Here is a 72,089-nt window from a genome sequence, read left to right on the forward strand (position 1 = left end):
TCCCTGCTATAACACCCGCATTTGTGAGGTTTTTGCACTTGTACACAGCTCAGTAAGCTCCTGCCTGGTGCCCTACAGAGTCTACAGCAGCAGAGAGACAAAAGAGAGACTTTGGAGTGATTAAGTATCATTTTTCTGCATTTTCTTACTGCCTTTAGCTAATTCTGCCTAAAACGCCAATTTTTTAGAGTTTCTGTGATTTAAAAAGCTTGTTTCAGCTACATATTGTACTTATTTTACTGCCTGCACTTTAACAAAGTCATTTTTGGGTTTAAATTATCTGTTTATTTTATTTACTTTGTGTTTAAATTACCTGTTTAACTGTTGTAGGCTACACACTCAAGTGTGATAGCCATTTCTGTGCATTTAAAGTGTTTTTTTTTAATTGTATCTGCTTTATTTTCTGAAAAAAAACAAACAAAAAAAAAAACAAAAATATACTTGTTTTCCCTCCTTTCTAAGCTAGTATAGTCCAGTTTTCAGGTTAGTGCTGAATTCAGGGCTGTGTTACAAGTTTCTGTATTTGCCAATACCTTACTTGGATAGAAGGAAGTTTCTCTGTTCACCTGTGAGAGAGGGGAGCCTTGAGCAGCCTATCTGACCCTGGTGGAGTGGTTTATGCCCAGAAATTAGTAGTTTATTGGCCATTTTGGGCTAATTTCCATCTCTTTCATTTCCCTGCTATAAAATCTGCATTTGCACAGTTTTGTGTGCCAGGCAGCACTGGTTAGCTATGGTATAACTATTCCCAGCTCCACAAAGTCTACTCTTCAATTTTTCTCTTGGAACTAGACAAACTTTCAACTTAAGCACTCAAACCATTCACTTCTCAGCCCGGCACTTGCTCAAAACTCATAGCAAACACTAATATACCTTAGCACTAGACCCCCCTATACTGTAGAGAAGGACAAGGCTCTCTATTCGACCTTACCAGCCAATCAGTAAAACAGTTCACTGTACCTATCCAGGCATGTCCAAAGGGCAGTTACAGGTGTACTCTTCAGTCCAACTGGTGAATCTGGGCATTTCGAGGCAGTGTTACAACTGCCTCATGTACACAGACAACCCTCTCCTCCTACTACCAAACACTAATATATATATATGAGAGATTCAGTTATGCAGCCAAACTGAAGGCTAAGCTCTCTCAGCCCAAGACTGGACCAGACAGTCAAGAGGAGAAGGGAACCACTTGCATCACACCATCAGTCTCACATAGACCTATGAAACCAGCAGCGGCAAAAAAACACACATAAATACATGAAAACATACTCAGAGGCTCTAAATAAAAATCTGCAAAAGCAGCAGAGACCTCCAAAGCAGATACCCAAGCAACCTCCACCCCCCAACACAAACCATGAAACACATACTTCACAAAACCAGTGTGCCACGCAATCACAGCCCTTAAGGCAAAATAACATACCCAACACACTAGTAATAGGTGACTCTATAGTCAGGCACACTGATGTCCCACTCACTAGGCTAAACAAGGAGAAGGTTACTATTAGCTGCCTGTCAGGTGCCAGGATTCGCCACATAACACAAGCACTCAGGTCACTCCAGAACAAGTACAACTATGACTCTGTCATTGTCCATGTTGGTGTGAATGACCTGAGCTGCAACTCCCTGAACTACATGAAGAGACATGGAAGAGTTATCTGATCATGTAGCCCAGGCCGGTATGACCCTGACCTTGAGTGGCATCCTGCCCTCCCCAAGAATGATACTATGGTATAAAGAAAAAAATTATCAATTTCAACAATTGGCTAAGCTTCTGGTGTCATTCAAAGGGGATCTAGTGTCTGTCAGCCTGGGATGACACGCTCAACACTCCACGCTGCTTCGCTAGAGACGGCTTGCACCTGTTACCCTTAGGCTTTTGAATACTGGCCAAGGCTCTTGCCACCCCCCATAGTGCCTTTTTTAGGCAAGGTTCAAAGGACAAACCCACCACCAAAAATAGCACAAGTAACAAAAAACTGAGAGTAATGCTGCTCAATGCCAGAAGTCTAAACCTTAAAATGCACACACTCGAGGCACTCCTCAGTATGGAGAAAAATAGATATATGTGCAGTAACAGAAACCTGGTTTAAGGCTCCACAGAGCACCCCAGCACTACCAGGCTACATCTCATACCATACATTTTGGCCAAAAAACCTGGACTGAAATACAAAAGGCAGGGGTGTATCCATATTCATCAGGGATACCCACACCTCCAGGTTAGTGGCACAGAATGATGCTTCAGAGATCATTCACATGCAACTAACAATGGGCCAAACTGCAATTCAAATTGTAGCTTGCTACAGATCACCCACCATGTCCCAGGACCCCCATTCTGCATTTCTGGAAACACTGGGAAACATAAAGGTACTACCAAACACCCTGATATTGGGTGATTTCAATTATCCAAACATTAACTCGGAGAACTACTCAAGTACTATCTGCCTTGCCCAGCATTTCCTAGAATTTATAAACTCAAATGCCCTGGATCAACTGGTCAACACCCCCACCAGAGGTGACAACATATTGGACCTGTTCATCACCAACATGGGCAGCTAGTGTTCCACACTGGTGATCAACCCCTCTCTGGTTAGATCTGGCCATAAACTAATCACTCTGGATAGCCACATTCTGCCCCCACCCCCGGTCAAGGAATCCACCATGAAAAACTTTTCAAATGCAAACTTCACGTTACTTAAAACCGAGGTGGAAAGTTTCAAAGCAACCTTGCTAAAGGATAACGTTGCCCAAGCTGCAAAATCCTTTACTAAAGCACTCTATGGGCACCTACAAGAATCCATGGATCATGCTATCCCAAGCAAAACCAAGACTCACTCCTCCAAGAAAAGGAAACCAGCCTGGTGGACCCCTGCCATAAACAAGCTATACAACAGAAGGAGGAAACTAGTACAGAAAAGAGTAAAATCCCAAGAAGCTAAGACATCCCTGATCAGTATCAGCAAGAAACTACGATCCCTCATAAAATCATCCAAGGCTAGCTTCAAAATAAAAATTGCCAAGGACTCCAAAGGTAACCACAAGGCATTCTTTAGCTATGTCAAGAATCTAAGTGGCAATTCTCAGATCTGCTCGGAGTTAGTGCAGAATGGCACAAAATACACTGAACCGACCGATATCGCCAACATCTTGGCAGACAGGTTCAGTGCAAACTTCACCCCCCTATTACCCCCAAAAGGGCCCATAACCATACCAGAAGAATGTAGTGCCCCTGAAATGACAGACACTCAGATTAAAACAGCCCTCTCCAAAGCCAAAAACACAGCATCAATGGGATTGAACAGTGTCCCAGGCTGCAACCTACACAAACTCAAAGATGGACTAACCCCTCACCTAAACACACTGTTCAAACTGAGCCTCTCCACAGGCTATGTGCTCATAGAGTGGCATACAGCAGCAGTTATTCTGCTCCACAAAGGTGGAGTCACAACAGACCCTGGTAATTATCGCCCTATAAGCCTGACTAGCTTGGTTTGCAAGGCTATGGAGTGCATCATCATGGATCTCATTAACAGAGATAATGGGAACCTCCAAACACTGGACCCTACCCAGTTCGGCTTTGTTAAGGGCAGATCATGCCTCCTAAACCTGGTGGACTACTTTGAGACAGTTACCAAGGCTATAGATGAGGGAAAGGCGGTCCACACAGCCTAACTAGTCCTCACAAAGGCCTTCAACACCATTCCCCATTCTGGTATTATAGACAAGCTCACCAGCCTGAACATAAACCCCTACGTCATGAGATGGGTTTCCAACTGGCTCACAGACAGAACCCACATGGTAAGAGTTGCGAGAGCTAGCTCTGACTCTAAACCGATTACAAGTGGCATTCCCCAGGGCTCAGTCCTAGGACCCCTCCTGTTCGACATATACTTCTCAGAGGTACAGGCAAGCACAGAGGTCTACAGCTCTAAGTGCTGCAAACTAGGGGCTATAATTGACTCTCCAGCTGACACAGACATCCTCCAAAAGGGTCTCACTGAGACAGATACCTGGTGTCAATCAATACCATGGCCTCAAGTTAAATGCCAAAAAGTGCATAGTCATCCGCTTTAGAAAAAACAAAGTACCCACAAACTACCACATAGGTGGTAGCCCTTAAATACGGAAGATGTAATAAGGGATCTGGGGACCCAAGTAGACAGCAATCTCTCCTTTGATAATCACATTACCAAAGTGGTTAGAAAATCCTTCTATGTGGCCCACCTAATCACAAAAGGGTTTGCATCCAGATCAAAAGAGGTCATTGTGCCTTTCTACGCATCACTCATCAGACCCATCATAGAGTACAATGCCCCATTTGGGATGTACCTTACAAGACACCTACAACAGCTGGAAAGATCACAGAAGTACCTCACCAAGAGGATCACTGGCCTCAAACAGATGCCCTATGCAGCTCGACTGAAGAAACTCCAGCTGTACTCGGTTGCATACCACCTACTCAGAGGTGATCTATGCCTGACATACAAGGCCATGTCCAACCCAGAATTGATGGACATGCTCCACCTAAAGAAAACCATATCCCCTTAAGCCACATGCTCTAAGGATCTAAACTTCATCACAACAATAAATAGGACGTGCTGGAGGGATAGATTCCTGTCCCAGAGACTTCCCATGCACTGCAACACGATTCCAATCCACATTAGGCAGAGCTCCTCACTAACACTCTTCAAGAGAAACCTTGATGAGTGGATGGGAAATAAAAAGTTTACCCCGGAGATCACTTTAATGACTGTGCTGGACAGAGGCACTGGGAACTAATCTAATCACTCTATGTGCGTGCATATGTGTGTGCGCAAGTCTGTGTGTGTGTGTGTGTGTGTGTGTGTGTGTGTGTGTGTGTGTGTGTGTGTGTGTGTGTGTCTGGTGTGTGTGTATGTGAGTGTGTGTGTGTGTGTGTGTGTGTGTGTGTGTGTGTGTGTGTGTATGTGTGTGTGTGTGTGTGTGTCTGTGTCTGGTGTGTATGTGTGTGTGTGTGTGTGTGTGTGTGTGTGTTTGAGTGTGTGCGTCTGTGGAATGTGTGTGTGTGTGCGTGTGTGTGTGTCTGCGTGTGTGCGCATGTGTGTCTGTGTGTGTGTGTGTGTGTGTGTGTGTGTGTGTGTGTGTGTGTGTGTGTGTGCGTGTGTGTGTGTGTGTGTGTGTAGTAATACACTCTGGTGTACAGTGAACAGATATTACCACATACACAGAGTGTTTTTTCATTTTGTCTTCTTCCACATGGTCTGCCAAATGGCTATAAAACCTATTCACTCCTCCAGGAATCAGGTCAATTCATTCCTCGGACAAGGTAAGAACCCTATAGCACAGTCATTCATCCTCTGGGTGAAGCAAAAGCCCTAGCAGACAGTTCATCCTACTTGGGGGTGAGAGTCAGGTGTGGGGGAGCAGGATGCCTTACAAATCATGAGGGCTCCCCTCCCAAGCCTATGCCCTCTCAATGGCATCTGGCAGTTCACTGATATTGCTGTTGTTAAAGACAGAATTCCTTTTCCTGTATCGGGTATGGACTTTCCTCCCACACTTATGTGCAGCATGCATCCATACCAACCTAACAGGTGCTTCTAACATTCCGCAATCCTCCTGTACAGGTCAACAATGTATTTGGTTAAACCGTCTCCATCCTTCCAGGAAAGGCAAGCCAGCAGTACTGCCCATGGCAGCTCCACCCTCCCTTCCCAGCCCTTCCAGCTACTGAACTACTAACTGAACTTTGTTCATTTGGGGCTTAGGACTATCCCTTCAAAGCACAGAGCTGGTGGCTACACCAAAGTGTTTTTGAGATACATGCCCTATAGACAAATGCCTTACAGTCCTGGGTTGTGAGGTAAAATCTGTTAAATGCACAACTCAGCACTTGCTATACAATTATAAAATTACATATTTATTGTTCTGCAGTCATTGCAGAGGGAAACTTATTTTAAGTGTATATTGAACAAATTTTACAAGCTCCTGTTAACCAATAACATTGTCCAGTCTTCTGAGCTCATTTCATAGACATGCACATACACACACACACACACACACACACACACACACACACACACACACACACACACATAAAGGGGACACATATATTTATGATATTTATGGCTATGCACATGTGTGATATGCAAGATATTTTCATGAGTGAGAAAAGTATATAAATAATTTTGCAATTGGTCTGCCATGCAAAACAGTTACCTTACAGAAATATATAGTGCCCCCCACCACACCCCCATCCCATAAGCCACATCTACAAATTCTCTTTTACAGGGCGAGCAGTGACTTTCTCATTTCTTTGCAATTCAAGAATTAATTCCACGACTGCAGGTATAATTTTGATAATCTGTAAACATCTATTTTATTTGAGCATATACTGTGGGATTATTGTAATAATCATTACCGTCATCTTCATTTTCATCTTCATCATCACTTTCTTTTTGTTCTATTTCTCAGTGAATATTTTTCTAATTGCTCAAATTTATTAGACAATTTATAGCTCTTTAGTGTAAATGAAATGCTGAACTAATAACATATGCATCAGGACTGTGCAATATGCAATTTGCTTTTGTTCACAAATACACTGCTCTACGTTGTTGCCATTTGCTCCGCTTTTTAACTAAAAGTGGTTCAGTGTTTAGGACAGTTTTAATTTCCCAGTTAACAAAGGAAATAAATGAATTAATAAAATGCCATTAACACTTTTCATAAACATAGATATGTAGTTTAGCATTAAGACCCGATTACATATTTGGCCTAGGCTTCATGAAGAATATTTATTACTGCCTCCTGTGAGAACAGGTTGATGCAGTACTGTGTGATGAAATCATTATTTATTTGCCCTTGTGTGAAGACACCTGCTTTGCATCCTTGACAGCAGTCATGTACCTGATCTGTGTTGAAATGATAAATAAAGCCCTCTCCAACATTCCTTTGTCAACCTCCTGATTAAGATGCAAATAATTAATAAGCCTTTATCCTATATCATGTCTCTGATCCTGCTCAGAATAAAAGAAACTTACTCTGGAGCTTCCATTTCTTCATATCACTGATTACAACAAAAATAAGAATGAAGACTCCTCTGTATCTCCTTCCATTGTTAGTAGCCCCTAATTAAAATATTTTGTGAGATTGCAGACTATGTCAAATCATTCCATTGTGAAAGAAGTAACAAGTAACCATGAGTAATACTTGCTGTGCAGTAGATATCTTTGGAGGTGTACACTGGACTCACATACTAAAAGACGAGTTTGATTTGTACCAAAGTCCATTTTTCCTAGGTTATTGTCAAAATGTATCCCTGGTGATCAATCCACTACCCTGCTAAACAAGCAAACAAATAAAACAAACAAACAAATAACAAAAACAAAGAATCTGCATCTGATTTCCACCCTGCTCAAATACTGGAAGACCGATAAGTCAAATAAGAGCTGCAAAAGGCACGTAATAAGGAGCTGGTTGCATAGCACACAGGACAGAGGTGCCTGTCATTTATCATGTTTCACTTTCTCTGATATGACAGTCAGTGAGAAAACCAGGGATCTGGGTGCCAAGTCCTTCAGAACTTTCCTGTCACTGAAGAGTACTATTCTTTTGGGCTTTTAAGGCTCGATGGTCAGCTAGTGTTTCTACATTGCTGGGCAGGTAAGTTCCCTTTGAAGAATAAACTTCCACATTACATTTTTTATAACTAAAATAGTACTTTTGTGAAAGAACTGTAAATTTGGCTAGGTTTAACACTTTTGGGAATGTCTCGAGACATTCTATCAGCTGAAGCCATGTGTTTCTGTTTACTGTTTTAAATATAAATGTTTGTATTTAGCAAGTTTTCTTTACTTTTTATTGCTAATAATTTTATAAATTATTTTTAGGGTTTGGGACAAGTGTATTTTGGGCTTGTCACTGTACTTTTTTAGAAAGTGCTACTTTTTTATACTTTCCTTTTACTATTACTGATATCACTAGCCATGATTCAGGCTTTTTTCTTGGAATAACCATAGAACAGCTTACAAATTTCTTGCTCTTTCTTCCTCCAGACAAAAGAAAAAGAAAATTTCTAGACAGCCTTTGCCAGTTCAACAGGCTTTTTCCTTGCCTCAGGTACAGATGGATGACTCTGCAATGACCATTTGAGGTTCCTCAAGCCACTCATCTTCCTTCCTGGTTTCTTCCGATGTAATCCCTTCAGCCACCATGGACTGGGGGTTAGAAATGTCCACTCTGGCTGTTGGTGTGTCTTCTTTATGAATGTAAAAGCCATTCTTGTCTGTCTTGGAGGAAGGGGCAGGGAATGCCCCCTGCTTGGCTCTTAACCTTTCACATTCCAGTTCTGCTAAGATGCCTTATTCCTGGGGTGAAGTCTCTGACACGAGTCAGGCTGCTTCTATGGATTTTCCAGGTAAAAAGAAGCAGGAATTTAGACATTTATCTTCCCCTGCTTCTTTTATCCTAGACAGGGATGATTTAGTGGACTTGGCTCAGGGCTTAGTTCATACACTTAACCATTCACATTCCAGTTCTACTTGTAAGAGAAAAATAAATTCTTCTGTTTTGGGGGGTTCCTAGTGTGATGAACAAGGAATAGTAATGGAAGGAAAATAAGTTATTTCTTCTCAGGCAACAGATTCTGATTCTGAGGAGAGGATTTATTCTGATTTTCCTTATGAAGAATTTTCCTTTTCTGAAACCATCTCTAGAATGAATCGATATTTTCAGTGGGAACAAAATTCATTCCAGTTTCTTTGAAAAATATTTCAAATACTCATTTTCTAACCACACATCTCACCATGCAGTTATTTCGTTATCAAATCCTTCTGCAGCTAAACACTTAGTAAAAGCTAATCCTAGAATTCTTAATTGTCAAGCTCATATTTCAAATTTTTTTCTTCTTTTTTTCAAAATACCAGGAAAATAAACTGCCACTTTTCCATAATCTGAGAACAAAGCTTCTCTAAATGCTCTTATTACTTCTGTTTCTCAAGTAACTAAACATGTTTTGAAGTGTTCTTATGACTCAGAGGATGCCTCTTCCAGAGAAGCCATTCCTGGCTCTATTACAAGATTTACATGGTTACATTCTCAAATTGCCTGAATATGTAAAAGCTGAAATGTAGAATTCTCTCCTTGATAGGGAGGAGGTATTTTGACCATATGCTGCTGAGGTCCTAAACAATGTGGTGATAAAGGAAAACCATTCAAGCTGTGACATTTTCAGCTTTCCTTTTCCAGATTTGATAAATATTTCATCCTTTTGTAGTCTCAGGAAATTCCAGGCAAGCAAGAAAAAAAAAACAATGACAAGAAGCCGGGAAAAAGAAGGGGTGCCTCCCAGAATATTTGCAAAAGGTAATCTCCACCCTCACCTAGACAAACCTTTAATTCTTCCCCAAAATCTGGCTCTGAATTTCTGTCTTTGGCAACAGATAATCTCAGATAATCTTAGATTAATGGGATCTGATAGTTACGCATTAGGGGTACAGACAGTAGTGGGAGTTCCTTCCTCTTTTTCATGGCATTCCTCTTCATCCACCAGACCAAACTTCTTTACTTCTGTCTATCATTTAGCAACTGCTGGCTCAAGAGGTAATAGAGCCTCTCTTTCTCTCTCTCTCTTTTGCAGTGAAAGGTTTTATTCAAGAATGTTTATAGTACCAAAGAAAGAAGCTTCATCGGGGCCAGTCCGAGATCATTCCTTTGTCAACCATTTTGTAAAAGTTCAAAAGTTCAAATGCTATCCCTTCATAACCTGTTAGTTCTTATTCCCACCTTTCAGTTTCTTAGAAGCTCTAGATTTAAAGGATAGTTATTATCACTTTTCATTAGCCACAAATTTAAAATGTTTTGTAAGATTTCATCCATTCCAGTGCCATAGATGGGTGAAGTCCTGACTACAGTTCAATCAACATCAGTTCCATTAGTGGCTCAGGTTACTGATGGAGCAGCAGGGGGTATGAAAGTTACCTTCCCTGGTGAGGGAATGGTTCTATGAGAGTCTCCTTTGATCATTGCTAGTGGAGCCTGGGAACATTGCAGTTGTGAGGCATGGTCCAAAGAGGAGATAGGGTTGAGGACATGGGTTGCTGAGGAGGCAGGTGAAATGTCACACATCGACATTGTATTTTCACCCCTTGGATGCTACCACAGGAAAGGAAAAGGGTGGTAAAATGTTAGGTCAAAATAGAACCTCCCAAAATATGTTGATGTCCAGATCCCTGGGACACCCTTAAAATCTGTGTGGTCCCAAGTCCTATCGGAAGAAGTCCAGGAAAGTTAGGAGTTGACTGGTAGACCCTTGTGGTAGATGTGGGGCACTGGATAGGGAGCCATAAGATGAGGCAGATGACAAAAAAGGTCTCACAAAAATGTTTCTTAAGATTTTCTGAGTCTGTATGCTTTGTATGATTTCTTTGCCAGGGCGAGGGTATTAAGTGTATATTCCTAGCACTGAACTGTCACAGGGGTGTAACCTCCCTTCTTCGGTTGGCATGAAAACACTTTCAGTTCTCTGAATTACCCATCAGGTTCTCCACTGCTCCATGGGTGTTCACAAAGTATCTAGCTCCAGTGATAGCCTACTACAGACTGCAAGGTATTCACATTTTTCCTTATTTAAATGACTTTGAAGAAAACTGTCAGGATTTTCTCACTTGGGTAAGAGATCTTATTCATAGACTGGATTTCCAGGAGAAAATTCAAAAATCTTGTCTTATTGCATCACACGGAATGGTATTCCTGGATGCATCCATTCAAAGTGTTTTCTCCCTCAGGAAAAAGTAGAGTAATATCTAAACCTGTTCCCGAGTTTTTCCTCTCAGTCAATGACTCCAGCAAGGGAATTTCTCAGGATTTTAAGAAGATTCAGTGGTGTCTAAAATCAGTATAGGCACATCATTAACACCCCCCAAATTTTCAAATTCCAGTTTTGGAATTTGTAAAAAGGGAATTACTTTGGTGGAGACACCAGTTTTATATGAATCCAGGCTTCCCATTTTCTCTTCTAGCTCCAATACAGTCTGTAACAACATATGCCTCAGACATTGCTGGGGGCTGTGCCTTTAGGGTTGAAAGTGCAGGGTCATTGAACAAAAATACAGACCAAACCTATAAAAATGAAAGAGATGTTGGTAGTAATAAATGCACTCAACTCTTTCAATTACCTGTGTTGATAGTAATAAATGCACTCAACTCTTCAATTATCTGTGGTCCGCAGGACCTCCACAAGTGGTCACAAATAGCACCACAGTGATGTGCTACATAAACAAACAGGGGAATTCCACTTCATTCCATTGTGCAGACTAGCCATGGTTACTTAGGATATAGCAATTCAGTACAATCCTACTCTGCAGGATTCTTACATTATGTCAAAGCAAAACATTATAGCAGGCAATCTAAGCAGGTCCAAGAGAGACCATCATGAATGGAAACTGAATCAGGGTATCTTCAATGATTTGATCCAGCTGTGGGGAACACCTCATCTAGATCTGTTCATCTCCATTCCCAGCAAACAACCAGAAAACTTCCGCTCCACTACTCCTTGCTCTCAGGCTTGGAAAACAGATGCATTTTCATTTCCTTGGATGGGAATGCTCTTGCATGCCCTTCTACTGTTTTCACTGATATCCAAGCTCATTCTGACGATTCAGAAGGACTCTACAAAGATGATTGTGGTGACTCCCTTCTTGCCCAGGCAAGAGTGATTCTCCTTACTTTTGGAAATGGCCAAGGGCACTCACCACAAACTTCCTCACAGAATGGACCAACTTACACAAGACATAGGTTATTTGATACGTCACAGTCTGAAACAACTTAATCTGACTGCCTAGATGGCAGTTTTAATACCCTTTAGGAACATATTTTCTGAGGATGTGTAGCAGATATCGAAACATATTAAACAACCTTTTAATAGGAAATCATATATTAATAAACTGAAAAGACTTTCTAGTTGGTGTCACATTATGTTTTTTCTGGTTTTGCAATATTTGTGTTAGCTGTTATCATCTGGCCTTTCTTATTCCTATATCAAAGGTTAACTTTTAGCCATTTCAGCATGCCTGCCCATGGATCTCCCTCTTTCAATACATTCTCATGTCAAGCTGTTTTGACCCATAGAAAGAAGGTGGATCCTCCTTGGTATTTTAACTTTGTTTTGGAAACATTAACACTTGATCCATTTGAACCAGCTCATCAGGCTAATTTGAGGTTCTTAATGTGGAAAACAATGTTGCTGATTGATCTGAATTCTGCAAGAAGAGTGTCACAGTTGCAACCTCTTATGGTTGGTCAATCTTATCGCATTTTCCACAAAGATATATTTATTTGAGAATAAATACTTCATTTTTGCCTAAAATGGTATCTGCAATTACTTTAAACCACACTATTTAGGTCTCTGTTTTCTTTCCAGAGTTTAAACATGAGAGAAAAATGATCCTTCATATTCTGGATGCCCCCAGACAACTCAGCTACTGTCTTGACAGAACTAAAACCTTCATAAATTCTGATCAGTTATTAATTTTTATGAAGGCAAGAAAAAAAGGACAACCAGTGTGTTTTTTGGAAAGGGTGGGCTCTAGAAGCATTCTATAGGGAGCAACTTGGCCTTCTGCACAGTACATATTTTACTAAAAGCATTATAAATTAGACAACTTTTCCAGGTATAGAGCAAGCTTTTTAGAACCATGGTGCAGTGGCTCCTGGGCCCACATCCTACCTCCTCCCAAACATTCTGTTCTTTGGTAGTGTACCCATATAACTTAGGCTACTGCAGCAGTGATCTAGTGATAATCATAGTCATAGTACAGTTGTGCAAACTTGCCGTGACAGTACATGCTCAACTAGATTTCTGCTGCAGTAGCTGCTCTCTCCTTTTATCTCCATTACTTTTGTATGATTTTCTTTGCCAGGGTGAAGGCATTGATTTCATTTACCTAACACTGACCTGTTTCAGGTCTCTAATCCTCCTTCTTCATTTGGCATGAAAATTTCTGAATGGCTTGATACCCAGACAGCTGGTTTTCTCCCTGCTCTGCTTAATCATCTGATGATCTGGGTGCGTGAAAGGCACCTTTAAACTTTGGAAGCTGCCAATTATTATAGCCTAAGTAGGATATAACCCATATAGCTTAAGTTACTACAGCAATGATCTATTCAGGCATCTACTGTTATGGCAACTTTACTTACATAAATGGAATTTCCCCATCCTGCTCTGTGTATTTACTTCCTCTCAGCCCTGGCCTGATCTCACACAAGTTGACCAAAATAAAGATAAATGTTACAATACACAGAGATCATATGTTATACACTGCAAAGGTACATAGTACACTGGGAGATTTCTGCAGTCATCTCATGTATAACAAAATAAACGCATATAATATAATATGGCGCTGCATAGTAGAGGTTGTAAATCAAATGGGTGACTATACTTTAAGCAAGTCACGAAACAAACAAATAATAATAGTTATTTCATGGGGCAAAGCCCCCTCCCCCAAACTTAGCTGCTACCTCACAGCTCCTACCAAATTATAATTAGCTCTTAGGCTGCCCATCAGTTCAGTAAATCTTTTCTTTCTTCTTCTTTTTTCGCTGCCTGAACTTGTGTTTGGCATTCCTTGAGGATATGCTAGTCGACTATACCTCGTTTGGATACTGTGCAAGTGTCAAACAATAAAGTGAAAGACTGGGTTACTGATAATATTTATATATTAACATAGACTATGAGGTTAATAATATCAGAGGGTACAGTCTGAGTGAGGGGATCCAGAAATCCCATCAGAGTTTACATTTGCTGCTTTGCAGCAGGTAGGATCGATAAGTTATGTTGGGGGTAATATTCTTCTGGCAGGTTGTAGTTTAATATAGAGCCAGGATGCAGTAAAACTGAATACCCTATTTCCAGCTTCTATATGGGATTTTAAAATGCCACATAAACAACACAATGGACCTATATATCTGTTATAGAGGTTTTATAGGGAAATGTTCTTATGCAACAGACAGGCAGCAACATCTGTTAAATGTACACTTCTTATTTTATTATAGTCAGAGGTAATTCTGGATGTTTTATCTGTAATCAACCTCTCTTTGCTTTAATTCTAAATAAATGATTATACATGGTCTAGATTCAATGGGAAATTATCTAATCTGCCTCACTGTTATGTAACATGGAAAAATGAGATTCTTTGGGTGGAATCAAAGCTTCTGGAAAATGAGATCATGAATATTCTTAGCAACAAAGAGCTTCAGCAACAGAAGAAGTGAAGTAATTCCTTTAATGTAAGTATGATTTTACTTAACGGAGCACAAAGAAAATTAAAATTGTGTAAGTAAGATTCACAAATAAAATAATTATAATATGATAAATAAAATAATAAATAATAAAATACTTTAAGAATAAAGTCAAAAAGAGGGCTAAAACACTCTGTTTTTAACTGATTTGTATTTACTGTAAATAGATACTGCAGGAAATAAGAGAAAACAACTGTTTTGTGGTTTTATTGATCTTTCATGCCATATGCCCATAATGTTATACCATAAGAAATCTATTTTTATCGGTCTTTGCTCTCTGTTTCCCCTCAGACTGCTGCATATTAACCTTAACACATCATTCGGCTATCAAGGCTGTCGATTTCAATGCGTCAAGTAGAAAATGTTGCTGTAACAAGGATTTAAACTGATGAAATGTTTTCTGATATCACTATCAACTGACCCATTTAAATTAGTTTTTCCAGATATCATTTCAGAGTGATTGGATAAGACATGAAATAAGATGAGATGTCAACCAAATACAGTTCATCCAGAGGGTAAATCGCTTGTTTTCCTGAAACATTAAACTGGTTTAACACCTTGCTTCGTAAAGCAACTGTATTACAATGTGTGGAAATCTGGTCAATAATACTGGTAAATAGTATGCTAACATGGGTTAATTAAAGTATATGCAGTCATAAAAAGTCAAAACATATTAAACAAGGGCTGAATAAGAAACATATCATCATTATAAAGCTGACGACTTCAATGATGGTACTGGGTTACTGTACGTAGCGTGATATCCTATCACATTCTTCTCCATAAAAACTTCACATGGATTTGATCACTTCTTAAAAATTTAGAGATAATGGAGAACAATGAACTTTGTGTAACTTGTGGCCCAGAATACACATGCTGGTTTAACTTGTGTGCATATATATGATGGTGTATCACTGATACTTCCATAAAGCTGTTTTCTTTAATAAATAAGAAAGTCATTATCACAACAGAGTTAATTAAGACTTGATAATGTTATGCTGTATGTGACAAGAAGGCATCACTCGATCACGTCTTGTATTTTATTGCATGTTTGGAGAGGGGCACTGGTTAAGGTGGTGGAGAAGGGAAAAGCACTGGGATAACAGAAGGACTGGTATAGTTAACAAGTAAAAGAATTAGTACATTAAAGTGGAATATTCTATTTCTTTCATTGAATATATGTATGTGAATACAAATGCCAGTTTATGTCTGATAAATCTGTGAAACTTTTTTTTTGTTAATGAGAAAGACAGTATCATAGTATAGTAAAATGACAAAGACTAGTCCACTTTAGTATAACTAATTCCCTTTGACTTGTTAAGTTCACTGTCGCTCCTGTTATCACTTTCAGCGGTTCACAGTGTTATGAGGCAGTGTGCAGCCATCAAACTCTGCTACTTCTCTAACATTCTAAGCAGTACACAGTAACATTCTAAGCAGTACACAGTAACATTCTAAGCAGTACACAAACACACTACCAGGGTCCAGTGTTCTCCATTATCACCAGAAATGCAAACAGAAAGAGCACTTACTGCTGAGATGTTCAAGGCCATAGCTTTGTCGAAAAACATAGACAATGAACATGTTTTGTTGCACACATCATGAATGTTATGCAGACACCTGAGAAAACAATATATTTAGCACTATAAGCAGATTTGTGTTGAGCACATTTAATGTAGTTACACACCAATAATGTTTCTTCTTAAATGCTGTTATCACCACAACTGATTTCAACAAGTTAACAGATATAGCATTAATATACAGGTCTTTGTACGGTTCATTAAATGATGAAGTTAACAATTCAGTGGTTTTGATCTATTAAATTAAATGCATTTTGCTGTTCTGTTCAACATGAACTGAAATTATGTGTTTATCTAGACCTGTGGACTATTTTGATTTAAAAGATTTAAAAGAGTCTAGTTGTATACGTTAAATGAAATTTCATGCTACTTTCAAAAAAAAAAAAAAAAAAAAAAAAAAAAAGGAAACAGTGTTATATGAGTATAAACTATGGGCTGGATTCACGATGGCTTGCACGGAGTCTAAGAGTAGAGTAAGACTCCATGCAGCCATCATGTCCGACGAGCGATCTAGGAACAGCCTTTAGGGGCGTGTAAGAGAGCTCCTAAAACGGCTCTTACACGGACAGGGCTGGGACATGCAAATCACCTCAATTGCAGGTGAAAGGCATGCAAATGAGGTAGATTTGCGATTCAGGAAACACGAACCTGTCTGAGTAAGAGAAGTGTTATTTGTAGAAATGTACTCAGTTGACAACTGAGTACCGTTCTGCAAATAGCAAAATGGAGCCGTGACAGCTCCAAATAAAGGTTGCATCCAGTGCAGGAAGCATGCCAATGGCCAAATATACGGCCATTGGAAATGTTCCCTGATGCAAAATTAAAATAAAAATATATATTTTTTTTTTGATGATTTCCGATGTTTAAGTGTAGTGCAGCACAAACGGGCTGTGCTCTAAAACACAGAATACTACAAATTAAAACCCACAAATGTGGATTTTATTGAAAGTGGTAATGTACAATGCAAGGGAATGGCAGGCGGAAGACAAGATGGCCACCGAGTAGAGGTTGCTAAGGGGGGAAGCTCAGTCTAAGACATGTAACCAAGCATTAGTAGGCAATCCTATGTAAATGAGTGTTAGGATAGTGAATCGCTAGTTTACATAGTAAATGAGCACAGTCAGTGGAGTGTTGGAGTAGGATATGGGGAGTAACAGAGTAGAAGATAGGTGACATCACGAGGGGAGTATGTATGAAAGAAGTGAAGCTCATTGGAGCAGAGTGGCATATGTCCGCTGTCATTTACACATCATGGAAAGAGGTGTGTCAACAGGTAGGCTAGGGAAAGCCAAGAAATGGAAGGTGTATGCCATGGATAACACCAAAGTTTCTTGCTGAGCGTGCATGCGTGCGTGTGCGCACCTGTAAACCCAAGTAAGACAGAGTGCCCGCGTGTCTGCGTGCGTTTAAGCCGGAGTAAGCATGTATAAGGCTGTTTAAAGAGTTGTAAGTGCGTTTGCGCTGGTGTGCGCATTTTTTAACCCGAATAAGCAAGTTTTAGTCCGTGTAAGCATGTGTGTGCGCATGTTAGCTGCTGTGCGCATGTTTGCAAATGTGTGCGCGGCGCTCCCCCTTGAGGAAACAGAAAGGTAAAAGGAAGCACAACAAATAGTAGGAAGCTACCAGGGAGTACTAGCAGAGCTAGCAGGTGAAAACAATCAGAGTCAGGCAATTGCACAGGCAGTACACTAGCCCAGCCCAGCCTAGCACTTAAAACTCTGCCAACAACAGTCCATTATGTTTTTCACAACAGACACTGCAGTAAGCTAATAGAATTGAAAACTGAAAAAGCTTTACTGAGACAAAGAAATGTTAGAGGCTGCCATTGCTGTTATAAGGTGACATATGCAACATGCTGAGAGTGGTGACAATGGAAATGCTGCTGGACAACCCACAGTGAGGAGACAGAGAAGAGTGTACAGGCCCAGGGTAACCTACCAGGGGCTACATGAGTTGGAGATAGTGGAGCACTATAGAGTGGACAGAGACCTCCTGCAGCAAATTGTTGAGCTGTGCAGGCAAAACCTCACACACAGAACCAACAGAGGGGAACCCATCCCAGTGGAAACCAAGGTATGTGTTGGCCTAAAAATATTAGCAACAGGTACCTTCCAGAGACCAACTGGTGATATGATGGGGATATCACAGGCATCAGCATCCAGGGTACTACACCAGTTCCTGGATGCCATGTCAGCACATGTCAGTGATCATGTATATTTCCCCAATTCCCGTGAGGTATTGGCCAGCAATATGCGTCTCTTCCAGCAAATAGTGGAATACCCTGAGGTAGTGGGTGCAATAGACTGCACGCACATATGCATCAAAGCACCAGCCGGTGAGCTGGGTAGGGTCTACTTCAACTGCAAGGGCTTCCGCTCCATCAACTGCCGGGTCGTGTGTAATGCCCAGGGCATAATACTGAATGTGTGTGCAGGCTGCCCTGGAAGCTACCATGATTCCCATATCTGGCATTTGACGCATCTGTACCAGACATTTGCCAGTGGGGACATCCCACATGGTCACCTAGTGGGGGATGCTGGCTATGCACTGGAGCCGTGGCTGATGACACCCATCAGAAACGCACACACACTTGAACAGGAACGCCAGAATGAGGTACAAGCACAAACACATAATGTAATAGAGTGTGTGTTTGGGCTGCTCAAGTCACGGTTCCGGTGTCTGGACACATCTGGTGGAGCCTTGCAGTACTCACCAACTACATGTACCCAAATTGTCATGGTATGTGCTATGCTACATAATATGATCCTGCAAAAACAGCTGCAGCAGGACCAGCATAGGCCTGGGCCAAACAGCCCCCCACCATTGCCAAGGCCATCACAGGCAAAGTGTGACTCAGAGGAGGAACAACCTGAGCCTGTCCCAGTAGGCAGAAAGAGGCGTGCCCAGTATGCTTTGGCCTTGGCAAAGAGGCAACGCATAGCACATACACTGGCTCAGTAGGAACTCTGGAAATGATACCCCTCTCTGACTCGCACATAAAGTAAAAGGGATGCCTAAGTTGATACTACCTGCTTCCAAACATGTGGAGGGAGTGTAGTATGTGCATCCGACATAGGCAGCCCTGCAGCACCACCTAAGGCATGAATGCCATGTGTTAAGCAATATAAAGCAGTGCTAAACAGCAATTACCACCATGTAATATATGCAAACAAAATCGCACACACCAACTAGCACAACTGTGGTCAATGTTCAGTAATATTGGGCAACGTCCAGCAATGTTGGTGAATATTGAGCAATGTCGGACAAGCCTGGTCTAAGTAGGGCATAGCTGAACAAAAGCCAACATGCTCATATTTGCTTAACAGGCCCTTAAGCAGTCTGGTCTGCTCAGTATGAAAATATAAAGCAGTGATGGGCCTCTAACCCAGGATACTGTGCACTATAGCCAAAGTAGTGAACCACTAAACCATGACAGTATTGCAGTGGTCCACCTGTATGATGGAATGTTGATAAGTCTATGCAAAGTATTCCATGGAATCCCTGCAGGCACAGTATAATCCTTGTTGAGTTATGACACAAAGGTGAGTCCTGCAGTGAGAACAGAACCTGACTTCCAACACACACAGTATAAATGTTAATATTGGTCATGTTCACACACATCAGCAAATGTAGTGGACCTTAGATAGCAACATACTGAAGGGTCACACTGGGCATGCTCACACACTTGAATAAATGAGACAAATGTCAGGCAACAAATCATGGAATGTCAGAACTGGGCATGCTCACACACTTAGGCCATGTCTGAGTACAGCAGTGGGCCACGTATATCTGGCAGTTGCATGTGTTAACCCAGGAACCTGTCACTATACAGCAATCTGCCCTGTGCACACAGTTATATGACAACAGACACATCTATAATATAGTGGAACCCTGTCATAATCAAATATGTTCTGCAGATACTGAAGTTCTTCATGGAAACTGGTAAAGCAAATATGATAAAGACCTGCAAACAGTATCATCAATAAACATTGTGCATCTTGAACATTAGCATAGGTTCAGAGGTCGATACTAGGCTATCGGCCCTAGGGGATGTACAAGCCTAGCCAGAGTGTGTTTGGCATTTGCAACCCTGTCAGATTACTACACTGTGTGTGTAAATAGTAGGCCACACAAGATAGCCCATGTACGTTTATGCTAGTGTGCCTCTGTCTAGCAGGGACACAGAAGATATCCCAGGGGTAAATATGCAATCACCCATACAGTCGTCAAGATGTCTCCAGTAGGCGGTCAGTGGGTGGCTCTGCCTATGTGAAACTGGGATTACATTCTGTAGTGAATGGAGCCTCTGGGATAAGAATCTGTCCCTCCACAATGTCCTATTAACATCTGTGCTAAGGTATATGTCCCTGCAGTGTGTAGCTCTAAGGGAGTTGGATATCCTGAGATGGAGCATGTCCAGTAATTCTGGTTTGGGTATAGCTGTAAACAACAGGCACACATCATATCTGAGTAGGTGGTAAGCGACTGAGTAGAGCTGGAGTTACTGCATCTGAACTATGCAGGGCATCTGTGTGAGTCCATACATCTGCTTGGTGAGGACCGTCTGTGGCCAGTACAGTTGCTGCAGGTGCCAGGTAAGGTACACCCCAAATGTGGCATTGTAACCAAGCATGGATGTGATGAGTATAGGGGCACAATGACCTCAGTCGATCTAGATGTGAAACCATATGGGATAAGGTGGCACACATAGAAGGTGTGTCCAACCACTTTGGCAACATGAATGTTAAAGGCGACAGTACGAACAAGTGATGTCCCCAAACCCCTAACAACTCCTACCATATGTAATGGAGTACTACCTATGTGGTAATGTGTGGGCATGTTGTTACTCCCAAAGGGGATGACTATGTAACTAATGACATTTAGCTGTAGGCCATGGCTCAGGCACCAGTCATCCATCTCTGTGAGACCCTGATTGAGTATGCATGTGGCAGCTGGAGAGTTGATCATGGCACCCAGTTTGCAGTCAAGTGCAAACATGTTCAGCCATATTCCCCCTGTGATAGCCTGTATGTAAGACAAATATATACTGAACATGAGAGATCCCAGGACCAAGCTGTGTGTGATGCCATGTGTAACTGGTGTATAGTCAGACATGGCACCTGCAATCCTCACCATGTGGGTGCTATCCCTGATCTAGGTATCAATCCATTGTGTGAGATATGTGTCCAAATTGACGCTGGTGAGCCTATGCATAATGGCCCAGTGGGTTATTGTGTTGAATGGTTTTGCAAGGTTCAGGTAGGCTGTGTGGACAGCCGTCCCTATGTCGATGGACCTGTTAGCCATTTAAAGAATACCTACAGGTTCAAGAGGCAAGATCTGCCTACAACAATGCTGAAATGAGTAGTCCACAGTGTCTGTAGGTTCCCAATGTCTATGTGTAGGAGTCCTATGACAATATGCTCCATAGCTTTGCAGAACAGGCTACATAGGCTTATAGGGCAATATTGTCTGTGGTCCGTTGTGGCACCAACTCTGTGGTGCTGGACCACTGTCACAGTACGCCATTCCTTGGGTACATATCCTGTGGTAACTCCGATATTGAACAGTGATGTAATGTGAGGGTTGCGTTTATCATGATGCTTGTGTATGATGCAGGCTGGGACACCATCTGGTCACATTGATACTGTGATGTACACTGTGGGGAGGGCAGCACTCACTTGTTACTGTGTGATGTCAGGGAGGTTATACTCTGTTGGGATGGATAGTTGCTCCTTAGGGGGGATGGGTGGGAGACATCTGCACTGAACCTGTTTGCCAGGATGTAGGCAATGCCAGTGGGTTCAGGGTAAATTTAGTCAGTATGCAGTAACTCACAGCATATCAGTGAGTGTCCACCCAGGTTCCTGACATAAGTGAAGAAGGCCGTGTGATAGTCCTACATGTCAGGTGCAATTGTCTGATAGAAGTGGCCCTTAGAAAATTCCATGAGTGATTGTATCTGTCTGCTAGTACAGATCACAGATGCATTCCCAGTCTGGGATTGTGCTCTATCATGTAGTAGCATCCTCCTGATGTTGTACAGCTTATTAATGGCTGGGGTCTACCAGACAGGTCCCGTGCCATTGTAGTAGTGGGTCTTGTTGTTATTTGGGATTGCACAATCCATGCAGTCCACTAGGTGTCCATAGAATGTGTATGTAAAGGATGTAGCAGTGTGAGCCGTATATGCCACTGTCTCAGGATCTCTGAAGGATACCACCTTGCTTTGGTGAAGTGAGATGTTGGCTCATGAGAAGTTCACCAAGATTACCCAGGATGGGTGTGTGGAGGGTATATGTATGTCCTGTGAGATACATGTATATTCTGACCTTACCAATGAGGGGTATATTGCTGGTGTGGAACATAGATTCCCCATGTTGGTGATGAGCAGGTCCAATATGTATTCCCCCTTGTGGCTGTGCTGACTGGTTGTGCCAAAGCATATGAGTCCACAAATTGTAGTGACTGTTGGGTGAGATTGTCGGGGCTTGAGTAGTATCCCCAGTCAATATGTGTGTATATGAAGTCACACAATATAATGGTGTCTGTGGAGATCTTCATATTCTCCATAGTTCCCACAAAAGCCGAGTGTGGTTCCTGAGTTTGGGAGTGTGTTCTGTAGCAGGCAACAAACTGAAAGGCAGTATTGCACAATGGTAGTTGTATATGTATGGTCTGTGATGCTTTGTGCAGTGCTACTAACCTGGAGGTGTGTGTATCTGTGATGTATATGGATACTCCCCCTAGTTGTGTTGTCTGTTCCAAGTCTTGTTGTCAGACAGCATGGTATGAAACATAACCTGGCAGTGCTGGTGTGCATAAGTGAGCCTGAACCAGGTGTCTGTCAGTGCACAGATATTGCTCTCCTCCATACTGAGGAGAGTCCTGAGTGGCCACAATATGAGGTTAACACAACTGTTGTTGAGCAGCATTACCCTTAGTTTCATTTAACCGGTAATGTTTATGGAGGTGGGTTTGTCTTCTGAGCCCTGCTTAAAAAAGGCACTCTGGTGGTAGCAAGAGCCTTAGCCAGCATACCAAAGTCCAAGGGTGACGGGTGCAAACTGTCCATAGTGAAGCTACGTGGCATGTTGAGCATGTCACCATACGCTGACAGACACTGTATCCCCTATGAATGAAACAAATTTGTTAGCCAACTGTTAAATGTGATATGTGTGTCTGTATACTGTGACATCATAATTGGTGGGTGTAAGATGCTAGACAAGGTCAACAAGGTCAGGGTCATCCTGACCTGGGCTACATGATCAGGGTGTACCACCATGTATCATGTCATGTGGTCCAGGGAGTAACGTCTGAGGTTACACACACCAGCATGGACAATGATGGTGCCAGTCTTGTACTTGCTTTGGAGTGACCTGACTGCCTGTGTTATGCGGCAGATCCTGGCACCCAACAGACAGCCCAAAGTGACTATTCCCTTGTCAGGGCTGGTGAGTGGTACGTCAGTGTGTCTGAACATAAGTGTTGCCTATTACAAGTGTAGTAGGTGTGTTGTTTAAAGTAAAAGGTGTGGAATGTGGTATTGTGATATTCTGTTGTGTAGATCTGTAACAGTTGCCATTGTCATAGGGGTGTATGCACTGTTGTAGCCACTGTACAAGGATAATGTTTCAAACATGTCCCTACTGTAGGCCATTTGTCCCATTATGTTTATCTCTGTCTACGCATCTTGCACTGACAGGTTGTTAGGTATACTGCAGGACTCTTACATACCCTTCAGATATGCTACCATGGTGAGCACTGTGATGGAGTGCAGTTAACAGCAACAATAAGTGAACGTGTACAGCATGCATTAGGGGTAGGTGTGTTAAATGTGTGCATGGCAAATATCATGGCCATAACATGGCCAGTGTATTGGCAAACTTGAACAAAAAACCTCCATACTCACCAACTACAGGCTGCTGCCCCAGAGGTATACCAGAGGGACATACATAGTTGTGTGAGAGATGTAATGTCAGTAGCCACACCTGTGGCATTCGTACAGAGTGGGAGCAGCATTTCAGAACATCAGCAGTACAAACCCACAATACTAGAGATTATGCACATCTGTTCATTGCCCCACTGCAGCAACAGACTATTTTATCTGACATATGCATGAAGATACTTTACAGATGAAGATGGATAAGCAACAGTGGTCTATTAATGTGGCCTGGGGCCTTACCTGCATGCTCGTCATCCATTGTGTGGGTAGCAGCCACATCCACAATGCTATCATCAGGTTCCTGGCTTGTCTGGTGGGTGGGTGCCCCAAGGCTGGTGAAGAGCTCCCCAGCATGTGTCAGTGGGGGGCTGGATGGCATGACCCCCACCTGTGACTAGCTGGTCCCTCCTAACTGAAGCATCACGCTGATGGGAGTGGGGGAAGAGATCAGTGCAATGATGTCGCACCTGCTCATAACTGCAGTTATGCAGGCTGACATCGTTTACCCTGTAGACAAGCTCATTCCACAGGGCAGTTCTCTCCTGCAGTTCATGGGCCGTACACCCAAAGAGGGTTCTGTGGTGATGCACAAGGTAGTTGATTATTATTTCATTCTCCCGTGGAGTATAAGCAGAGAGACACTCCCTGGCCATGGCACCTGGAAGACATAAAAAGGAAAAAAAGTTCTGAGGACCTCATACTGCAAGGCTATAATAGATGTTAATTGACGTCTCCCCCCACCCCATATCTGCAACAATAATCTGAACACACAAATCAATGGGTACGTTTACACCAAACCTACCGATGGGACATATATCCTATTGTGCAACAAATATTGAAATGTGTTTCTATTCCTGTTCCATGTTGAAACACTATCATTGGTGACCTGTTGCTAACAATGTAACCTGCATGACATTGTAATGGCCACTGTGGTTCCATATATGCATGTGTTCTGTTTGCTATGCAACTGTTCCAAACCTGGTGTTTTGGGTTAATGGGAATATTTATGCATGCAGTTATAACTAATCCTGGATTGTGTTGACTATTACTACCCACATATGTTCTAAAACTGCAACACAATAGCATGTTTGGGAAGGCTGTTCCCAGCAGAACCACCTCTCCCACCTCAGCTGGTCATGGCACCAGGCCACAACACATCTAGGACCCACCCCGGGACCTCTTCTTCTGCTGGTCTTGCAGTACCTTCACGTGAAACCACCTCAGGGGATGGTGCTCATCCCCCCCCCCCGGGAGTGCACACAGACAGCCTGTCACCTGAAGTCAGATCCAGGGTCTGGTGCATAGGGAGCTCCACAGAGAAATGGGGGATCTGCGACACCAGCTTGAGGCCCTCATGGTGCAATTAGAGGGTCAGCCTGCCCCTCCTGCTCAACCCCCAGCACAGCCATTTTCAGGGCCGTGACGGTGCAGTGGTGACTGCCCATGGATGGGGGTCTCAGTCCCACTGTTTCCATTTGGAGGTTCATGGGGTTCCAATTTCCAAACACCGCTCCCCGTCCAAGGTGTTTACCCACCACATGTGTCATATACCACCCCTGTATGCTGTCTTGTCTGTCTTGTCTGTATTCTGACCCAACCTACCTCTCCAAATATACCTACTATCCTTCCCCACCATCCGACTCTCATCTTAACAAAAAAGGAAAATCTGTTCCCAACATGAATTTCACATCATATATAACTGTCCACTTCGCACCCTCTTACAACTCTTTACTGGTGCCTTAATCGCTCTGTATCTAACAGCCCTTGTTCTGGGCAGCAAATAAATTATCAGCCTTTGCAAGTGTCTAACCCAAGACCCTGAACACCATAGCCACAGCAATTTTCCACTAAGCCATCTGAGCTACAGATATGCGTGATGTTTTTTCAAACATATCATGCAGCACAGTCATTCAACAACAGGGAAAATGTATATATATATATATATATGTGTGTGTGTGTGTATAGGTAGACATACACGTCTTTCTCTCTCTCTCTCTCTCTCTCTCTCTCTCTCTCTCTATCTCTCTCTCTCTCTCTCTCTCTATATATATATATATATATATATATATATATATATATATATATGTATGTATATATATATATATATATATATATATATATATATATATGTGTGTGTGTGTGTGTGTGTGTGTGTAATATATATATATATATATATGTAGACATATATATATATATATATATATATATATATATATATATATATATATATATATATATATATATGGAGTGCATTCAGACATTGGATCCACACTCTGAACCTCCTTCCTCCACAACTGCACTGTTCTGCCTTGCTATGAAACAGAGCGTCATATGTGGACACAGCCTAACATTAGGGGGATATAGAGGGACAGATTGTAGATATGCCTATTACAAACCTATGAAGTTTGTGCATGATACATTTCACATTATCATGACTGTTCTGAAGATGGTGGGGTCTGAAACCCATGTGTCTATCATGACTTCATTACTTCCACCTTCAGCTATTTGCCAGACTAATATATATGTTTGGAGGGACAGAACAAACACTATAATGGTTTGAATATGAACAACCAATGAATCTTGACATTCTGTGCAGATCTGCACAGTTGACAGGTATGGCCCACTGCCCATAGGGCCAGATGCTATGTCCATAGCAGTTGTTCAGCAGAACATCATTACAGCAAGTCTTGATGGCACATATAAATATTTCAACATCATCTATCCCATTATTACAATCCAAGTACTACATTCAATTACATGCTGACATGTTTCACATACCTGTTTTATTATTATGTTTCTTGTGTGTACCACTTCGATGTCTTCCTTGTTTGTTTTTGTTTGTTTGTTTGTTTGTTTTGTAGTATTTTTGTTTTTTAGTATTATTATGTTTTTATTTGTCTCTCTGTCTCTACCTCTCCCTCTCTTCACTACAGGGATTGAGCTGGTTTGAATATGTTGCAGCATGGCTTTTGTAGGTGATGCTCATGATCAGGTGATGGCCTCTGCACCAATTGGTGTTCCCCACTTGCTAATTGCATGCATCCAGCTGTGTAGTACTTCCAATAATCAATGTCATAGCTACCCACTACTATAAATGACTACATCATGTGGACATTGTCCCTTTACCTTTCCTGTATGGAAGACATCCTTCCTTTGTGTGAGCAACAGTGTTACAGACAGCAGGTAGCAATACCTCTTACAATAGGACTTCCAGACACATGCCAACTACATGTTTGTTTAAGGTTCCAGACCTAGGGACAGTGTGTATTGCTGTTATAAGCTTTGAATAATGCTAGTTTACAGGGTTTGTGTGTACATGGCAGTTTTGCATGGAATGCAGTCTGCCTGCATAGCTGTCAACCATGGGTCTATCCACATGATAGCCAAAGGATTGGCTGTTATGTTTTGTCTGTTCACCACACAGGTCTTGTCTCTGACATATCAGTGGTATTCTCTCTGTTGATTGCTATCAGTACATGGCAACATCCATTTGTGTTTCTGACTTCATATTCCTGAATAAGGGTATGTTGCAACCATTCCTGTAACACCAGCAACTTTCACAGTGTATAACAGCAATATTTCAAATATGGCCCTGTGTTTCAGCCTCTGTCCTCCACCTATATACCAGGCTTTGTCCAGATGTCATGCAGTAAGAGGTTGTTAGGTAATGGCCTATTATTATTTAGTGCTGGCATTCCTGCTATCATTCCAGTGATATTGTGGACTCCCACAGAAATTGTGGGGTAGTGTCCATATATATGAGGGCTACAGCTGGACAAAATGTGTGTGACCTTGTACAGTCCAGAGGTCAGTAGGTCAGTGTATGGAGAACACTGTTATATGCCCTTGTAAGACATTTTATGGGGGAGGGGTATGAAATGTTTTTAACCTAGGCTGTTACAACATGTGAGGGATATCAGTACTAAAAAACATTAAGGTATATGGCTGTACATTTTCATACATTTCACCATGGGAACAGTGGTGGGCTAGAGCTTTCTGTCTTACACACAGTTCTGTTTGTCAGTGTGATAGTGACGTTTTAAGTTAAGCATTGTTGTGTAACAGATACATTTACATTGTGACAGCTAATACTTTTCCCCGTAGGGGTTGAGTGCAGAATGTAATTGGATGCTGCTGAACTACATCTGTAATTAAGTGTTGAGTGATTCTTATCTTCAAGGCAAGTGTCTTTTTTACTGTTGTACAACTTCAAGGCCTTAGTCTGGAAGTCATTATGTATTTCAAACACCTAACTGGTATAAGAAATGGCATAAACAATGGAAATAGTACACAAATAAACATTTCTATGTATGCAAACTTGTGTGTGGTGTCATGTCCTTTGCATTGTGTGTGGGCATATGTTTCATGCAATAATTCTCATTTGTAGGAAAAAAATCAAACACTGGCCATTTTAAAAGGTGGCAGCTGTAGGAATAAATGGCTGTTTGATATGCTGTGCACCCTCTATATATACTCTTTTTATACATATCTATAAGTAGTTATATATTTATATGTGTATGTATGTATGTATATATTATATATGTATATATGTGTGTGTATATGTATCACTGGAATGTTTACTGCTTCCACATTGTGTATTCCCTATGGTAGACTGACTGTTCTGCATATGTTAGAGAAATCATCCTAACATCTTACAACTGAGATGGCTTACTGTTAACTTTTGTTGTGACTATGTTGTGTAGGGTTGTGGGTTCAAGACTTGCAAGTGCTGGTTATTGTGCTGCAAGGCAGATCAGTTCAGCTGTGGAGGAAGGAATAATGGCAGTAATTACAAGAGATTCCTATTTTGGGCCCCTTCACCCCCATTAACAGTGCCTTTGGTCATATGTTTTGCAGTGAGATGTGTGGATCCAATGTGTGAATGCAATACATATATAAAGACATATATATATATATATATATATATATATATATATATATGTATATATATATATATATATATAGAGAGAGAGGCAGACATATATATATATATATATATATATATATATATATATGTGTGTGTATATATATATATATATATATATATATATATATATATATATATATATATATATATATATATATATACACACACATACATACATCCACATACATAAATACATTTTTCCTACTGTTGAATGACTGTGCTGCATGATATGGTTTGAGAAAACATCACATTTATATGCAGCTCAAATGGCTTAGTGGTAAATCACTGTGGCATGGTGTGTAGGGTCCTAGGTTTGAACCTTGCAAGGGCTGATTATTTTGTTGTTGGGCAGAACAAGGGCTGTTGGATACAGAGTGATTAAGGCACTTTTAAGCAGTTGTAAGTGGGTTTGCATGGGTTTGTGCTGTGGTAAGCAATGCTAACTTCCAGTTAAATATGCTTACAGACAGTTAGCCTGACAGTGCTTAATCTGTGTAGCCATTGCTTGCCGCTGCATAAACAGGTTTAAACCCGCTTATTACTGCTTAAATGTGCTTACTCCTACTTATCCCCGTGCTAATTTCTTTAAAAGAAAAGAAAAAAGGGGTGATAGGAAAGTGGTGAAAAAGGAGGCACGGCTGAGGGAAAAACAATAGGGAAAGCAGCTAGGGATGTGCAGGACGGATGTAGGGAAGGCCCATAGCTGCCTATTTCTTCTACAGCAACAGCTCTGCATATGTACTGAATTTGGAGATAGATGTGGACACTTAAACTCCTGGAAGAGGGGTGAGGACAACAATAATGTGCTGTGAAATCAATTAGACCAGATTACATGTGTCCAGTGGACACATGTGCAAAACTGACAGCTATGTATGGGGCGAAATTTTTTTTGGCGAACAGATTCCCTTTTTTTTTTTCAGGTGAGAGTGGGATGTTGGAGAAGGATAGTAGGTATATTTGGGGAGGTAGGTTGGGTAGGAAGACAGACAAGACCAACAAGACAGCATACAGGGGTGGTAAATGACACATTTGGTGAGTAAACACCTTGGATGGGGAGGGGTGTTTGGAAATCGGAAGCCCATGAGCCCCCAGTGGGACTGAGGTCTCTACCCATGGGCAGTCGCCACTGCACCTTCATGTCCCTGAAGGTGACTGTGCTGGGGGCTGAACAGAAGGGGCAGGCTGACCCTCTAAATGTGCCACACAGCCCTCAAGCTGGTGTAGCAGATCTCCAAACTCCCTTCAGAGCTCGCTATACACCAATCCCAGGACCTGACTTCAGGTGACAGGATTCTGTCCGTGCCCACTCCCGGGGGGGGATGAGCCCATTCCCCTGAGGAAGTTCCACCCAAAGGTGGTGCAAGACCAGCTGACAAGGAGATCCTGGGGTGGGTCCCAGGCATGCTGGCCATGGCCAGATGAGGTGGGAGAGGTGAGTCAGCTGGGACCGGCCTTCCCATACGTGCTATGATGTTGCAGTTTTAAAACATATGTGGGTTAGTAATACTCGACACAATCCAGGATTAGTATTAACAGTATGCATAAATATTTCCATTAACCCAAAACACCAGATGTGGAATAGTTGCATAGCAAACAGAACGTATGCATATATGGAACCTCAGTGGCCATTACAATGGCATGCAGGTTACATTGATAGCAACAGGCCACCAATGATAGTATTTCAACATGGAGCATTAATAAAAACACATTTCAATATTTATTGAAGAATAGGACATATGTCCCAACAGTAGGTTTGGTGTAAACATACCCATTGATTTGTGTATTTAGATTATTGTTGCAGATATGGTGGGGGTGGAGAGAGATGTCAATTAACAACTTATATATCCTTGTAGTACTCACAACTTTAATGATCATTGCTCTAATCATTAAGGTACAGGTATTATTACAATACCCTATGGCCTTGGTTTGGGCAGTTGTATGTTTATACACAGTGTATATGTCATCTGTCTTATAGCTAAACTCTTACATCTCTTACTTGGTAGACCTGTGGAGGGAATATTTGTTAACACTACCTGACTGTTTCTACACATATTCCCAGATTCAAAGTTAATATTTTGCACATACCTCTCAATCTCTTAATGCATACACTCTGAACAAAGCTTGACAACATGGTGGGTACAAATAGGGACATGTTTTGAATATTAATGTCATAAACTTGGAGTTGCATGAGTGACAGGATTTGTTTTAATATACATTTTCTGAAGATTTTGAGGTCTGAAAATCAAATGTTTGTCATTATTTCGTGACTACAATTCTGAGATCACCCCACTGATTTGCCAGGTGGACAGAGGAACAGGCAGAAAATATGAGCCAATTATCTGGACATTCTGAAAAATCTGTACAGTTGAGAGGTATGATTATGCATACAGCTTACTACCACTCCCAGGATTCGAACCATGGCTGTGTCTGCTAAAAATAGAACAATTTAAGTCACAGTAGAGTGTGCAGTTTGGATATTGCTGTCTATTTCTTCAGTGTTTTCTGTCTAAGTCTCTCTTCATTGTACAATCTGACCTTGTAATTACAAGTCTTATACAGACATTCCTACACATATTTTTATGTAGCACAGTGTGAGTAACAGTGGTTGACACAATAGTAGTATTCTGATATCAGGTGTTACTGAATACTACATGTCAGGCCATACTATATGAGAGTAAACACCACCAGTCTAGGATTTAAATCTTTATTAGCAGGCACAGTTGTCTTATCTAACAGACCTGTGGAGGGAATGTTTGTTAACACTACCTGACTGTTTCTACACATATTCCCAGATTACAGTTAATATTATGCACATACCTCTCAATCTCTTAATGCACACACTCTGGACAAACCTTGACAACATGGGGGTACAAATAGGTGCATGTTTTGAATATTGCTGTCATAAACTTGAAGAGTTGCTAGAGTGACAGGATTTGTTTTAATATACATTATATGAAGGTCTTGAGGGCTGAAAATCAAATGTATGTCATTATTTAGTGACTACAATTCTGAGATCATCCCACTGATTTGCCAGGGGGTCAGAGGAACAGGAAGAAAATATGGGCCAATTATCTGGACATTCTGAAAAAATAGTACAGTTGACAGGTATGATTATGCCTGACCTGCTCACCAGTCCAAGGGATACCAGTGGCACTGGTGAGATCACAGGTTAGATGGTCCCAGGCTTCCTCTTTATATTGGGGAGCCCTGGTACTGGCCTTGAAGCAGTCTCTCATCATGTTTTTTTACCAAGAGTCCTACTATGACCTTGGACTCCTGTATGCCCCAGTGTTGCACCCAGAAGTGCAATCCATTTCCAACTCCTGCCATCCTGCCTACAGTGGGAAGCTGTAACCAGTTATGAGCTGTATTCCTGCCTGTGGGGTTTAAATATGGCCAATTTCCTGCCCTTTGCCTTGATTGGATGGTTTTGAATATGCTGAGCTAAGCTAAGCCACAGGCAAACCTGCTTAGCTAAGGATGGCATTGCTTAAAGGAACAGGTTTAGCACTGCTTACTGATGGGCAAATCCACTTAGCTGGACTACTCATTGCTTAGCAGTCATATTTACGCAATGCTTACACCTGGTAAGCAGAGCTATGCAATGCTTAGCATTGCTTATTTTTCATTTTATAGACTATCTGCTGTATGTCACTGATTCATCATTCATTACATATTATAAATTTGTTTAACTGTCCCTGACATCCCCCAATGTGCTTTCAGTACATTTATTCATGTGTGACTATACTGTATGAGGCACTTGTGTTTATATGGGGATTTCACAACTTTATTAAACTTGACACTTCACATCTGGACCTAGTGCAGTACTCCGGTTAACAAATATATGTTATTTTGTAGGTAATACTAAAAAACATGTTTATGTACTGCTTTCACATGTAAAATGTGAATTGGTTATAGTGAGTATCAAACCAGGAAGGGCTGTTAGCAAAGCATATACTCTAACCCCTATACTATTATAATGCTGCTTATGTTGGATGTCTCTTGCTATTTAACTTCTTGTGCTGTTTAAACTGGACTAAGCGTAGATAAGCAACGGGCGCACCCATGCAGCTACACTTTATCGCATTTATGTGCTTATGCTAACTGTGTTATCTTAATAACTTTTGGCTTGGTAGCATACCTCTCAACCTCTTAGAGCAAAATATCTGGACAAAGCCTAAAATGATGGGGAGACAAATAGGGACAGATTTTAAATATTGCTCTTACAAAGTTAAAAAGTTGGTAGAATAATAGATTTTACATTAGCATGAATTTTCTGAAGGATGTGTGGATTCTTAAACTCAAATGTTTTGTCATTATTTAATGACTTCAATCCTCAGCTATTTGCCAGAAAGGTACACATTTTAGGGTAACACACCAAAAATTTGAGCCAAAAATCTGATCATTCAGCGAAAATCTGTACAGTTTAGAGGTATGCCTGGTAAAGACAATTGTCCCTTATGCCTTTGACCACAGATTTTTGTTTTCATGATGGGTTGCAGGTGTTATGAGCATTCTCACTCATTTTTAATTCCCAAAAGGCAATTCTGCAGTGCAGGGAGCGTGTGTATTGTGAGAGCTTTGCTCTCAGACACACCCCTTGCACTTGTACATGGAACCGTGTCCGTTTTAGGGCATGGCAGCGCACCTTCATAAATATGCATGGCATGGTGCCATGCTGAACAGGAACAGTCCCTGCCATGCAGAAATAAATTATTCCTGCATGGATGCTTGATGAATCCCGGGTATGTTTTTAAAACAGCCCAAAGGTAAACTTAATCCTCCACTGGCGAGATGCATTTTCTATAAATATGGGTTTTCATGGTGTTTCAATGAACATGAGTTTTGCCATTTCAATGAATGTGAATTTCAAGAGTGGAGAAGTTTACTCCTCATGCTAAGTCTGTTTTCATTGAGAGACTGTATATTTTGTTTAGCAAATGGCTATCTGTGTTTGTGCTATTTTATTTCAATATCTGTAATCATTGTAGAAGCAAATAAGACAATGGTATGCACACTGATAGATTTGAACAGTGTGTATGGTAACTGGTGTGAAATAGTCAAATAATGGAACACTAGAATGGCTGAGGAGGGTGCTGCTGCTGGGGGGGTAGGGGGTTGCTGCAGGAGGGGCTGCTCTGGGGGCCAGTCTATTACCCTGCCTAGGGCCCTATTTGATCATGATCCGAGTCAGGTATTTAAAGTAAGACATACATACACAAAGGTAGTTTCAGTTTAACTGCATTACAAGGTATCTTTTTCTTCCTATGCATTTAAATAATTTAAGGAAATGGCTAGAGTGTCTTTCTTGGGGATTGACCTACCTGTGGGTGTGTCTCAAATAGTGGTGTTTCATGAGTATGGTGTGGGTGGGGCTTAAGGGGTGCCAGAGCCAGTACTCGCCTAGGGTGCCATTTTGGCTAAGGCTGGTCCTGCCATCAGCAGAAAACCCCATTTACCACAGGCAATGTATGTTTCTGATTCAGAGAAAGTTCTACTGCTGGTGCTTTTATTTGTGAAGATGCAGCACCACAGCAGACTGACTCTCTGACTTACTGAAAATGTAAATAAGGCATCCTGAGGGAGCGGCATATGATAATAAGACATGTGCTTTCTTCTGGAAATGTCTGCCATCAGTGATTTCCACAAATAAGTTATTCATAGAATTACTCAGCTGTGAAAGCCATTACCGCCACTCACATTAATTAACATGACTAAGCATTTTATTTTCAATGAGAAAGACTAAGTTAGAGGTAAATGCCGAGGAGTAGTACTGGGAGGTGTGTATGCATGTGTATGTGTGTGTGTGTGTGTGTGTGTGTGTGTGTGTGTGTGTGTGTGTGTGTGTGTGTGTGTGTGCGCGCACTTGCCTGCCTGGGCAGTTGCACTCAGTGTGTGTGTGTGTGTGGGGGGGGGTGAATGGGAGAGTGTGTCTGTGAGTGCAATCTGATGAGGAGAATGTGATCAATGTATAGTGACTGTGTGTATGTGTGCACATGCACATGCTTGTGTGCGTGTGTGTGTGTGTGTGTGTGTGTGTGTGTGTGTGTGTGTGTGTGTGTGTGTGTGTGTGTGTGTGTATGTGTGTGTGTGTGTGAGGATGGGGGAGCTTCCATAATAACTCTGAACTCCCCCTAGAATAACAAGCACTGGCTGTAACACTAACACAGGTGGGGAACGCTAGATACTAGGCACATGTATAATAGTATACTAATTAATTTAAAAAGTTAACAACAGATTTTGCAGCAAAACATAGTACAAGAATGGGAATATACATGAAACTAATGTCTGACATTATTGACTGACTGCATTCAATCATGTCAGGGACATGGAGATAATGAAAAATCAGAACCTTCTGTTTAATCAGGCCAATTGACTGATATGGAGGTGTGTGTGTGTGTGTGTGTGTGTGTGTGTGTGTGTGTGTGTGTGTGTGTGTGTGTGTGTGTGTGTGTGTGTGTGTGTGTGTGTGTGTGTGTGTGTGTTTGAATGTGTGTATGTGTGTGAATCCATCATTAATAATCTTTCCAAAGGCTAAGCTAGACTGCCTAAATTAGTAATATAATTAAAAGTGACATTTCATTAATGTCATCATAAAGCAGAACTGATTGAATTAACAACACTGACATCTTATGTGACAAAAAATAAAAAATAAGATCATAATGTACCTAAGATTTTCCATACTCCACAAAAAAAAAGGAGAACAATGGAGCTCCATATTTGACTCATCCTGTTTTGTCATTTGCACTTTACCTTGGCAGCAATTAAAACCTCCATAGTAATAAAGCATGTAAACTGAACATTAAAAGTGAATGTTTAAAATGCCCATGAGACTTTTCTGGGATATACCCCCATGGAGACCAAATAATAATCTGCCCTACCCACATCTGATTATTAAATCTAAGAATTTCAACTTTTCAATAGCATAAAATTGTGACTCCTGCAATTTACCTTAGTCTGTCATTGAGGACCACCCTTCCTTTTTGTTATATATCCTGCCATGTTCATAGGTTCATAGGTTCATACTAGGCTATCTGCCCTGAGGCATTTATAAGCCTAGCCTGATTGTGTTTGGCTTACGCCACCCCTTGATTTGAGTATACTGTGCCCTTTTTAAAGTTTAGTTTACTGTGCCTCTGTCTAATAGTGACACGGAAGTAATCCCTGAGACAAACCTACGATCCCCCATCCACTCATCAAGATTCTTCTTGAAGAGAGTCAGTGAGGTGCTCTGCCTAACATGAATTGGAATTCTATTCCAGAGTGAAGGGAGCCTCTGGGTTATGAATCTGTCCCTCCAGCATGTTCTATTTATTTCTGTGCTGAGGTTCAAGTCCCTCGAGCGCGTGGCTCTAAGGGATTTAGATTTACTGAGGTGGAGCATGTCCATTAATTCTGGGTTGGACATAGCTTTATATGTCAGGTATAGATCGCCTCGAAGTAGGCGGTATGCAACTGAGCAGAGCTGGAGTTTTTTTAACTGAGCAGCATATGGCATCTGTTTGAGTCCCTTGATCCTCCTGGTGAGGTACTTTTGGGGTCTTTCTAATTGCTGCAGGTGTCGGGTAAGGTACATCCCAAAGGGGGCATTGTATTCTATGATGGGCCTGATGAGGGATGAATAAAGGGGCACGATTACCTCTCTTGATCTAGATGTGAATCCTTTCATGATGAGGTGGGCTATGTAGAAGGTCTTTCTAACCACTTTGGCAATGTGGTTGTCAAAGGAGAGATTGCTATCAACTTGGGTCCACAGATCCCTAATGACTTTCTCTGTACTTAATGGGTTACCACCTATGTGGTAATTTGTGGGCACATTGTTTTTGCCAAAGGGTATGACTATGCACTTTTTGGCATTTAGCTTTAGACCATGGCTCTGGCACCAGTTTTCCATCTCTGCGAGACCTTTTTGAAGGATGTTTGTGTCAGCTGGAGAGTCGATTATGGCGCCCAGTTTGCAGTCATCTGTGAACTTGGCGAGCCATAGTCCTCCCATGTTGGCCTGTACCTCAGAAAAGTAAATACCGAACAAGAGAGGTCCCAGGACAGAACCTTGTGGGATGCCACTTGTGACCGGTTTCGAGTCTGACATGGCTCCAGCAACTCTGACTCTGTGGGTTCTGTCTTTGAGCCAGTTTGCGACCCATCTTGTGACATAGGGGTTTATATTTAGGCTGGATAGCTTATCTATGATGCCCGAGTGGGGTATTGTGTCAAATGCCTTTGCGAGGTCCAGATAGGCTGTGTGGACTACCTTCCCTTCATCTATGGCTTTGGTGACTGTTTCGAAGAAGTCGACCAGGTTCAAAAGGCAGGATCTGCCCTTGACGAAGCCAAATTGGGTAGGATCTAGTGTCTGTAGGTCCCCAATGTCTTTGTTTATGAGTTCCATGATGATCCTCTCCATAGCCTTGCAGATTAGGCTAGTCAGGCTTATGGGGCGATAGTTTCCAGGGTCAACAGAGGCGCCACCTTTGTGGAGTGGGACCACTGTTGCTGTACTCCATTCTTTGGGCACATATCCTGTAGTGAGGCTGAGATTGTACAGCAGTTTACTTGAGGGATTAGTTCTTCTTGGAGTTCATGAAGGACGCAACCCGGGACGCCATCTGGTCCCATGGAAGCAGTGTTTTTTGCTTTGGAGAGGGCGGCTTTCACCTGAGCATCAGAGATGTTTGGGAGGCTGCACTCTGCCGGGATAGATACTTGCTCTTTTGGGGGGGAGGGGGTGGAGAAGTTTGCACTGAACCTGTCTGCCAGGATATTGGCGATGTCTGTGGGTTCAGTGTATTTTTTGTCATTTAGAATCAACTCAGAACAAGTCTGGGAGTTGCATCCCAGGTTCCTAACATAACTGAAAAAAGCCTTATGATTGTCTTTAGTGTCCTGTGCAATTTTTCTCTCGAAGCTGGCCTTGGAGGATTTTATGAGGGATCGTAATTTTTTGTTAGTACTGATCAGAGATGCCTTCCCTTTTAGGGATTTTGCTCTATCATGTAGTAGCTTCCTCCTTCTGTTGTACAGTTTATTTATGGCTGGGGTCAACCAGACTGGATGCCTTCCTTTGGATGATTGGGTCTTGATTTTGTTTGGGATAGCATGATCCATGCATTCCTGGAGATGTCCGTAGAATGCGTTTATATAGGATTCTGCTGTTTGGGCCGTAGTTTCCACTGGCTCTGGGGCCTTGAAGGATTCCACTTCGGTTTTGAGAAGTGTGAAGTTTGCTTTTGAGAAGTTTTTCACTGTGGTTTCCTGGGCTGGGGGTGGGGTCGGGATGTTGATATCCAGTGAAATTAATTTATGGTCTGATCTTACCAATGAGGGATATACTTCTGGTATGGAGCATAGAGTCCCCATGTTGGTAATGATCAGGTCTAGTATGTTTTTCCCTCTTGTGGGAGTGGTGACTAGTTGTTCCATAGCATTTGAGTTTATAAATTCCAGGAACCTTTGGGCTAAGGTGCTGGGGCTTGAGTAATGCTCCCAGTCTATGTTTGGGTAGTTGAAGTCGCCCAATATAATGGTGTTCGGAGAGATCTTCATGTTCTCCAATGTTTTCAGGAAAGCCGAGTGGGATTCCTGACTTTGAGAGGGTGGTCTGTAGGATGCTATAAACTGAAAAGCAGTCTTGCCCACTGTCAATTGCACATGGATGGTCTCCGATACTTCGTGCAATGCCACTAACCTGGAGGTGTGGATATCCTTGATAAATATGGAAACTCCCCCTCCTTTTGTGGTTCGGTCTGGGTTTTGGGGCCGAAAAGCATGATATGAGGTATAACCTGGTAGTGCTGGGGTGCTCTCTGGAGCCTTGAACCAGGTTTCTGTCACTGCACAGATATCGATGTTCTCCATACTGAGGAGAGCTTCAAGTGCATGCATCTTGAGGTTAAGACTTCTGGCGTTTAGCAGCATTACCCTTAGTTTCTTGTTCCTTATGCTGTCTATGGAGGTGGGTTTGACTTTTGAGCCTTGCCTAAAAAAGGCACTATGGGGGTGGCAAGAGCCTTTGCCAATATCCGAAAGCCCAGGGTGACAGGTGCAAGCCGTCCCTAGCGAAGCAACGTGGCTTGTCGAGCATGTCATCCCAGGCTGACAGACACTGGATCCCCTTTGAATGACACCAAAATTTTAGCCAATTGTTAAAATCGATCATTTTGTCTTTATACTGTGGCATCATTCTAGGTGAGGGTAAGATGTTGCTCAAGGTCAGGGTCATACCGGCCTGGGCTACATGATCACAGAGCTCCTCTATGTCTCTTTTCATGTAGTCGAGGGAGGTACGTCTCAGGTCATTCACGCCAGCATGTACAATGACTGAGTCATATTTGTATTTGCTTTGGAGTGACCTGAGTGCTTGCGTTATGTGGCGGATCCTAGCGCCCGACAGGCAGCTCACTGTGACCTTCTCTTTATTCAGCCTGGTGAGCGGGACATCAGTGTGTCTGACAATAGAGTCACCTATTACAAGAGTATCAGGTGTGTTATTCAGCCTTAAGGGCTGTGACTGCTTGGCACACTGACTTTGTGTGCTATGTGTTGTACGTGTTTTGTTTTAGGGTAGCATTTGCTTGGATGTCTGCTTTGGAGGTCTCTGTTGCTTAGGTAGATTTTTATTTAGAGCCTCCGAATATGTTTTTGTGTTTTTATGTGTTTGGTTCGCTGTTGTGGTGGGACTATGTGATACTGGAATTGTGTTGTGTGAGGTTACCTTCTCCTCCTGACTGATTACACCAGTTTTGAGATGAGAGAGCTCAGCCTCCAGTTTGGCTATATGGTTGCATCTCTCACATATATTTGAACCTGTTTGGAGGAGGAGAGGGTTGTCCGTGTACATGAGACAGTTGTAACATTGCCTCAAAATTCCCAGATTCACCAGCTGGACTGGAGAGGAAACCATTGACTGACCTTTGGACATGCTAGAGTAATATAGGGAACTGAATTAAAACGGACCAATAGGGGACAAGGTAATCGTAGAGAGTATAAGAGTAAGTAGTGCTTATGGTTTATTAGTGCTAACTTGTAAAATTACTTATTTGGACCAGTGAGGGGCCTTAGAATGAGAATATGGTGTTTAATTTGAGAGATAGAGCAGTTCTAAGGGAAAAAGTGAAGAGCAGACTTCGTGGAGCCAGGAATAGTTTAAACCCAATTAGGCGGCGCTGCCCGATGTTGCGCTATGCGCAAAAACGCGCAAAAGAGGGTTTTAAGAGAGGGAGATCAAGGAGTTAGGAATTGATCCAAAATGGCCACTAAAACTACAGTTTCAAGGCAGTAACCACTCCCACAGGGGCAGGCAGGCTGCTCAATGTTTATCACTGCCACTGATGAACACAGAGACTTCCCTTTAGCCCAAGCAAACAATGGCCTCCAAGAAACTTACAAACAGTTCAGAACAGCAAATCTGTAACTGAACTTTTTTAAATCTCAGAAAAGTGGGAAAAAAGCAAGATTTTTTTTTTTTTTTTTTTTTTTTTAAGGAAAGCAGAGGTTCACAAGTATCAACAAGTTAGAATAGTGCAGTAAATGACTCCACACTTGAGTGCTAGGCCAGAGACAGATAAAATGCAAGTTTTAAGAAAAAAAACGATTTTAAAAATAAGTGCAGGCAGGAAATTCAGTAATCAGCTCTAGGTTGTGTTCTAAATACAGTTACCAACACAGAAATCAAGTTTAACAAGCCATAAAATGCTCAAAAGTAGGCGGCAATGCAGAAAAACTTAACAAATAATCTGAAGCAAAATACTTCAAATCTCAAAAGTGGCTCCTTTCTTCTCTTAGAGTTTTTTCCTCTTGGTGGGTGCTTCACCAACAGCCAACAAGTCCGAAAAGACGCCAAAACCACGAGGCAATCAGGTTTTAAGAGAGGGATGTTTCTTCTCACTGTTAATTTCTTTGTCAATTCACTCATATCTTCTGTGCTGTGTCTCTGGTAAACTGAAGTTATGTTTAATAAAAACATTAGTATTGTTTTGAAGCCACCAATTGTGTGATTTTGATTTCTGCATGAACCCGTTTACTAGTTGAGAAAAAATCTAGAGCCTTCAGAGAGTCAATTAACTGCTCCATTTGGCTGACTAACTGCAACTTCCATAGCTATACTCTATGAGCTGTTAATGAATTACTTCCTGTACTCAGGGGTCTGAGTCCATCCATTCACATATGACTTTCAGCAAACCACTGAACTGGAAAATACTCAAATTAAGAAATTGGGCTAGGCTCCTCGATGGTCTTCTGGACTACACATCTAGCAATTACCTATGAACCTGTTAGATATTACCAACACAAATCTGTCAGTTAATTGGCTGATATATTGTAAGTACAAAATGATGGTTAACAACTGATAAATTGCTAATCAATAATCCCATCTCTGTAGCATAGATGGATAAAGCCCTGGCTGCAACCCAGCTGACCTGAGATTGACAAGCAGCACATGAGCTGGAAGAGCCGGGCAGGGGAGTGTGGCAGTGAGTGGCTTAGTCCAGCTTACTCATGGGGGGGGTAGAGGTCACCTAACTTTCTCCTTTGCAAATGGAGACTTGCATGCAACCAGTGGCCAATAAGACTGGGGAGCATGTACTTTGTGATGCCAAGCCACTGATTCAGCAATGGTACCCTCATGGTGTGTGTGTGTGTGTGTGTGTGTGTGTGTGTGTGTGTGTGTGTGTGTGTGTGTGTGTGTGTGTGTGTGTGTGTAAGCAAACACACAGGCACACACAAATAAAAGGGGCATTGGATGTTTCTGCAAAGACACTGGTGCCAACATCAGGCACTAGAAGTGGGGTTAGGGCCAATATAGAAACACCTCTCATGGCTGCCTGTATGATGATTGCACCATGAATTGCTGTTGTCTTAATGATGGAGAGTAAATGACACTGACTTTGGCTTAATGGCTGATAGGTATGGGATCTAGAAAAATATGAATCAATGAAATTCTGTTCAGCTTCAACCTTAAATAACTCCTGCAGTAGTCCACATGACCTAACCTCATCACTAGTAATCATTCCCTTCTAGATCGCATCATCACAGACAATCACAAGTGTATTTCAAACATTATTATCCACCCTCCTTCTATTAATGACTGTTGTACAATAAGCTTCACTCTCTCATCAACCCCCCCAAGATTAATCCCATTCTGACCTAAGTCATACTCAGACATCAATAAACTTAAATAAGCCCTCTCCAGCTAGTCTTTTATATTGAACTTAAACGACCCTAACCCTGCCACAAAATCTCTCACCAGTACACTCAGATCTCTCCAAGATACTTTCTTCCCTATAACTTCTTGAATTGACAAACCAAAAATAAATGATTGGCCAAGTCCTGAATTGAAATCCCTTTTAGAATGTAAACATGATACATTACAGGCACAGAAAACCAATCCCTCCCCAAGCAATAGACAACAATATATCCAACTCATAAACCTATCAAAACAAGCAGTATGACAACATCAAAGCCAATGTATGCAAACATTTCAAAACTTCTTATCTAAATTCCCAAAACGGTTCAGAAAAAAAGTGAATCATCTCATGGGAAGAGGATATTCAGAGCAACCCACCAACAGTAACAGCTACATTCTCCTCTCTAAAGTCTCAAACACTCACAGTCATCCCACCAAAACCTCCAAACCCACTTTTCTGCATTCCTGAAATTTTACTTTAAATAAATCAAGCCAAAAGACTTTCTTTTCTTTTACATCAAATAAAAACTTGACAGCCCACCAAGTACAGATTGCTTCTATCCCTTAATATGACTGTGGGGACTTCCTGATAACATCCATGCACCACAACTTTAATGTCTGCTTAACAAAAGTATCATACTAAATATATACAAAATAGCCATTATCAGCCAAATACCAAAGTAGTCTAACCCCCCAAAAATGTCCCAATACATGACAGTCTCTATCCTTCCCACTACTGGCATACTGCTTGAAAAAAATATCTACGTTCAGTTTACCTAATACAGCACTACTTATAACTTCCTGCCTCATAAGCAACACGTTATGGTCTGTTCAGAGTACACTTACATCCCTACAAACCCTGACCAATGAAATACTACTAGCTATGGACATAGGCCATCTCAGTGCTGCATTCTTTATTAATTTTACGAAAGCCTTTGATCTCACTGATCACAACATCCTTCACCATCACCTACTATGTAGTAAGAAGTCCTAGTTCCCTACCATTGGCTTCAAAACTACCTCACTAATTGTCACTTCTCTGTCAAAATTCATACCTCATTTTCCAAATCAGTCAGCCCTCAAAAAGCAACACAAGGTTCCATATTTCCTCATCTACTCTTCTCCATCTTTATAAATAAACTTACCCTTTACTTACCTCATCTTCCACTCATACTCCGCAGATGGAATGGTATTATTTTGCACAAACAACTCAGTACCTAACCTCCAGAAAGATCTGTTGGCAGATCTTCTAATCCAGTGGACCTCAAAAAAAAATTTTTCTCAACTCCAACAAAATAAAAACTCTGATTTGGGAAACAAACACAAATTAAAAAAACACAAAGCACTTCCCATAGCTATGACCACAATAATGCCTCCTTAGAAAATACTTTTTTAATAATTAGACATTTGTCTTGAACCCCTCTTTTAACTTCTCTATCCACCTTAGCTACAAAAGATACATTTTAACTGCCTCCTGTTTCTCTTCCTTTGTGGTTAAAACCTCAATAATAGCCAGAGAAAAATGCATTCTACTTTCCCAACCTGAATATACCCCATAGCCTTAGTATGAAAAACAAACTATATATAACACACACACACACACACACACACACACGCACAAATGTACACACGCACACACGCACGTGCGCTCACATACACACACACACACACACACACACACACACACACACACACACACACACACACACACACACACACACACATACATACACACACACAGTTAAACAACAACAAAGAAAATGTATACATTTAATATCCAGTCCCCTAAAAATGAACACCACTGTAAAGCACTGAAAAAAAATATAAAAAAAAATAAAACGGCTCCCTGTTCAACAAAGGATGACCTTCTCCTAGGATCCCAACTGTTGAAAATGTTAGTCATCCAGACCTTTTTTCCACTAGCTGCTAAACTAATTTGACAGTATTCCTGTTACAGCATCAGAAACTACAACCACTCAGCCTCCACCCCCACACTGCAATCCCCAAATCTAAACCCCATGCTACAGATCACTGCTTTTTTATACCAGAGCCAATCCTCTGGGAAATATCCCTTGACAAACAAATAAAAAAAACTCATCTTACCCTAAATTTAAAGTTTAGCTAAATGCCCACCTCCTTTCATCGGCTAAAGGTCATTGCTACTCATTTAACCATAACAGCTAACCTGACCTACAGCACTCTCTCTTTCTTCTACTAATAGCACTCTTACTGCCCCTCATGACACATGCTATCACGTCAATCTACACCATGTACTCACATAAACCTTTGCTAAATATAACTTCTCCTTCCAACTGCTCACAAACTCTCTCAGATATCCTTCACTCAACTTCATTTTCCTATCACAACACACAGCTGTAGTTATCACAAAGGCACCTCACTTTCTACATGAGGTTTGTCTTGATTTATTTATTGTAAATGATGTATATGACGCATTACAACTATGTATACTCCTTATATTTTTATTAGCTGGTAATGGTATAGTAGGATGTGTGTTTTCATTATGTGCTTGTTATCTCCCACTAAATGCAATTCTTTTTATTTTTTCCTCTGCAAAGGTGAGCTTCAAGTCTACAGGTCCCACCTTAGCCTCTCCCAGGCTCAACTTGACCACTATATAGGGCTGGTGATGATATCAACAACACTGGTTCAACACCATACTGCTTCTGGGGGGTTTGCACTAACTCCCATTCCCATGTCACCCCTGTAAGCTTCACAATTGCTGCCCTCAGGAAGTGCACATGCAGATACAATGCCACTCATGTACAGTCTCACTAAGTGGCTCTCCATTTGTTCAACATAAAGCTCACCAGTTTCATACACTGCTTATTCAGTGAGCCTAGGCAGTCCCCCCCCCCCCCGATGGGCAAACCAGTATCAACAGCCACTCCCATTCCCCCTATAGCCCATCTAGTGCCTGTACCACTAATCGATCACTTGTCATCTGGGGTGCAGTAAGAGCTTTATCAATCTATTCCCTGCAAGTACCTAAACCCTAAAATAATTGTTAAATTAGAGTTTATTAAGTGAGAAGATATTTTTAAGGTTACAAGCCAAGAAGAATCTCCCCAACTCCATTCACTTAATCAACCCACTAACTCCATTGCCTGCACCCAGTCAGCTTATTGTTCTTTTCACAGAGTGACAGCCAGGTCCAGTCTTTCACTGAATAGGGTGACAGCCCCCTGGTCAGTCTGTACTCTGACTCGGGTTAGAGCCTAATATCCTTATTTATTCCATTTGGAGCTGAGTTGAGTAGTGTCACTGAATCTTTATGTAGGCTATGTTTATGCATTTAATAAAGTATGTAGTCATAAACAGCTCTGACTTTATGAGTAACCCTAGGCAGAGCAGGGCTAAATCTGAGGGTCAAAATCGTATTGCTATGTCTAAATCATAGCCTTGAGAGGTATGAGTTATAGTATGTATTTATAATGTAATTCCAAATGTTTGCATTTTAGAGTTAAGTGAAAACCTAATTATACCTAACAGATATTTCAAAGCAATGTCTGAGTTTTATACTGCAGTACATTAAATTACAATGAGAGACTTATTAATCATGACAAAGTTAAATTAAGGGACTGGCGCAGGAAGTAGAGAAGGTATCTACTGCTATGGTAAGCTATAGGTTTTATTGAAATCAGTAATTTGCAGTCACATTATTATTGTACAGCAAGTCCAGTATGACATTTTGGTACACACTGAATACGAAACCATAAATAAAGAGCAGAACTGTGTCCTGTAAACTAAGCAAAGGAGATATAAGTAGGGCTGCCACATTTTAAATGGGCCAAAGTGGGACATGGGGGTGTGGCCAATGACATCACCACAGGAGCGGTGAAGGAGATGCTGTTATGGGTACGACAGATGGCTGCTGGAGTGGCTAGCTAGCTGGCTAGCTGGCTGCTGGAGTCGCTGTTTGGCTGGCTGCTGGAGTGGCTAGCTGGCTGGCTGCTGGAGTGGCTAGATGACTGTCTGGCTGGCTGCTGGAGTAGCTAGCTGGTTGGTGGGAGTAGCAGCTGGATGGATGAATGACTGGATGGATGGCTTGATGGATGGATGGCTGAATGAATGGATGGCTGGCTGGATGGATGGCTGGCTGCATGAATGGATGGATGGATGGCTGCATGAATGAATGGATAGTTGGCTGGATGGATGGATGGATGGATGGATGGATGGATGGATGGATGGATGGATGGATGGATGGATGGATAGTTAGAAAAAAAAAACAAATCTCGGTTGTTTTTTTTTTTTTTTGCGGCTGTAGAAGTGCTTAAAACAAAGCGCTCCTACAGCCGCAATCTTTGCAGGGCTCTTCCTGCCCTAATCCCCACCCCTTTCGTGAATTTCAGCTAATTGCTGCACGAATTAAAGCACCTGGACTTAACAGGCAGCAACTTTGCCTGCAGGTCTGGGTTGGTGACGTAACTGAATTGCCATGGAAAATTTTTACATTAAGAAGGTTTGTGGTCTGCACTCTTGTGGGAGAAGAGGCTGGACTCTGCCCTTCTGAGCTGGGAATTTCTGGTTAAAGGTTTATAGTGCCTGAATATTTGAACTGTATCTTACTGAAATCGGTACACCTTGTTTGCTGTAGCATAGACTAGATCCAGGCCTGCTGAATCTAGCTTTGTTTATATGCTTGTTGTTTGTTTGCTTGTTATTTCCCTGGAACGCTAATTCCACCTAATACACGGCTTCACAGTGCTTCTGTGGATCACTAGTGATATCTGCATTGCTTACTGTACTTATTTCCATGTTTCACTTGAAAGAAAGTTACTGTTTGTCGTTTTTGCATTTAAGTTACCTGTAACACATTGCACTTAAGTTACCTGGCACTTGCTCACTAAAGCAATTATATAAGTCAGCACTAAAAATTAAAAGCACTACACCCTCACTCCCCACTGGCCCTGGTTTTCAATTATTAAGGAATTCCCAATATTATTCTAGCATGTCCAAAGGTCAGTTGTCAATCTCCTCTCCGGTCCAGCTGGTGAATCTGGGAATCTTGAGGCAATGTTACAACTGCCTCATGTACACAGACAACCCTCTCCTCCTCCCAACAAATTCCAACATATGTGAGAGATGCAACCATATAGCCAAACTGGAGGCTAAGCTCTCTCAACTCAGTACTGGCATAACCAGTCAGGAGGAGAAGGAAACCACACTCACTACAATTCCAGTCTCACATAGATCTACCACGACAGCAAACCAAACACATAATCACACAAAACATACTCGGAGGCTCTAAATAAAGATTTGCAAAGCAGCAGAGACCTCCAAAGCAGACACCCAAGCAGCCGCTACCCCAAAACAAAACACGTGCAACACATATCTCACAAAGCCAGTGTGCCAAACAGTCACAGCCCTTAAGACTAAACAACACACCTGATACACTTGTAAAAGGTGACTCTATCGTCAGGCACACTGACGTCCCGCTCACTAGGCTGAACAAGGAGAGGGTCACGGTGAGCAGCCTGTCGGGCGCTAGGATCCGCCACATAACACAAGCACTCAGGTCACTCCAAGGCAAGTACAAATATGACTCAGTCATTGTCCATGCTGGTGTGAATGACCTGAGATGTACCTCCCTGGACTACATGAAAAGAGACATAAAGGAGCTCTCTGAGCATGTAGCCCAGGCCGGTATGACCCTGACCTTGAGTAGCATCTTACCCTCACCAAGAATGATGCCACAATATGAAGACAAGATGATCAATTTCAACAATTGGCTTAAGTACTGCTGTCATTCAAAGGGGATCCAATGCCTGTCAGCTTGGGATGATATGCTCGACAAGCCATGATGCTTCGCTAGGGACGGCTTGCACCTGTCACCCCCTGGGCTTTCGGATATTGGCAAAGGCTCTTGCTACCCCCATAGTGCCTTTTTTAGGCAAGGCTCAAAAGACAAACCCACCTCCATAGGTATCACAAGGGATAAGAAACTAAGAATAATGCTACTCAACGCCAGAAGTCTAAACCTCAAGATGCACTTTTCGAAACTCTCCTTAGCATGGAGAACATCGATATCTGTGCAGTAACAGAAACCTCGTTCAGGGCTCCCGAGAGCACCCCAGCACTACCAGGTTAAACCTCATACCATGCTTTTCGGCCCCAAAACTTGGACCGAACCACAAAAGGAGGGGAGTATCGATATTCATCAAAGATACCCACACCTCCAGGTTGGTGGCAAAGCACGAAGCATCAGAGACTATCCATGTGCAACTAACAGTGGGTAAAACTGCCTTCCAGTTTATAGCCTGCTACAGACCACCCTCCCAAACCCAGGAACCCCACTCGGCCTTCCTGAGAACACTGGAAAATATGAAGGTCTCTCCAAACACCATTATATTGTGCGACTTCAACTACCCAAACATAGACTGGGAGCATTACTCTAGCTCCAACACCCTAGCCCAAAGGTTCCTAGAATTTATAAACTCAAATGCTATGGAACAACTTGTTACCACTCCCACAAGAGGGGAAAACATACTGGACCTGATCATCACCAACATGGGGACTCTATGCTCCAGACCAGAAATGTATCCCTCACTGGTAAGATCAGACCATAAACTAATCTCACTGGATATTCACATTCCGACCCCACCCCCTGCCCAGAAAACCACAGTGAAAAACTTCTCTAAAGCAAATTTCACACTCCTCAAAACTGAGGTGGAATCCTTCAAAGCCCCCGGGCCTGTGGAAAATACGGCCCAGATCGCAGAATCCTTTATAAACGCATTCTATGAACGCCTTCAGCAATGCATGGATCATGCGATCCCAAATAAAACCAAGACCCAATCCTCCAAAGGCAGATGTCCTGTCTGGTGGACCCCAGCCATAAACAAACTATACAATAGAAGGAGGAAGCTACTAAATGATAGAGCAAAATCCCAAAAAGGGAAGGCATCACTGATCAGTATTAGCAAAAAACTACGGGCACACATAAAATTGTCTAAGGCCAGCTTCAAGAGAAAAATTGCACAGGACACTAAGGATAATCACAAGGCTTTCTTTACTTATGTTAGGAACCTGGGTGGTAATTCCCAGATATGCTCAGAATTAGTCCAAAATGACAAAAAATACACCGAACCCACAAACATTGCCAACATCCTAGCTGACAGGTTCAGCACAAACTTCTCCCCCCCTCCCCACCAAAAGGGCAAATATCTATCCCAGCAGAGTGCTGCCCCCCTGACATATCAGATGCTCAGGTAAGAGCCGCCCTCTCCAAAGCAAAAAAACACAGCATCAATGAGACCAGATGGTGTCCCGGGCTGCATCCTACATGAACTCCAAGAAGAGCTAAACCCAAACATAAAACTACTGTTCAATCTCAGCCTTACTACAGGATATGTGCCCAAAGAGTGGTGTACAGCAACAGTGGTCCCTCTCCATAAAGGTGGTGCCTCAACGGATCCTGGAAACTATCGCCCCATACGCCTGACTAGCTTGGTCTGCAAAGCTATGGAAAGGATCATCATGGACCTCATAAATAAAGATATTGGGGGCCTACAAACACTGGATCCTACCCAGTTCGGCTTTGATAAGGGCAGATCCTGCCTCTTAAACCTGGTTGATTTCTTTGAAACAGTCACCAAGGCCATTGACGAGGGGAAGGTGGTCCACACAGCCTACCTGGACCTCGCAAAAGCCTTCGATACAATACCCCACTCGGGCATTATAGATAAGCTCACCAGCTTAAATATAAACCCCTATGTCACTAGATGGATTGCAAACTGGCTCAAGGACAGAACCCACATGGTTAGAATTGCTGGAGCCATGTCAGACTCCAAACCAGTTACAAGTGGTGTCCCACAAGGCTCAGTCCTGGGACCTCTCTTGTTCGGTATATATTTCTTGGAGGTACAGACCAACATGGAAGGACTGTGGCTGACCAAGTTCGCAGATGACTGCAAACTGGGTGCCATAATCGACTCTCCAGCCGACACAAGCATCCTCCAAAAGGGCCTCATAGAAACAGACAACTGGTGCCAGAGCCATGGCCTCAAGCTAAATGCCAAAAGTGTATAGTCATCCCTTTGGCAAAACAAAGTGCCCACAAATTACCACATAGGTGGTAATCCATTAAGTACAGAAGTAATTAGGGACCTGGGGACCCAAGTTGATAGCAATCTCTCATTTGACAACCACGTGGCCAAAGTGGTTAGAAAAACATTTTATATAGCCCACCTAATCATGAAGGGATTCACATCTAGATCAGGGAGGTCATCGTGCCTCTTTACTCATCCCTCATCAGGCCCATAATTGAGTACAATGCCCCTTTTGGGATGTACCTTACCAGACACCTGCAGCAACTGGAAAGACCCCAAAAGTACCTCACCAAGAGGATCAAAGGGCTCAAACAGATGCCATATGCTGCCCGGTTAAAGAAACTCCAGCTCTACTCAGTGGCATACCGCCTGTTCAGAGGCGATCTGTGCCTGACGTATAAAGCCATGTCCAACCCGGAATTAATGGACATGCTGCACCTCAGAAAATCCAAATCCCATCGAGCTACGCTCGAGAGACTTGAACCTCAGCACTGAAATAAATAGGACATGCTGGAGGGACAGATTCATAACCCAGAGGCTCCCTTCACTCTGGAATAAAATCCCAGTCCAGGTTAGGCAGAGTCCCTCATTGACTCTCTTCAAGAGGAATCTTGATGAGTGGATGGGAGATCATAGGTTTACCCCGGGTATCACTTCTGTGTCACTGTTAGACAGAGACACAGTATACTAACCTCGAAAAAGGGCATAGCAAAATAAATTTAAAATGGGTGGCGAAAGCCAAACACATTCTGGCTAGGCTTATAAATGCCCTAGGGCAGATAGCCTAGTATGAACCTATGAACCTATAAATCTGGAAGTAATTGTGGCTTTTACACTGCAATTCAGTGCGATTGAAAAGCGGGACTTTTCAAGTCTCACTTCTTTGCACAGTGGGCAATGGGATGAGGCAGCTCAACTCGTGAGTGTCCCGCTGTCAACGGGGCGGGTGGCAACCTTAGATATAAGGGGCACAGAAATGGAATAAAAGACAAAATCCAATGAAGTATAGGCCAGATATTAAGATCATCGTAAGGAGGTAAACGTTTATGAAAGTTAAAGGAAAAGAAAGGAAGAAGTAAAATTTTTAAAGAACAGGAAGAAAACTTTAAGGAAATGTTACAAGAAAAAAGTTAATAGTAATAATAGCAGTTGCAATGTAATTACAGATGCAAAGGTTTGACTATAGGTGTTACACCAAATCAAGCATGTATAGGCCGTAAGCTGTCTGACATTGCAAAGTCAACCAACTTATTCCCCAGGATTCAGCAAGCCCTGCATGGAGTGCCTGAATAGTGTCAAAGCTGCTGCATGCACTATGGCAGATGAGTGATCCAGGAATGAGCCCCCGAGATGTGAATGAGCATGGCTACACTATTCCTGCACAGACACCACTGCCATATGCTACCTCATTTTCTGGTGAAAACTATGCAAATGAGGTGAATTAGCGATCCAGGAAGCAGGCAGGCATCTGTGCAGGAAAAGTGTAGCTTGCAGAAATGTATTCGGTTACTAACTGAATATATTTTTGCAAATTACAAAACGGAGGCATGACAGCTCAAAAGAAAGCATGCATTCAAAGTAGTAGGCATGCCAATGGCCAAATATATGGTCATTGGCATGAAAAATAGTTTAAATTTTATAAAAAACAAGCTTTTTTGGGGGGCCGATCTTGGCAGTTTACTTGTAGGGCAGTGGTGCATAAATGGGATTGCCACGAAAATAAGAAAAAAGGGGGAAATAAGCTTTTATACCCAAATCAGCATTTTGCCATAATAGTCTATGGCATGCATAAGACAACAATACCAGGGAATAGTGGTTGCTAAGGGGGAAGGCTCAGTGTGAGTATGGTAACCATGAATTAGCATTCTGGTTTATGTAAATGAGGGGATTGATACTGAATCACAGATTTCCTCTCAGTGTTAGCTTGCATCCAACTGTGTAGATGCAGCAACACCATTGTATAAGTCTAAGAGGTGGATGCCCTCATAAGGGGGTGTGTCATGCATGCTGTAAGCTTATTGGAGTTCTGTGGCCTGTGCACTTAGCTAAGCAAAGTTAAGGAAGGGTGTGTGTCTGAGGCTCCCTAGCAGTGTTTACATTGCCAAAACAGGTGTGCACACCGTGCATCGGGTTTTAAACAACAACAACAAAAAAAAAAATCAGGAAATAGCAGCACTGTTCACATAAGAGCACTGGGTATGCGCGGCGCACCTTGTGGGCTTAAACAGGAAGGCAATGGGAAAGAAAACAACAGTAGGAAGGCAATCAAGGAGAACTTGCATAGCTGGCAGGTGAAATTATCAGAATCAGCCAGTTACACAGGCAGCAGCCCAGCACACTACTATAAACTATGCAAACACCTTTCCATCTGTTTTTTCCCACAAACTCTACACCACCGGTGTACACAGACGGGGAAATTTTACCTGACAAAACTAACAAAATGTTAGGGGCTGCTGTTGCTCTCATACATCAGTGGTGGTGAGGATGCGAATGCTGATGACCATCCCACAGTGAGGAGGAGGAGGAGAAGAGTGTACAGACCCAGGGTAACCAACCAAGGGTTACATAAGCTGGCAATAGTGGAGCACTATAGGGTGGACAGGGACATACTACAGCAAATTGTTGAGCTGTGCCGGCCCATCCTCACACACAGAACCAACAGAGGGGAACCCATCCCAGTGGATACCAAGGTATGTGTAGGCTTAAGAATACTAGCCACAGGTACCTTTCAAAGGCCAACTGGGATATCATGTGGATCTTACAGGCATCAGCATCCAGGGTACTCCACCAGTTACTGGATGCCATGTCAGCACATGCCAGTGAGCACATATATTTCCTCAACACCCATGAGGGGTTGACCAGCAATATGTGTCTCTTCCACCAAATAGCAGAATACCCTGAGGTTGTAGCTGCTATAGACTGCATGCACATACACATCAAAGCACCACGTAGTGAGCGAGGTAGGGTCTACATAAACTGCAAGGGCTTCCCCTCTATCAACTGCCAGGTCATGTGCAATGCCCAGGGCATTATCCTGAATGTGTGTGCTGATAGCCATGGAAGCTCTCACGAGTCCTACATCTGACATATGATACAGCTGTACCAGACATTTGCCAGTGGGGACATCCCATATGGCCACCTAGTGGGAGATGCTGGCTACGCATTGGAGCTGTGGCTGATGACACCCCTCAGAAATGCACACACACCTGAACAAGAACTCCATAATGTGGCACACACACAAACCAGAATCATAACAGAGCATGTGTCTGGGATGGTCAAGTCATGGTTCTGCTGCCTGGACATATCCAGTGGAGCCTTGCAGTACTCTCCAGCTACATGTACACAAATGTTCATAGTATGTGCCATGCTACACAATATGATCCTGTGGAAACAACTGCAGCAGGAACAGCACGGTGCAAGGCCACACAGCCCTCCACCATTGCCAAGGCCAGCACAGGCACAGAGTGACTCGGAGGAGGAACTACCTGAGCCTGCCCATGTAGGCAGAAGGAGGCATGCCCAGTATGTCCAGACCTTGGCAAAGAGGCAACGTATAGCACATACACTGACACGGTAGGGACCCAGGGAATGACACCTCTCTCTGACTTGCACATATAGTAAAAGGGATACCAAACATGACACTACCTGTGCTTTACCATGTATAGAGAGTGTACTATGTGCATCCAACATAGTCAGCCCTCCAGCACCATCCTCAATACTGGCCCAGCCACAAGGTAAGTTACCCTTCTTATCAATTACTGAATGGAGTAGTATGTTCTGATAGTTGTATCTATGGTATGTACGCTGGTCTATATTAGAACATTGAATATTTAACAGTTCAAATCACTAAAGGTTGACCTTTAGTGATTGAACTGTTAAAACATCGAATGTTCAGAAAAAAAAATAAAAAAATAAAAACAACAACAAAAAAAAAACTAAATGGTGTAGGCAGGGAGGCAAGCCACCCTGCACCCCCCACACCCCCTGCTACTTAAATATACCAACTCCTAGACTGCACTACATTGAAGTAAATGGAAATCTCCCCTTACGGAGATTTCCGTTTAATTGTTCGATGTTCTGCAGTTTTGCTATTCTCGTGTTGACAATGTCAGATTTGACACTGTCGGCTTTTGAGTTACGTGAGCATACAACGGAATCGGGTGGCTGAATGGGATGGCAGCAGATAGTGGACACCTATATGGGCAGCATGAAATCCATAACAAATACTGGTGTCAACATACTAGGCAGTACTAGGCAAGGTGACAAATCCCACCACAGTACATTGGTGGTTGAAATAACTGTTTGTGTACATAGGACACACACATGCATGTCAGTGAGCCTCACATACCCACCACCAACCTCAGCCAGCAGGACAGGTGTAGATGATCATAAAGAAAGGCTGGGCTAAGGCCTCCAATTGATGGCAATGGTAAATAGCCCCCCTCCACATCTATACATACAGACTGCAACAGGTCTGGCAGTTGTATGTAAGTTCTGAAGGGTAAGAAGTCTGAAACTGAAATGTAGGTCAATAAAACCTAAGATCTGTACTCTACTGATATGCCTCCAGTCTGCATGACAGGTCAGAATACAATATAAAATGGAAGCCAACAGAGTACCTGAAATACCAGTACAGTCATAGCAAATGTTTAAAGTCGTCAGGTGTGCCCCCCCCCAACAATCCTATGTAGAAATGCAGTAACATGTAAGTGTGAGGAGTAATATCAGTGGAGCACAGGTTACCCGAGTTGGCCCAATCTACAGGATAGATTGTTGCATGTGTACAATATGCAGGGGTCTGTGTGTTAGGTTGTGTGTTCAATATTGTCTGGAAGTGGTCAGCATGTAGGCATGGAGGGTTGTGTCTCGGTGGCCTATGGGCAGTACTGTGGTTAACAGTGCCATGTTCCCACAACTGTAGTGCCAACCACAATGCTTCTCAGCAACACCCATCTCAGCAGTCATCCATACTCACTGTCCAGATGTCAATATCTGTCACCGACTGAAATATGGACATGCCATGAATGTGGGCCCATACATACACACAGTACACAGGTAGAAGTACCCTAGACAGAGTGCATAAAACATAACTGTCAAATACACACAACTTTGGAATTGTACATAGTTGTCTGTGTAGTACGGAATCACTGGCAGACCACAAAAGGCACAGTTATGAAGTAATGAGAGACTGCCTATGTCCCCACACAAGTCAGCATAAGGAAAATGTTCCAAGTATATCTGTGAGTCAGCTGCAAGTAGCTGCCATACCACACATGCACTCAGCTCACCCCATCATCAGTCACAGGTTTATCACAGGTCATATCCTTACTGTTGGGAATGAGTACAGTATGACCCCACTTCTGTATGGGAATACCCACAGAATGCAGCATGCTGAATAGGTGTCCTATGCAGGTGTGTCCTGAGCTGTAAGCAGCACCTTGCCTGCATCCAGACCAATGTTTCAATATGGAAAGGAAGTATTGCCATTAACACCTCACACACTTACCCTGTCACCCCAGGGGAATCCACTGGCTCACAGCCTGGAAATGTAGGAGTGACAGAATGCACTGGCTTGCTACAGATGGCCTGCATCACTACCAAATGGCCTACAGTCCTCTGTCAAAGGCCTGTGCCTCACTCATAGTGCCAATGTATTGTATCTCATGGGGTCCTAACTAACAACCTAACACAGTCAACAGAACACAAATGCAAGGCCATGTTAACAAATACCAGTAGCATGCCCCCCATGTCCTACTGCAAGAACTGTGGACCAATCCATAAATACCGCTGGGATGAAGGGCCAACTATAGGGATACTTCTCAGATATCACTCGCATAATGTTAGGAAGAGGATAGAATAACAGAGGGGAGTGTAGAAGCATGGAAATCATGGAGTGTGTGAAGTCTGAAACTCTGATGTGTGCCCATACTACCTCTGCCTGCAAACGGCTACAAACCTGCTCATAAACCACAATGTGAAGGCGAACTGACCAGATATATGAGCCCTGCCTCTGGCTAACCTGGGTGAATCTGTACAGCTGAGAGGCATGGACACAGCAGGATACGGCCATTCTGTTAAGTCGATATATGTACAAGAAGGGGATCCTTAGCCACCATACTACCAAGGTGCTGGACCATTTACACAGACCCATCAGCAAGTGTCTGTATCTACCCCTCCAGGATGGCAGGAGTGTGCTAGAATGTGTAGGTTGTGGCCCACAATACTGGACTCAGCTTCATTCATCTTGTATTTCCTGGTAAATAACTGTGAGCAAATAATTATATCTGTCAGTAGTTGATGACATAATACATAACAGTGTAAAACAGCACATATGCCTGAATATCTCTGCTAACACCAACCATGAAACATAAGCAGCACAGACAGCAATAGTTACAGTATCCCCCTAACTGTTACCCATTGTGACTCCATATTGTCAACCTATCTACAGATATCCTGCAGAATCAGGTTGCTAGCTGTAGGTGTAGAACACCAAACCCTGGACTGGAGTACAACCCTATCTGGAATGGATTCACACACTCAGTACAGAAGGTCATACTGGGCATGCTCATACACTTAGAGAAATGAAGGCCATGTCTGACAACACAGTGGACTATACATATATGTCATTTGCAGATGTCTGTGCACACACACCAAACTGTACACCATTTATGCATCACACACACATTGGATAGGAATACTCACATATATCTAAGGCAAACAGACTATAATATGTCAAACATACACACACACAGATGTGGGGAAGAGAGAGAGACAGACAGTGACAGAGAGAATTCCATTGTGAGGCCTGTCCCACCCACTACACATCCAATTGGCCTATATCACATGATGTACGTATGTCAATCACTGTAGACATTCCTTTTGGTAGCCCTCAGCCCTATAGTGCCTGTGGTGCTTGTGATAACTATGTAACACGGTAGTACAAATAAGTATTCATGTAGCATTTGTAAACTCAGTCCTGTCAAATGTAAAGTTGTGTGTGACTGAGTGTGTGTGTGTGTGTTTCCAGAGGAATGATTTATGGTCCATTCACACACACTGCACTTCCCATTGCCCATGTTAGCACTCCTGCTGATGTCAGTCACCTTGAAATAACCCTTTGAGAAGTCTCCAGCCAATAAGCTCTGTGGTGCTTGCATTAACTGTGTAATACTGTAGTGTAGCATACTAGTTAGTAGAAGTTCTAATCCCAGACAGGACAATTGTGAAACTGTGTGTGTTTGTGTGAGAGAGTGTGTGTATCTTTGTTGACACCTGATTTTGTGGACATTCATACTTAGTACTCTTCCCGTACCCCTCCTTTAGCACTGCTGCTGATGTCACTCACCTTCAAAGATACCTTTGGACAGCTCTCCAATATATAAGCTAAGTGGTGCTTGTGATGAATGCGTAATTCCATAGTGTAGCTTTGTAGTCAGGTAGGAGTTCTAATCCCAGACATGGCAATTGTGAAACTGTTTGTGTGAGAGAGTGTGTGGGTCTTTGTTTACGTCTGATTTTGTGGGCATTCACACTTAGTACTCTTCCCTTACCCCTCCTTTAGCACTGCTACTGATGTCACTCACCTTCAAAGATACCTTTGGACAGCTCTCCAACATATAAGTCGAATGGTGCTTGAGATAAATGCGTAATACCATAGCGTAGCATTCTAGTTAGGTAGGAGTTCTAATCCTGAATATGGAAGCTGTGAAGTTGTTTGTGTGAGAGAGGTTGTGTGTTGTTGTTGACACTAGATTGTGTGGACATTCACACTTAGTACTTTTCCCTTACCTCTCCTTTAGCACTGCTGCTGATGTCACTCACCTTCAAAGATACCTTTGGGCAGTTCTCCAACATATAAGCTCAGTGGCGCTTGTGATAGCTATGTAATACCATACTCTAGCATACTAGTTAGGTAGGAGTTCTAATTCCAGACATGGCAACTGTAAAACTGTGTGTGTGTCTTTGTTGACACGTGATTTTGTGGGTATTCGCACTTAGTACTCTTCCCGTACCCCTCCTTTAGCACTGCTGCTGATGTCACTCACCTTCAAAAGTACCTTTGGACAGCTCTCCAACATGTAAGCTCAGGGGCACTTGCAATAAATGCGTAATACCATAGTGTAGCATTCTAGTTAGGTAGGAGTTCTATTCCTAGACATAGCAACTGTGAAACTGTGTATGTGTGATAGAGTGCGTGTGTGTGTCTTTGTTGACACTTGATTTTGTAGACATTCTCACTTAGTACTCTTCCCGTCCCCCTCCTTTAGCACTGCTGCTGATGTCACTCACCTTCAAAGATACCTTTGGACAGTTCCCCAACATATAAGCTCAATGGCACTTGCGATAAATGCGTAACACTGTAGTAGCAATACATAGGTAGGGGTTTGAAACTCAGTACTGGTAAGTGTGTGTGTCTGTCATCAGTATCCTGTGTGGCTGTTGATGTGATTGTGTAATAACAGGATCCATTGCAGTGTGGGTTTTGCTACATTATTATATTGAGGACCTATATGTCCCAATGTCCACATTACAAGGCCAACAGTTGCAAACACCATAGAGGTTGGTGTAGATAATCCACAGCCATAAATGTCTACTGCCATGTGCAATAACTATGTGACAGTATGGATTTGTGAACAATATAGGCAACCTTTATATTACTCAGAGACCACTCACCACCAACAGATCATACACAAGCACACTTGGCTCTTTCTCTCTTTCTTTCTACCTTTCTGTCTTTGTCTCCATCTCTCTCTCTCGCTCCCTCTCTGGTAGATGTGGTAAAATACATCTGCTTTGCATAGGCAGCAGCTTTTCATTTGTAGGTAATGCTCATGATCAGTTGATGACCTGTGCACAAATTTGAGTACCCCACTTGCTAATTGCATGTGGAACAGCTGTGGTGTCATTCCTATAGCCAATTGCATGGATACACACTCCTAAAATTAAGCACTTCATGTGGGTGTTGGCCCTTTTCCTTCACTCTGAGCAGGACTTCATGTGGGTGTCTGACAAACAGCATCACAGAGGGTAGTTGGAAATACGTCTTACAATAAACACTGCAGAGACAGGCCAACAAACTGGAGGGGGGTGTTGCAGACATGGGGACAGAATGTAAGTATTGCTATTCTACATTTGAAGGAATGTTAGTTTAACAGGGTTTGTGTGGATATGGCTGTTCTGCATGATTTAAAGTCCGACATGACAGTGTTATGTGGTTGAGAAAACTCTCACCTGTAGGGCTATCTGCAGACTGGCCAGAGTTTGGAGTCTTAGATTTGGTGTGTTACTCACACATTGTCTGTCTTTATAAATGCAGTAGCATACTGTGATGATTGCAGTCAGTAAATGGCAACAGCCATGTGCATTACTGACCTCATATCCCTCAGAAGAGACATGTTACAACAAACCCTGTTACACCAGCAGTTTTCTCAGTTTATAACAGCAATATGTCAATAGTGGCCCTGTGTTTGTGCCTCTGTCCCCCAAGTCTGTCACCCTTTGTCCATATGTCATGCAGTAAGAGGTGGATCTGTACAGTATAAAATTATTTACTGACATAATTCCTGATATCAAGCCAGTGATATATCAGACTGCCAGACATGTCATGTATAGAAGGCCTTATATTTTAGGACAAAACCTGGACATTCTGTTGTAGTCTGTACAGTAGTGAGGTCTGTGTACTAATGGTGATTGCTGACAGAGTGCCAGTATTGTGTAACAGTTTATTGTGAATGCATTATTTGGCTTGTGTACAGACTGGGGTAGATGTCAGTGTTCTTGATCCTATTCTGCCTGACGTTGCATGCTGCTCCAGTTTGTGGTACCCTGTCAGATTATATGTTTGTAGGGTCAGACTGAGACATGTCCCATACCACAGTTAGGCATCAGACTACACTGTGAATTGAGCCAGTATATGTAGGGTTAGTGTGTGAGTAGCGAATATGATGATGGGTTTTGTTCACACAGTCCATATACTGTAATATTAATAAGGCTTACCATTATGTGACTGTGACTGTGTTGAGATTTGTTGTGGGTATGCACTTTCACACTGGTGTCTGTTACTCTGTGCTGTTGCGTGCCTTTAGTGCCTGCTATATTTGCAATTACATGTGTATTCCCCCAAAGGAAAATAGGGATAGTGTTGTAGCAGTCTGCCTGTAGTTTAGACAGTGCTTGGTGACATGCATAGCAGTTCAGTGTATATACCCTAGTGTGATGTTATGTCCAGATATTTGTCAGATGTACTGTTGCCTGGCCACCATATGTGTTGTGTATTACTGACAAAGCAGTGGGATGCTGTGAAGGTGTATGTCACTGACTAGTGTGAAGTATGTGGTCTTGGGACCTGTGCTCCTCCAGTTAATATATGTTAGGACAGACAGGAGGGTGTGACTGCATCAACTGTGTGAGCCTATCTAGTCCAGTATTTGTGATATATCCCCATTTTCATGGTTTTAAACATCCCCTTTGTCAGGCTTGGTCCACATTTCTTGCATTAAGGTATTCTGTGTATACCTCTCGACTGACCAGATTGTTTCAGACTGTCCATGTTTATTGCTTATATATCTGCTGTATTCCACAGGATCATTACTGTGATTTGTGTAGTACTTCACTATGATGAGTTTATGATGTCTGTCCATAACTGATGGCGTACATGTCAGGTTCAGGAGAGCCTTCCTTCACAACATTTGACACAACCCCTGTTACTGTAGCAACATTCTACATTTATAACTGCAATATGTACAGTACGTTTCCTTGCACTAGAAGGTTGAGAGTTATGGTGTTAAGGTATGACTCCACTACATGTTATGGGCATATGTTTACACACACACACACACACATACACACACACACATATATATATATATATATATATATATATATATATATATATATATATATATATATAATTCACTTCATAATCTTGAAATGCTGAAATCTCAAATTTCAGCATTTCGAAACTATGAAGCTGAACCATTCGCAATCCTGAAACCCACAATCATGAATATACATACACCATACACCACGTAACACACACACCATTCTACCCACAGCACACAAATGACACAACCCTACACTACATGTAAGCAGGGGGGCAAGCCCCCATCCACCACCCACACCCCCCCTACTTATATATACCAATTCCAAGATCACACAGAACAAAAAAATATCACACCATGGCATTCTACACTCGGTCACACACAAATGCACATCAAACGTACACAAACACCAGCAAATCCAACACTCACACTCATACTTACACCTCCCTACCCTTACCCACACATACAACGTACAAAACACACACATACACTCACTCACCTTCAATTCCAGACACCATACCAGCCAAACACTTAATGTAACGTACTGGAAATACATAAGTGCGGATTTGAGATATTCGAATTCGCTCTTATGCACTGTCGGCATTCTGCATTTTCAGCTTCCTGGTCTCAGAATGCTGAAATTCAAGATTTCAGCATTTCGAGATTATGAAGTGAAACCACATCCATATATATATATATATATATATATATATATATATATATATATATATATATATATATATATATCCTTTTTATGTGTGAACATGAGTATTGTATATTCCTTCTCAGATGTATCTCACCATATTTATCTGATATGTGTATATTTAGATATGAACACATGAGTGATACCACACTATTTCCATTAACAAGTAGTGAGCAATTGTAGTAGTCAAAGCAGTTGTTCACTACTATTCAATACGTGTACTGAATTATATATTTGAAAAACAACAGGCATTCTTGCAGTTCTGCTGGCTTAGTGGTTAAGTGCTGTGACTATAGTGAACAGGGTCCTGGGTTCAAGGGCTGCATGGGCTATTCATTTTGTTGCTGGGCAGAACAAGAGCTGATGGAGACACGGTGATTAAGGTGCATTAAAATGGCTTTAAGCGGATTTGCGCGATTGTAAGTGCTGCTAATGTATGGTTAAACGGATACTCACTTACGGGTCTATATTAGAACATCGAAATGTTATTATTCTGAATGTTCTGACATCGATCCCTATTCAGCAAATGCTGACAACATTGAACATTCAGAACAGTGAATTTTTTCCTAGGGAAAAAATTTGCTGTTCCAAAACACATATACACAACACAAGCACACCAAACAAACAGCAATCCACACACATACACCCAAAATCTTGCAGCTAACCCTACACTAAACTGTACCAACACCACTAACTATCCACTTACCTTAACCCAAACCCTAATCCTAAGGTCCGTCACTATCGCACACTCACCTCACCCGCGCCCTAACCCTAACTCACCTAACCCACGCCCAATTGCACACTTACCTGAACCCGACCCGTAGCTTTCCACCACAGTGCTGAAAATAGTGACATGACAGAAACAGACAAACAAATTCTTTTCTTAGGAAATAAATTTGGTTATCTGTCATTTCGCTATTTTCAGAGTTCGCTGAATAGGGGTCGATGTTAGAACATTCAAAATAATGAAATTTCAATGTTCTGATATAGACCCTTCACTTACACTGTGTAGGCTTTGCTTACCAGTGCGCAAATCCGTATAGCATTTACATCTAAGCAATGCCTAAACCTGCTAAGCATAGCCTAGCCCTAGTAACCAGTGATCACATTCCAGTCTGATCAAATAGCAGGGTAATGACATATTTAATAAGTGTATTTAATTCCATGTACATAACATGCTTCTATGTGCTGTCATTACAGTAGTTAGGGGTGTGAGTATACTGTGTGGGACACCTGAGTATAAATGGGTAGAACCACAATATTTTCTCTTTGTATGTGTTACATACTTGGGTGGTATCCCAGGTCATATGCAGTCACACGTGTATGTATTGTCTCATTACGTGACTACTTTTAACATTGCCTTTCCAAGGAAGAGTTGATTGCAGACTGCAGTAGTGGAACCATACACCCCTGCATGCAAAGCTGGGCTCTGAGTCCTGACTATCATGTTTGTGGTGTTTGAGCTGTATGTTTTTATGTATCTCTGATTGGATAATGATATGATATGTTGATATTAACTGTAGACTACTATGTTTTTAGGACATGTCATTGAGGACTGCTGTCATGTAGTAATGGCATACCTATCTGTTTCAGATGTCTATCTTTCACAACATTCATCCTAATGCATAACCTGTTAGCTATCTACTTTCTGTCCTCTGTACAGATGTGCAGATGTCAGGTATTCATCATGGCTGCTTACAGACAATCTCTGATTGACTGACACTGACATGTCTGCCCAGCTGTGTTATGAATGCCACAGCTAAGAAACCCCACTCTGTACGTACCACATGCCATGGATATCTCAACCAGACTACCACAGTCAACAGAATATGTTTAGGTACAGGACCCTAATCCAGACACTGGCCATGTTATGCAATATATGTTGCATGCATGTCAATTGGAGCACCTCACTGGCACTCTTCAAGAGAAAGCCAGATGAGTGGATGTTGAATGTAACTGTCACTCTGGGGATCACTCAAGTGGCATTACTTGATAGATGGCCTGCTGACAAATATCAGGTGACATGATACCAGTGTACTCACATGCCCTACTCTTCTCATCTCTCCATGGACATTAGCCTGGTACACACCTAGGAATACCTGCGCCTATGGCCCTCAGTACTGACAAATGTGTCTGTGTGCATTACTGAGTATAACAATGTTTGTGTGTTTGCAAACTTGTAGTTGAAAATACTCTGAGGTCCTTCTCACCCACTACACCCCCATCGCTATACTTAGAGAGGGCTGCTGCAGTAATTCACATTGAATGTACCTTGTGACACTCTTCACCCTATGGGCTACCTGGAGCTTGCAGTACCAGCATAACACTGTTCTGGGTTTAGCAGTGCTGACTACCTTGTCAGTGAGTCCATACTGTTACAGAGTTCTTCCACACAGCACATGCATCATTGGGCTGAAGAGTGTCATCAGTTGCCTGTGTAGTGGGTAGATAGTCATATGTTACTCTCTGAGTTCTGGCAAATGTGAGTGTGTGTGTGTGTGTGTGTGTGTGTGTGTGTGTGTGTGTGTGTGTGTGTGTGTGTGTGTGTGTGTGTGTGTGCATATTAGTAGGAGACAGCATTCTGAGGCCACATTCTCCAAATACATGAAACCATGCCATATATTCTAAGGGATGGTGATGTTGCTGACATTAGGACACCCATGACAAAACCCTCACCCTACTATCCTCGTGGTGTGTGCAATAAATGCATATCCCTGTAGTAGCAATAATTAGATAGACAAGGGTTTGTATTGCAGTCCTGGTAAATGTATGGTTGTGGGTATGTTGGAGCATTATCATGAGTTTCAGTGGGTACAATATCCAATGTGAGGTGGGGGTGCTGGGTATACTGTCTTTATACCATGATACCCCCAGTAAATGTCCCAAGGTCCACTGTATGAGACCTAATCTCACCATCAACCATACAGGTAACTGATGACACTCTTCAGCCCAATGATGCATGGGCTGTGTGCAAGAACTCTGTAACAGTATGGACTCACTAACAAGGTAGTCAGCACTGCTAAACCCAGGTCTATCAAATGTGTCTATGACTGTATGTGTTTGTCAATGTGTATACGACAGTATGTTATACTATGTGTTGTTCATTAACACCCAGTACATCCCCTATTACCAGACTGTACAAGGCCTGATGCTGTTGTTCACTTTACAGGAAGCTCGGGACACACTGGTGTGTGCAATTAAGGCCAAACACATTAGTAGCAAGACATACCTAGATAGGGGTTCCAATCTCAGTGTTCCTAAGTAAGTGTGTGTGTATGTGAAGGGATCTACTTCAGTCTGCAGAAAATATATTTCCCAGGAGATTAGTTGTACAAGAACTAACTGGCAAAAGGTAATATTTCAAAGCAGTCATCTTGTGGAAATGCATTCCATCAAAACTAATAGTGGATGTGTAAATGCCCTCTTCCTCACTGTACAGCTGTATGTCAATACTGGAGTTGATATATATAGTTGGGTGTGGTTGTTGTGGCCACAGCCACCCACATTGGGGTTATTGTTGTGTGTATCCCCCCGCTTACTGTGCTGTTATACTGTACAGTTCATGTTAAGAGGTTAAGTAGTTGTTAATTACACTATGTGTGGTTCTATGCCACCCCACACCCTTCGAAGTGGGGGGCTGCCCCCCCACACCAGCACACCTATGTATACCACTTCCAGGATTGCACTACATTGGGGAAAAGGACATATACCCTGCCGGTACCATTTTCACTGACATTAGATCTGGCAGACTGATTATTTACTGATGTGATGTTTTGGCAATTTGGTCTTGATGGACTTACATAGGCCAAAATGAGTTTTCTGCAAAATGAAGTACATCAGTGTGAACAGTATTCTCTGTGTATTGCATCAACACAAAAGCCTGTATGTGTATGTGTTATTCACAAACATTTGGTGTGTGCCAACCAGTACACTTACCATTGTCCACTGTAGAAGATCTGCTTACATCTGCCACCATGCACTCACCTGTATACACCCCTCAGATCTATCAGCCATATGGCACATGCAGTAACTGTTATACAGACCTGTTACTTGTGTTCAGCTGTACCCGGGATATGACACAGCCAATGTGTTACCACAGTGCTACACCCCTTGTAGGAAAGGACAGGAGACCAACATCCTCCTGACACACAGACACCTAGAACACAAACAGAATACATTATGGAATCCACGATCAGTCAGTGTTAATAATAGCTATAATGCATCATGGCTGGACAGCTACACACCCTGACATGTAAGCATTAAACATTCCAGCTGAAAAAAATGTTAAACAGCAGTACATTGCTAAACTTTAGTACATTCACCCTGTGCATCAGAACCATGTTAGCATGTCCCTGCATCAATGGTATGGATGACAGGGATGTGGCACAGATGTCATCATATGCACAGGGTGTGTTGTGGGTTTGCCAGAGGCCTAGGTCGACATCATGTGCATGGGTCAGGGCATTCTTTATTAAATGGCCTGTGCAGATGTGAAGTGTGTGCATTTATGGAGGTGCTCTAGCTGTTTTGGTGATGTGTGTGTGTGTGTGTGTGTGTGTGTGTGTGTGTAGGTATGCGCACAGTTCTGCCATGTGGCTGCCCTATACAGGGGTATGTTGGACACCTGCAGACCATACATGGCAGTGTGTACAGATCACAGTGCCTGGCCACGAACATTGGAACTGCGCCTGTCAGGGGTTGCATGGACATCACCAGGCAGAGGCAAAGATATGATACTCTCCCCTGATTATGACAATTGTCCACTGGATCTACATCCCTGTTGGGACCAGCCAGGACCACATGCATGTGGCCTGCTGCATTGTGGTGTGGAGAGCAACCCCCCTGCAGTGCTGGTGCTGGTACTGCCACTACGGGAGCAGCTGTGAGATTTTGCACATCCACGTAGACCCTCACCTGTTGGTGTTGCTGACCTACGTCCATGTGGCTGATGCCCTAATCCCACCACATGCTATACCACAGAAACTGCACGGTCAAGGATTCCCACCATCTCACCCAATCGTCTATCCACGACCTATACAAAATAACGGTGGGCATCTGCATGATCACAGATATAGTCACATACAGCAAGAAGTGTAGCCCTCTGGAGCCTCAGACTATCTCTGCTGTAATGTTTCCATATGTGTCTGTACCTCCATGATGGCTCAAAACATGAGTCTGGTGACACCTGCTGTGGCACTTCTGCCAGGGGCATGATAGCCAGCATCCCTCCTATGAGCAGCCCTGTACATCTGCCTGTGTGGGACCTTGCTGGTCATCCAGCTAGGGCTGCTGTGTACAGACACACTTGCCATAGTCACCACACTTTTCTGTCCCATGCCACCACCCGCCAACTGTCCCTCATCTATGGCCACTGGTGATGGGGTATGTATGGGCATTGCGACTGTGTGCGGGGATGGGGTGGATAAAAGTGGGATGCCAACCAATGGCACAGATTCATCCCCAGGCAACCCTGCCTGTGCCTCACTATGCCTATCATCATTGTCATAGTCTGTATGGACACTAACATCAGTTTGCCTGCAGGAGGGACCCTGCCCCACCTCGCCACCTGAGGGGCAGACAGGAAATGTAAATTAAGACCTGTACATAATGGTTTACTTCTACATAGACACACACACACACACACACACACACACACACACACACACACACACACACATACACACACACTTACAGGTGAGGTGCCACAAAAATATTACAAAAACAACAGTCGACATGCATGACATATGGCACTCAACAGCATGCACTGTAGCCATTCATAATCCTTGTTACCAACATTATACATCTCTGTGATGCATGTGTTGTGTTAGTAGGAGATGTCCCTTCCCCTGGAACACACTGCACCCATATACACATTATTGCTGTGCACCTGTACAGCACACTGGCATGTACTGTGCACCATATCTCACATGTGTACAGACCATTGCTGGATGTGTAGATGTCTGGCAGTTATGTTTGCTCTGTTGCTCACAGCCCCTATGTGTTTGTCTGACACATAACTGGGACGATATGAGGACTGATGTCAATAGTTTATGCCTGACCTTTGATTTGCAGATCTCATCATCAGCAGTGTATGTATTTGCAATAATATCTGGTAACATCAACAATCTTCAAAGATTAATATGGATATGAGGAGTGTTACACACCCTTGTTGACATGCCAGCCTCTTCTATGATATACAATGGGCCCACAATACTGCATTTGTTAACATTACACACACCTGATATGTGACATATGACCTGTGCAGTCCAATGCAGTATCAAACAAATGTGTTAGTCGTGGAGATGCTGAATGAAATGCATACAATATGTGGGCTGCATAAGTGTACACACCCTTAACACAATGGTTTGTTGAAGCACCTGTTAAGTGAACTACAGCAGTCACTATTCCTGGAAGGGGTATAAAAGCATGGCCCTTCTTCACTTCACATTATGTGGTCTGTCTGCCCTACAAAGGTACCCCAACTCTGCCAGATTGCAAGGTCAGCTCATGTGTACAGCCCTTGGAGGTCACACAGTGGCTTCACTATTGCTGTAGAGTCTGGGTTATGTCTGGCACAATTCATAACCTTGACTGTGTTCCGATACAGCCATTCTTAGCTATCTTTGGATGTATGCTTCAGTTCACTGTTGTGTTCCAAGCTGACACGCCTCCCCATCCTCAGCCTTATTGCAGATGCCTGAAAACTATGGGCCACACATGAGTGCTATTTTGCAGTGTTCCAAATTCCAACCACCATGTCTACTGGCCTAGTACCAGCTAATAAACAGCAACCCTAAAGTTGTACACTGGCACCCGCAAGCTAAATGTTATGGGACGGTGGCCCTGAGGTGGAGTGAGATGTTGCTTGTACACCACATGTATCTTTATGGATACTGTCTGTAGATTTGAGTCTTGGTCTCATGACTCCATCACACATTGCAACATGCCTTTGGGAGACTTGATGTTACGCTTATGCTACCTGTACAGAGCCCTGGATGATGTTTCAAGTGGGACAAATCTTCTGTCTGATTACCCTAACACATAGGCCACACTTATGCTGAATCCAGGAGATTTTCAATACAGGTACTGCACAGGCAGTACTTGGTAAACATTCCTGCAACTCCCTTAGTGTTGCTGCATGTCTCTGGACAGCCTCCATGACCAGTTTGCAACATGTTTTGTCATCTGGTTTGGATGGGCATCCGTTTATTTTCTACATCACTGTAGTCCCATATTACATACATAGGTTCATAGGCTCATAGGGTGGTACTAAGCTATCAGCCCTAGGGCCTATACAAGCCTAGCCATAACAATTCCCTGGCTATTTCTTCCCACATTATTTACTTCCCTGGATCCCTGTCTAGCAGGGTGACTGACATGATCCCCGGGGTGAATTTCCTATCTCCCATCCAATCATCAAGGTTCCTTTTGAAGAGAGCCAAAGAGGCGCTCTGCTTGACATGTATGGGCAGTCCATTCCAGAGTCTGGGGAGTCTCTGGGTCAGGAATCTATCCCTCCAGCATATTTTGTTCATTGTGATGACAAGGTTTAGATCCCTGGAGCATGTGTCTCTGAGGGATTTGGATTTCTTTAAGTGTAGCATGGCCAACAGCTCTAGGTTTGACATGGCCTTGTATGTTAAGCAGAGATCATCTCTGAGTAGACGATATGCGACAGAGTATAGGTGGAGTTTTTTTAGATGGTCAGCATAGGGCATCTGCTTTAGGCCTGTGATTCTTTAATTGGGGTATTTCTGCGGCCTTTCCAGTTGTTGCAGATGTCTTGAGAGGTACATACCAAACAGGGCATTGTACTGTATAATGGGTCTAATGAGGGATGAGTACAGTGGGACAATGACCTCCTTTTTTCTGGATGAAAAGCCCTTAGTGATGAGGTGTGCCACATTGAAGGATTTCCTGGCTGTTGTGGCGATGTGGTTATTGAAGGTGAGACCACTGTCCACCTGTGTCCCTAAGTATCGTATCACACTTTTGGTGTTTAGTGTACTGCCACCTATGTGGTAATTCATGAGTACATGTTTTTTCCCAAAGGGGATAACTATACATTCCTTGGCATTGAGCTTGAGTCCATGGCTCTGCTACCATCTGTTTCTGTAAGGCCCTTTTGTAGAATATCCACATCATTTGGGGATTCAATAATGGCTCCCAGTTTGCAGTCATCTGTGAACTTTGTTAGCCAGAGTCCCTTAGTGTTGGCCTGTACTTCAGAGAAGTAGATGCCAAACAAGAGCGGTCACAGGACTGAACCCTGAGGTACTCCACGTGTCACTTGTCTGCAGGTGGATTTGGAGTCATCTACTTTTACAGTGTGGATTCTGTCAGTAAGCTAGTTGGCAACCCATTGAGTGACATAGGGATTAATGCCCAGCTTAGTAAGTTTATCTATGATTCCAGAGTGGGGGATGGTGTTGAAGGCCTTGGCGAGGTCCAGATTGGCTGTGTGGACCACTTTATCCTTGTCCACGGCTCTGGAGACTGATTTGAAGAAGTCAATCAGGTTCAGGAGACAAGATTGGCCCTTCGCGAACCCAAACTGCATGGGGTCCAGTGTTTGAAGTTTACCAATGTCTTTGTTTATAAGTTCCATGCTAATTCATTCCATGGCCTTGCAGATCAGGCTCATTAGACTGATGGGGCAGTAGTTCTCGGGATCCAAGGTGGATCCCTCCTTGTGGAGTGGGATATCTGTAGCTGTGTGCCACTCAGTGGGCATGAAGCCTGAGGTAAGGCTATGATTAAACATGACACTTAGGTGAGGTCCCAGTTCATTTTGTAGTTCATGTAGTACACAGCCTGGGATGTTGTCTGGTCCCATGGATGCTGTATTCTTAGCTTTGGAGAGTGCGTTTTTTACCTGTGTGGCCATTATTACTGGAATTTGGCAATCTTTCGATATTGAGATGTGCTGTTTAGTGGAGATGAGGGGGGTCAAATTTGCACTGAATCGATCTGCCAGGATATTGGCAATATCCTTGGGATCAGTAAATTTAATGCCATTCTGTTGTAGCTCAGAGCAGATCTGAGCATTGCCATTTAGATTCTTGACATAATTATAGAATGCCTTGTGGTTGTCTTTGGAATCTTTGGCAATTTTATTTTCATAACTAGCTTTGGAGGATTTTATGAGTGATCTCAGCTTCTTACTGAGGCTGGTAAGGGAGTTTTTTGCATCCTGGGATTTTCCTCTTTTCTGCAACAGTTTCTTCCTTTTTTTGGAGGAGAACATCTTGGTTCTATTGGGGATGGCACGATTCATGCACAAGTGGCTGTGCTCATACAGTGCCTTAGTGTAGGATTCAGCAGTCGAACTTTCAGTTCCCATCTGCATGGGTGTCATGAAGTTTGTCACTTCTGACTTGAGTAGCATGAAGATGGCTTTGGAGAAGTTTTTATGAAGGTTTCCTTACTGGGGGGTAGGGGGGGATGTGGATGTCAAGGGTGATTAGCTTATGGTCAGACCTGACCAATGAGGGGGTGACTATAGGTGTGGAGCATCGATTTCCCATGTTGGTAATGACCAGGTCTAGGATATTGGAGCCCCTGGTGGATTAAGGATTAGTTGATCCAGTGTGTTGGAATTTATGAATTCCAAGAACCATTGGGCAAAGGTGTTGGTACACGAGTAGTTTTCCCAGTTAATGGAAGAGCAGTTAAAATCACCCAGTATTAGGATGTTTAGTTGTATCTTAATATTTTCCAGTATATTGAGAAAGGTGTAGTGAGAATCTTTGGGCATGGTGGGGGATCTGGCTACACTGTTTGCCATGGTATATGCAATGGCGAGGTAAGGTTACTTTTCCCACACCTGATTGCTACCTTTCGGATATTGGATCCATTTCATAGTTTGTAAGATGTGTGCAAGCCATGGCTGCCTGTGTTGCAGGCAACTGGGCAAATGTCATGGACATACTTCTTGGACAGCAGACCATTACTTGGTGTGAGATTGAGGTCCTGTCCTTGATGGCAGGTGTGTACTCAAGAAGAGTGAATACTGCTAGTACATCACAAGCTGCCTCCACAATATGTTATTTGGAGTGTGTGTGCACATATGCTTCCAGTGTTTCGTAAGGTTTGTATTCCCCATATTTGTTGTCCTAACATGGGTTTCTATATTACACATTCATTGCTCATGTTAGGATCACATTACAGGTTGTAAAAGGTGTGGAATGTGTTATTGTGGTCTGCCATTGTATATATCAGGAACACTTGCCATTGTAATAGTGATGTATACACTGTTGTATCCACTGTATAAGGGTAATATTTAATACATGTCCCTACTGAAGGCCATTTGTCCCACCCTTTTGTTTATCTCTGTCCACACATCTGGCACTGACAGGTTGTGAGGTATAATTCAGGACTCGCACATACCCCTCAGATATGCCACCATGGTGACCACTGTGATGCAGTGCAGCTAACAACATAAATGAACATGTACAGCATGCATTATGGGTAGGAGTGTTAAATGTGTGCATGGCAAATAGCATGGCCTTAACATGGCTGGTGTATTGGCAAACCTGAATATAACAACTCCATACTCACAAGCTACAGGCTGCTGTCCCAGTTGTATGCCTGA

This window comes from Protopterus annectens, chromosome 12.part0 (assembly GCF_019279795.1).
Source record: "Protopterus annectens isolate FY-2018-M chromosome 12.part0, PAN1.0, whole genome shotgun sequence".
Lineage (NCBI taxonomy): Eukaryota > Metazoa > Chordata > Ceratodontiformes > Protopteridae > Protopterus > Protopterus annectens.